General features: G+C 45.0%; 2 long non-coding RNA genes across 2 annotated transcripts; one reads left to right on the forward strand and one right to left on the reverse strand.

Moving 5' to 3' along the window:
* Positions 1–3,515: 3,515 nt before the first annotated feature.
* LOC122218961 lies at positions 3,516–32,847 on the reverse strand. Its single transcript, XR_006202197.1, has 3 exons — positions 31,890–32,847; positions 29,870–30,164; positions 3,516–3,790 (listed from the first exon to the last, which is right to left on the reverse strand). It is a non-coding gene; the product is annotated as an uncharacterized LOC122218961 (long non-coding RNA).
* Positions 32,848–33,980: 1,133 nt separating this feature from the next.
* Positions 33,981–42,783, forward strand: LOC122218962. The gene is made up of 3 exons (XR_006202198.1): positions 33,981–34,687; positions 38,749–38,951; positions 42,502–42,783. It is a non-coding gene; the product is annotated as an uncharacterized LOC122218962 (long non-coding RNA).
* The last annotated feature ends 29,306 nt before the right edge of the window (positions 42,784–72,089 follow it).

Genomic DNA, 72,089 nt, shown 5'->3' on the forward strand with positions numbered 1-72,089 from the left:
TGGATCAGATCCCCTGTTCCATCAAGGGGATGTCTCCAACTGTGCCCTAAATGGAAGCTGAGAAGGCACATGGGTGGACTTTGGGCAGAGAGATGAGAACGTTTATCATCTGGGATAGGGGTTCTCAAACTGGAGTGAGCATCAGAATCATCTGGGGGGCTTGTGAAACACAGTGTGCCCCGCCCTCAGAACTTTAGGAGGTCTGGGGTGGGGCCTGAGAGTATACATCCCTACCAAGTTCCCAGATGCTGCTCATGCGGCCAGTCCCAGGACTTCACTTGGAGAAACCGGAGTAGTACCTGGCCAGAGACCCCTCTGAAGGTCAATGAGGTCAGTTAGAGCCAGAGTGGGCTGTTGATCCTGGTGCCTTTAGGGATGAAGTCCAGGGAGTGAAAGTTTAAAAGAGGGGAAAGGTGACAGTTTGATGGGCTCAGTGTGGTATAAATTGGCAAAGTCTGACTCCTTGTCCTCTTGTTCACCTTTGAATCCGCTGGGAGTGGGAGAATTTGCTGCTTCTCTGAGTGACAGCGATGACCCCGGGGAAGTTAGACTTTTCTGGGAAAAGGCCAGCTTCTGCAAAAGCAAAGAAAAAAAGGGATGCAGTGAGAAATAAGGTTTGGGATTCTGCCCTCATGAAGTGGGACAGGGGTTATTTTCCCAAAAAAAGCAGCTGCAGAAGGGCTTACACCCACCAGGGTTGGGAAGGCTGGCCTCGTGGGGCCAAGGTACAGGACAGGAGCCCAAGAGAGGGCAGAGGGAAGGAAAAGGTAGGAAGGAGACGCATGGAGCACGATGCCAGCATGGGTGGACCTGTACTACCTACTGACAGGTGGAGACTAAGTGATCACAAATACAACACTTCCTTCGACTTGCCTGCAACTGATGGTCTTTCAAACAACCAACCCTCCTATTACCTGATTTGGCCCTCCCCCCTCTCCCCCCCCCCCCATCCCCCAGCATCCCTGTGAGTATGGGGAGAAGGTACTCTCACTTTAGGCTTATAGATGAGGAAATAACCACAGAGAAAATTACATAACTTGCCTGAAGAGGCTGGGGCAGCTGCAGAGTTCAGGTCTTCCTGTTCTGGGGCCCCTGCTGTTTCTGGAAGCTTGTGAGGGCCTCAGGCTCCCTCGCTTTGAGGACAGGCCTGGGTGTGACTCAGTGGACACAGTGGGATGGGGAGGCACAGCCGTGGCTTGGGGATGGACCTGGCTCCCCAGAAGGGCTCACTGCTGAGTTAGTTCAGGGCAGAGGAGGAGACCAAGGTGGGTTGCCCCAGGTGATGAGGGTTTGGGGGAGGGAGGACCCAGAGAAGGAAGAGAGGTGGGGAATGTTTCCACAGGGCTCGTGGAGAACAGGGAGTCTGTTCAAGGTCTAGTGTTACTCTAGCAACCGGACGTTCTCCCCTTGAAAATGGGGAGGGGGCTGGGACCCAGCTCCTTGCACCCATTTCCCACCAATATGGTCCTCCACCTCTTGCTGCCTGAGACTTGTCCTTCTTCCTGCTGTCCTGTGGCTCCTGCTTACTGCCATGAGTTGTACTGCTCTCTCCTTCCTACGTACTGTTTGACTCCTTGTGATTCTCCTGATGTGTATTATACTTAGAATTTCTTAAGAATAATGACCTGGGGGCGCTTGCGTAGCTCAGTTGGTTAAGCGCCTGACTTTGGCTAGGTTGTGATCTCACAGTTCCTGAGTTTGAGCCCCACATTGGGCTCTGTGCTGACAGCTCAGAGCCTGGACCTGCTTGGGATTCTGTGTCTCCCTTTCTCTCTGCCCCTCCCCTCACTCATGCTTTCTTTCTCTTAAAATAAAGTCTGGGTGGCTCCGTTGGTTGAGCATTTGACTTTGGCTCAGGTTCTCATCTCATGGTTTTTGACTTTGAGCCCATATCAGGCTTGCTGCTGTCAGCGTGGAGCCCACTTCAGATCCTCTGTCCCCTTATCTCTCTGCCCCTCCCCTGCTGTGCTCTCTCTCCTCAAAATTGAATAAACATTAAAAAAAAAAAAAAGGATAAAGACTAGTTTGAAGATGGGCACAAGGATGGGGCCACCAGCCACCTCTCAGGCTAGTCCAGCACACCAAGATCAAGGTGGCAATGCGATCTGGTGGGGAGCAGGTGTCACAGCTGCCTGTGAGTGTGACAGGCCCTCAGAGAAGCATGCTCCATACCTTACAAAAGCAAAGCAGACCCCCTGTCCTAGGGACACTTGAGAAGAACTGGCACACTAAGAAGATTTCCAGAAATTTCCAGGATTTCCAGACAAGAGGAGTGAGATGAGATTTCATTTTCCAGACCTGAAATGTAGGGGAAGGGTGTGGCATCTGAAGCAGCCCACAAGACCAGAGCTGGGGAAAATGTTAGGCAGAGCTGGGTAAAATAGAGGGACATGGCAGTACGTGTCAGATGATTGGGCTAACTGTTCCTAAACCCCTCCTGACTGCGGCCAGTGCTGCTCCTGGGTGCCAGAGCTTGGCTGGGCTTGCAGGGAAGGGTCTGTGGGTTTCATTTGTGAGAAGAGGCAGGGCAGGGCCAGTGATGGACGGATCAAGGTCATAAGGGGCAAGTACAGACTGATGCACGTACAGCAAACCACAAGAGCACCATGTCTGCATGGAGAAGGGGTCTTCACACATAATACATGCTGTCGGGACCTGTTTTTAAAGGAAGAGAATTCCATGCTCACTTGTAAACTCTAAGTGCTCGCAACAGCACCCTATCTGTCAATGTATTCCTAAAACCACTTCAAAGGAGACTCCTGCCCAAGGGGTTTAACTAGGTTTCATGGTCAGAAGCCACAGGATAGTGATGGAAGGAGGAGGTGCCTGTGGCCTGTGGATGGTGAGTCCCTTGAGAATATTCCAGCAGAGGCTGAAGGGTCACTGAGCAGCGATCTTGCTCAGGGGTGGACAAGCATTGGCTGGAGGCAGGGGTAAGGGTTGGACCCCAGGGTCTTTGAGGCCCCTCCTCAGTATGGCTTAGAGATTCTAGCTTCTGTTTTTACCAGGCCCTCCATTCACAGGGCTGCCGGGAGTAAGAGGGGCCTTCAAAAGGCAGTCCTGTTGAGTTCCCTTCTGTCCTGTAGGTAAATGGCAACTCATTCGGGATGCAGTATTATCTGAGTGCAACATAATTCGAAGGGAATACAAAGAGATTATGTGTGTATGTTACAGCTACTTCTCATATAGCCTCTCCTACCGAAATGAACTGAAGGCAAAGAAAATGCATTCTTTTAACATCCCTTTGTCCTGTAATGGTCCCGCTCTCACGGAGGATCATTTCCTACACTGGGTTATAGTGATTTGTGTAGTTGTCTGTCTTCCCTGCTGGACTGTGGTTCTTTAAGCAGGATCAGTGCCTTTTTTTTTTTTTTTTAAAGTTTATTTATTTATTTTGAGAGAGAGAGAGAGAGAGAAGGCAGGGGAGGGGCAGAGAGTGAGGAGAGAGAGAGAGAATCACAAGCAGGCTCTGCACTGCCAGATCATGACCTGAGCTGAAATCCTGAGTCAGATGTTTAACCGACTGAGCCATCCAGGAGCCCCAGGGTCCATGCCTTTTAATGATGACTTCACCTTGTACTTGGCCATCTTCTTAGACAGCACCATCAGGGGACCCTCACACTTTGCGAAGGAGGTGAAGTGGGTGTTGTCATTATATACTCATTTGGTAGGTGTGGATTAAATACTTTGCCCAGGCGCTATGCAATTGAGGCTTTGAATCCGGCACTGCTCACTGCTCCCTCTGTGGCCTTGCATGGGTGCTTCATCTCTCCATGCCTGAGTTTTTCATCTGTGAAAACACACAGTTACTGTGAGACTTGATGTAATACGTATGATTGGTGTATACCTATATCTATATCATCTATATCTATATGTATATCTATAGATGGGCAGATATAGATATAGATATAGATATAGATATAGATATAGATATAGATATATAACCTCTAGCACAGTACCTTTCACCTAGCAAATGCTAAATAAATGTGAGGCATTATTTTTTTAAGTTTATTTATTTATTTTGAAAGAGAGAGACAGAGGGCACGAGTTGGGGATGGGAAGAGAGAGGAAAGAGAGAATCCCAAGCATGCTCTGCACTGTCAGCACAAAGCCCAATGCGGGCCTCCAACTCCTGCACCACGAGATCATGACCTGAGTTGAAACCAAGTGTTAGAGGCTTGACCAACTGAGCCCCCCAGGTGCCCCCAAATGTGAGGCATTTTTACTGTGAGCAGAAAGCCTGAGTCTTACTCCTACAGGATATTGTTCATTATTATTTACTGAGCAATTACTATATGTTAAGCTTTGTGTTACATGCTTTACCCCAGTGAATCATCACAAAACTCTGCACGGTTTTTTTTTTTTTTTTTTCCTTCTGTTTTACAGACAAAGACATGGCGACCCAGGGAAGTTAAGTTCTTAATGGGAGTCGCCCCGCTGTTAAGTGACACAGCCAATATTTAAATCCATGTCTTGCTAGCATTTCTGCTTGGGCTTTGTCGCTGTTTATGCCCACATGCTCTCAGGTTCTTTGTGCTTCTACTCCCTATAGGGCCTAAGCTCGGTGCTAGATTTAGAGGCAGGCAGAGACGACTTCTCATACTCTGCCTGAGTTACTTGGGCTAACTTTCCAACAGTTTGGATTTCTTTCAAGCCACCCGAGAATGCAAAGGAAATATCAGTTATGGCTGCAAAGGGTCAGCGGACAAGCTCCCAGGGCTTTCTTGCCCCCAGATCTGAGGTCATTTCAGCTCTCAGCAAGGAAGCCGGCTTCTGCCTGCTCGGCTGGGGTGGGGGGGAGGCACATCTGCACACCTGGGTCCACCTACCCCCCTGGGAAGCAATCCCTTTGCTCCTGGTCTCATTTCCATGGCCTCAGAAACCAACAGTAGGCTGCTAGGCCCACCTCACTTGCCCATGGAAGATGCTTGGGACATCCCACCTGTGAGCAAATGCATACACAATAAGGGCAAAACTCTGTGTTTTATGTGCTTTATATGCAGGCACTTTGAAGGCAAAGATTTCAAGGAACCCAAAAAGAATGACAGACCCTGACCCAAAGTGACTTAATACAAAAGCACTTTGTTTAGAGGCCTGAAGGAAACTGATAGAATAATATTGACTGTCTCTTAGGTACTCTGCCAGATGAGTCCAACATGTTTCCTTGTTAAATCCTCCCAAAGCTACAATGATGAGGACCCTCTCTTGGATGCAGAGTGTCTCATAATTACTAGAGGCAATGAAAAAATACACTTGTGTCAGCTGTGTCTGTCCCTCCACCCCCAGCAGGATTCTGCAGAGGGGTGAGGAGGGTGGGAGCATTGGCTGCCTCCCCCAGGTCCCTCCGTTGAGAACCCTGCCCTGTGAAGTTACAATGACTTCCCCACTGAAAGTCTGAGAGTACAAGGTTCAGGCGCTTGCTCTGGCCCAAGATCACATCATTAACTCCACGGCAGAATTAGGATTAAAATGCACCTCTGTCTGGCTTTTCCTACTAGCCCACACTACCATATGCTGTTTCATGCACTGCAAGTTCAAGAGAACTGAATTTATTTATTTTTATTTTTTAGTCTTAGAAATTTTTAAAGTTTATTTATTTTTGAGTGAGACAGAGACAACGTGAGCAGGGGAGGGACAGGGAGAGACGGAGAAAGAGAATCCCAAGCAGGCTCTGCACCGTCAGCCCAGAGCCCAGTGTGGGGCGAAAACCCATGAAAACCACGAGATCATGACCTGAGCTGAAACCAAGAGTTGGATGCTTAACCGACTGAGCCACCCAGGTGCCTCGAACTGGGTTTATTTTTAACTTCACTGTTGACTAGTGCGTCCCCCCCACCCCCCCAGCAGTCATACCTCCTCAGTCTGTTGCTGTTTACCCCTCTCTCCTGAAGGAAACCTGTCTTCACCTGGCACATTCCCCTTAAACTGATGACCAGTAGGAGAGCTCAAAGGAGCTACAGTTTGGTGTCTTCTGAAGGTGCTTGGGGGTCAAGGTTACATTTAATACAGAATAAGCTTGCTATCCTGAAAACATCTGGATTATTTGTAAACCTATTTTTGGCCACAGGCAGATACAATGAGAGTTGGGATATTAAGTTAAGGCAGAAACAATTCAGATTTTTTGGAATATGTCTTCTGACTTCAGGACTCCAGACCTTGAAATGGAGATATTTAAACAACGGAGTGTACTTACATGCTTTTGTTTTCACTGAGGTGTTTGGAAGCATGGGAGGCAAACCTGAACTGGATCATTAGCCCCCTTTTCTCGATGTAGAGCTTCACCCACACACAAGCACTTCTTGTGGGATCAAGACTCAAGCAGGGCTTGTTGAATTCATGAAGAATTCATTCAAACTAGCCTTGGCTGGTTTTTAAAAATTGTGCTAAAATGTACATAAGACATACCATTTTAACCGGTTTTACATGTACAGGTCAGTGGCACTAAGTACATTCACGCTGTTGTGCAACCATCACTGACATCCGTCTCCAGAACCTTTTCATCCCACGCTCGCTGCCCATTAAACACTAATTCCTTGTTTCTCTTCCTTCCCCAGCCCCTGGTAACCACCAGGCCACTTTCTGCCTCTACAACTTTGACTATTGTAGGGACCTCATGTGAGTGGAATCACACAACGTCTGTCCTATTGTGGCCGGCTTATTTCACTGAACATAATGCCCTCAAGGTTCATCCATGTTGTAGCCTGTGTCAGAAGTTCGTTCCTTTTTTAGGCTGAATTGTATTCCTTCGTATGTAGGCATTGCATTTTGTTATTCTGTTCATCAGCTGACGGACCCTCAGGTTGTTCCCACATTTGGCTGCTGTGGATATGGGTGCACACACATCTGCTTAAGCCCCCGCTTTCAACCTCTGTCTGCTTATTTTCATATCCTGTGGCATCATCAGCACTGAGAATTAATACTCTTTCCAGTTCTCTCAGAATAGCATTTCGGGGTCCTCTTTCAATACCTAATTGTAAAGCCCAGCAAAAAATGATTGGAAAAATGTTTCTGACAATAAACTTGCAGGAAAAGCTACTTCGCTTCCTGGTTTGCATCTTGCTGTTAAATTGTCCACTTTTAATTCCGGGGCACATCAAGCCATCGATCATTCTGTTTACTCGCCAACATGTGGTTTGTAAGGCAGGCGGTGGAGGGTGGAGTGACTCCCTCCCATATGATGTGTGGGGCACCCGGCTCTTCTGCTACTTTATGACATTCTGCACATGTTCCCGGAGACTGGCAGCTGTCCTGCTTCATCACTCTGTCACTTCCTTCCCTGTATTGCAGACCGAGCTTCCGAAGCCCTGAGCTTGGTTGAGAAGTCATTAAAAGAAAAAAAAAAAAAAAAAAACTTAAAGAATAGCTCAGTTCTACCGAACTCACTCTAAAAAGCTTGGCCTCGATCAGGCCTTCACCATAATGCCTCACGAACCCTTCCAGCTGGGTATCTTGCTGTGTTTTGGTTCTCACTGCCCCGTGGGCTCAGTTTGTAGGCATGGAGGAGGAGGGGTAGCCCTGCCTTGTGCTTCATCATAGTAGAGTTATTCTGGGTCTCAAAAGGCCTCGTAAATCTGCTCCCCAGATGGAAGCCTCCATAAAAGGCTCCTCTCTTTGTGTGAGTCTCAGATTTCCCTTCAATTAACATTCAACAAATGGATAATCAAATGGATGAGGTAAATTGTAATACCAAGATATACATATCTTTAAATTAAAAAATGCATATATATATATATATATATATATATATATATATATTTTGTTTTTTTAATTGAGTGCTACTGTGAATTCCGACCTCCCTCCTCAGTTTCCGAGTAGCCATGTCTGTGGTAGGTTAACCGGGAGTCCTCCAACAAGTCAAAGATAAGCTGAAGGTCACTAACCAACACAGCTTTGACTAAACAAAATGTCACCAAGTCTCAACATATTAATGATTTCTTTTTCCAAAGGAATTACATAGCATGAATTTGAGTTTTTTAGGGTAGTTTGTAAGAGCCCAAGGTTTAATTTTTCCTTAAAATTTTTTTTATGTTTATTTATTTATTGTTTTTGAGAAAGAGAGAGAGACACACACAGAGAGAAATCCCAAGTGCTGAAAGCACAGAACCCTATGTGGGGCTTGAACTCACAAACTGTGAGATCATGACCTGAGCCGAAACCAAGAGTCAAAAGCTCAACTGACTGAGCCACCCTCGCTCCCCTAAGTTTTCTTTAAAGAAGTTAAGGGAAGTTAGAACAGGAGGTCAAAGGCATGGGCCTCACAGTGTGACCCTGGGAGTGAGGAAGTGACCTTATAGTGAAGAACAGGATCTCAAGTGCTGGTCCAAGGTCTCCCTCCCTGCCCTGCAGACGCAGGAGCTATTAGTGCGTTTGGGACTGGTGGCCTAGTGACCTGGTGGCTGGGTGCTGCGTAACACCACAGGGCACTGACTCATGACACCGTGCAGGACGGCAAGCTCCCGATCTGTAAGTCGGAAGCCTCACACCAGCCCAGTGGCTTTTAGTCTCTCTGTCTTTCCCCACACAAGACCTGGATCCACTACCCTCCGCTTGGTGCTGTCGTTCCACACCATCGGTATAAAAACCGTGCCGTCCTTCCTCTATCTGCCACATAATTCTCTTGGCCTTTTATCATTTGCTTTTATTATTATAAGAGGACCACAAATTTTAAGCAATACCGAGCAGCATGAAAAACTGAATCCTCTCCCTTCCTTTGGTTTCTCCCCCATCATCACTGAACTGGATGTGAATCCTTTTGATTTCTGATTCCATAGAAATGCAAATCATATGTCACATTGTTTTACATTAAAGCAGTGGAGTCATATTTTACCTATTATTTTTGCCATTTGTCTTTCACTTAGCAATATATCGTGGGTATCTTCCCAGGTCTACATTTTGAGACTTAAATAATATGAGTTGCATAATATGATATGCAGAAATTTGCTATGATTTATTTATTCCTATGGAGAGAGTTTCCAATTGTTTCTCATTTTTTTACTAATATAGACAATACTGCAGCCCAAATCCTATGTGTATAAATACTGAAGCTTTTATTTCTGCAGAATAAATGTCTTGTAGTGGGGTTGCTGTGTATGCCCAATTTTAACCTTAACACAGCTGTGTATGCTGTGTAAGCCCAAAATTAAATTTGTTTAATTTTCCAAAAATGGAGAAATTCATACCGCTACCAGCAGCGATGTATAAGAGTGCTCATTTCTTCACATTCTCACAAGACTATGCTGTTCCAACTTGTCAGAGATATCTCATTATTGTTTCCATGTCTAAGTCTCTGATTATTAGTGAGACTGAGCATTTCCCCCCCATGAACTATTGGTTATTTGCATTTCCTCTCGTGAATTGCATGCCTGTATATTATTTTTCATATTTTTGGGTTGCTTCTATATGGTTAATTTATATGATTAAAAAGTATTAGTGAAATTAAACCTAAGGCTGTCATAATGATACAATTCTTTTCTTTATTTCTTTTTAATTAATTAATTAATTTTGAGAAAGAGAGAGAGCGAGAGAGAGAGTGAGGGGGGAAGGGGCAGAGAGAGAGGGAGAGGGAATATCCCAAGCAGGATTCGAGCTGTCAGCACAGAACTTGATGTGGAGCTCAATCCCACAAACTGTGAGATCATGACCTGAGCCAAAATCAAGAGTCGGACGCTTAACCAACTGAACCACCCAGGTGTCCCACAAATATTTTCTTCTAGTCTCTGTTCATCTTTTGATTTTGTGATGTCTTCTGTCATTCAGACACCATGGCAAAATTTTGTTGTTGTTGGATCCCTCAATCTTTCTTTTTTTACTTTTGAGATTTTTGTTTTGCTTAAAACCTTCTCTATTTCAAGCACACTTTCTCTTAGTATTTGATTCTAAAATTTTATTACTTATTTTTGATGTTAAAATTCTTATTCTCTCTTGGAATCCATTTTTTGATATGGTATGGAGAAAGGGATGTCTAATGAAATTGTGTTCTAGATGCTTTCTGGTTATGCCAACATTATTTATGAAATAATCCATTTCCCCCCTTTGAACCAATATACTTTCTTTATCACGTATTAAGTTCCCATATACCCTTGCCTCTGCTTCTGGGCTCTCTGTTCTCTTTCACTGATCTATTTGTCTGTTCCTGTGCCAATCCTACAGTGTTAGTAATGGCTTTAATCATTAGGGTTACTCTATGGAAGGGTATGCTCACTTACCATTTGTTTGAGACCATTTTTGGCAATTTTTGTATGTGTATTCTTCCATGGAAATGTTAAGATTATCTTTGCTAGCATGTAAACATTTTCTTGGTGTTCTGTTTGGTATTCTTAAATCATTTTACTAATTTTGCGAGATATATACTATTTCATTGTTTTCCTTTCCAGGATCATTTTGTTTCATGTCTTTTGATAAAATTCCATAGTTGACTTAGTTTAAGCTGTATATGTTTCTTGTTACATTTATTCAAAAATACCGTGTGTTTTTGCCTCTATTATGAATAAGATGGTTTTTCCATTTCCTGAAGACTTTATTTATTTATTTATTTATATTTATTTATTTAAGAGCAGTTTTAGGTTTATGGCAAGATTGAGAGGAAGGCGCGGGGATGACCCATAGACCCCCACTGCCCCCCCACATGCACGGCTTCCTCCATTATCAACATCCCACACCAGAGTGGGACATTTGTTACAATGGATGAACCCGTAGACACATCATAATCACCCAAAGTCCATAGTTTTCATTAAGGTTCACTCCTGGTGTTGTACATTTTATAGGTTTGGGCAAATGTAAAGTGACATGTATTCATCATTGTAGTATCATATAGAGTATTTTCACTGCCCTAAAAATCTTCTGTGCTCTGCCTATTCATCCCTGTCCTACCTGGCAATATTGCTCTTTTTTATTATCTCCACTACTACTCTTTCCAGTAATATCTTTCCAGAATATTATATAGTTGGACTCACATAGGATGTAGCCTTTTCAGATTGGCTTCTTTCATTTAGTAATATGCACCCAAGGCTTTTCTATGTCTTTTCACAGCTTGATAGCTCATTTCTTTTTACTGCTGAATAATATTCCATTGTCTGGATGTACTAGAGTTTATTTACCCATTCACCTACTGAAGGACATCTTGTTCGCTTCCAAGTTTTGACCATTATGAATAAAGGTGCTATAAACACCCATGGGAAGGTTTTTGTGTAGACAGAAGTTCTCAACTCATTTGGGTAAATAGCAAGGAGTGCAATTGCTGGATCATATGGTAAGAGTGTGTTTACTTCTGTAGGAAACTGCCAAAGTGTCTTCCAAAGTAGCCATATTATTTTGCATCCCTACCAGCTACATCCTCACCAGTATTTGGTGTTCTTAGTGTCCTGAATTTGACCAGTTTAGTAGGTCATTGCTCTGATTTTCTTTTCCCTAATAACCTGTGATGTAGAGAATGTTTTCATATGCTTATTTTCCATCTGGAGATCTTTTTCTGAAGTGTCTGTTAAGGTCCTTGACCCATATTGAAACCAAGTTATTTGTTTTCTTATTGTTGAATTTTAAGAGGTCTTTGGATATATATATATTTTAAAATATTTTTTTATTTTAAGAGAGAGAGAGAGAGTGAGCATGAGTAGGGGAGGGGGAGAGAGAGAAGGAAAGAGAGAATCCCAAGCAGGCTCTGTGCTATCAGTGCAGAGCCCTACGCAGAGCTTGATCTCATGAACCATGAGATCATGGCTTGAGCCAAAATCAGGAGTCTGATGCTTAAGTGACTGAGCCACCCTGGTGCCCCTGTATATTTTGGATATGTCTTTTGCAAATATTTGCTCCCAACCTGTAGCTTGTTTTCTCATTCTTTTGACCCTGTCTTTAGCACAGCAGAAAAGTTTGAATTTTATAAAGTCTAGTATATCAATTCTTTCTTTCATGGATCATGCCTTTGGTGTTGTATCAAAAAAGTCATCTAACCGTGTTCAAGGTCATCTAGTTTTCTCTTATGTAATCTTTAGTTTTTCAGTTTTGCATTTTATATTTATGTCTGCGATCCATTTTGAGTTTGTTTTGTGACAGATATAAGGTCTATGTCTAGATTTTTTTTTTTTTTTTTTGCCTATAGATGTCCAGTTGGTCCAGAACCATTAATTGAAAAGACTATCATTGCTCCATTGTATTACCTTTGTTCCTTTATCAAAAGTCAGGTGACTATTGGGTCAACTATTGGGTATTTGGGTCCATTTCTGGGCTGTGTAGTTTGTTGCATTGATCTGTCTATTCTTTTGTCAATGTCACATGATCTTGGTTACTGTAGATTTGTAGTAAGTCTTTTTTTTAAATTTTTTTTTGTAATGTTTTATTTATTTTTGAGACAGAGAGAGACAGAACATGAACAGGGGAGGAGCAGAGAGAGAGGGAGACACAGAATCCGAAGCAGGCTCCAGGCTCTGAGCTGTCAGCACAGAGCCCGACGCGGGGCTCGAACTCACGAACCGTAAGATAATGACCTAAGCCGAAGTCAGACGCTTAACCGACTGAGACACCCAGGCGCCCCTGTAGTAAGTCTTAAAGTTGGATGGTGTCAGTCATCCAATTTTCCTCTTTTTAATATTGTGTTGCCTATTCTGGGTGTTTTGCTTCTTCCTATAAAGTTTAGAATCCATTTTGTTATGCACAAAGTAATTTACTGGAATTTTGATTGGGATTGTATTAAATCTATAGATCAAATTGGGAAGAACTACTATCCTGACAATATTGAGTCTTCCCATTCATGAGCATGGAATATCTTTCCATTTATTTAGTTCTTCTTTGATTTTGCTCATCAGAATTTTGTAGGTTTCCTCATATAGATCTTGTATAGATTTTGTTAGACTTATACTTAAACATTTCGTTTTTGGGGGGTGCTAATGTAAATGGTGTGTTTTTAATTTCAAATTGCACTTATTCATTGCTGGCTTATAGGAAAGGGATTGACTTTTGCATATTAATCTTATATCCTGCAACTCCACTTTCTTTTTAAACTTGTTATGGTTAGCATACTTAAGAGGTTTTGAATTTTGTACATTTATTATATGCAGCTACTTCATCAAATTCTAGTACTTACAATAGGTTTTAAAATTTAGCTCTTGGTTTTCTAGGTGTACAATCATTATATATATTCTTATTTCTTCTAATACTTATACTCTGTAGTTAATTTTCTTGTTTTATTGTGTTAGTGAGAACTTGGAAAAGTAAATTGAATAATTCTGGTGAGGGAAGCATGTATGTCTTAGTACAGATTTGAATGGAGTAGCCTTGGTATTTCATTGTTTAGTATAATGTTTGTTGTCGGCTTTTGGCAAATAGGTTTTTATTACACTCAAAAAATTAGGATTAGCTCCTGAATTTTATCAACTACCTGTTTTTCTTTGATATTAGTATATTTTTGCCGTTCTCCAAAGAAATCTCTTTAAGAGCCCCATTTTATTTTACTTATTAATTTTTTTAATTTTTAATTTTAATTCCAGTTAGTGAACATAGTGTTATATTAATTTCAGGTGTACAATATAATGATTCAACACTTACATTCATCACCCTGTCCCATTATGACAAGTATACTCCTTAATCCCTATCACCTATTTAACCCTCCCCCCCTCTGTTAACCATCAGATTGTTCTTTTAAGAGCTCCACTTTAAAAATTGTTGCTATCAGCTGGTAATGAAAACTCCAGAGTTCACAATGGGTGTCAAACTTGGATTTGGAGGCCTCTGGAGGCCCTGGAGGGTGTCAGCTTGGAGAAGTCATTTATACACCATGGGGCAGGGCACAGCAAGATGGAAACCAGGGCCTTACAATGAGGGGTGGAGGTGAGTGTGTCATTTCTGAAGAAGATGGGGGAGCATTCAGGTAGAGTCCAGGAAGCAAAAGCAGGGTAAGGAGAACTGATTACCAGCTGTCATCAATCAAAATACCAACTTGAGCCTGAGAGACAAGGGTGGGGTTGGGAGTGGAAGCCAGTAAGATCCCTCACCCAGCATTCGGTAGAAAACTCAAGAAACCTGTGGAGCAGATACCAGCATCTGGATATAAACTGCAGCTGAGGTCATGGGCCAGCCAGGTGAATGAGGTAGTAGGAAATCAAGCTTGAGAAGCAGAGGTGGGTGGCCCAGTGTAATCCCTTTGGCTTAGGGCACCTTGTTAAAAGCCCAAGAACTTGCTTCCTTGTCTTCTTTCAGTTTGTCTTGAAGACAGAGTTTGATAGGTATCTGTGATTAACACTCTGGGTGAAAATGATTGAACAAGACACACAACATTACTAGATGCTTTCATCCTTTATAAAGGAAGAATTATCTTAAGCCAAAAAAGTTAAAAACAGTCCTTTTCTTAAAAATAAAAACAAAATGTTGACAAAAAGTCTGATCTGGAAAATAAAGAAAAATGTAAAGAAAAAAAAAAAGAACAACTAATGATTCCATCCCTTAAAGGTAACTCCAATCAACTTTTTAGTGTACTTCCTTCTAGTTTTTTCCCTATGATGTGAGATCATATGGAGATCTTGTGTCATTAGGGGATGTGATCAGGAACTCTGTGTTCACACTATCCCCAGCACAATGCCTGGCAGACACACACGAGGCATATTTGTTGGAAGACTGTTAATTAGGGCATTAAAAAGTCTTTGTGAACATAGCTTTAAAAAAATGTTAATTAATTAATTAGTTATTCTGGGGGGGGGTAGGGGCAGAGAGAGGGGGGCAGAGAGGAAATCCCAAGCAGGCTTCACTTTGTCAGTGCAGAGCCCAACACCGGGCTCCAACTCACGAACAGTGAGATCATGACCTGAGCTAAAATCAAGAGTAGGATGCTCAACCGACTAAGCACCCCCAGGCTCCCTGAACATAGCTTTTAATAGCTACATGAAGTTCTTCTAACAGACATGACCTAACCTACAGAAGCATTTGAGACTACCTTTCTCTTCCACTGCATGTCTTCACACCCCTCAACCACCCTTATTCTCTAGGAGGATCTGGAGTGCACCTGTCCTCCTTATTCTGTTTCGTACTCCGTGTCTCCTCTGCCCCCTACCCCTCTGCCTTGATAACTTGTCCTTGCCTCTTAGGGCCCAGCTTAACAGATACTTCTGGCCAGTCTGCCATGCTCCCCGCCTCTCCCAACTCCCCCATTGGTTAGAACCCCTTTGTCAATGGTCCCACAGCACTCTGGCATATCCCTAGGCTCCTGTCAACAAATAGAAGGCACAGTCTAAACAGGTCATTGAGGGGAACTTACTGACAGACTGTTTACAAAGATGTAGGCAGGGTGACAAAAAACCAGCAGGAGACGGTGGGACACTCTGGGCTAGCACGAGGGAAACTACGACCAACTCTCAGTCTGAAGGAAATAGGAAAAGAAGGGGTTCCTGGGGTGCAGAGAAGACTCCTGACAGAAGCTCTGGTAGGGGAGCACATAAGTGGACATGCTGTGGCCTGGCTGGGAAGGCGTACTTCTTCTCATGCTCCCATCTCTCATTGGAGCCTCCTGTTCAGCAACACCATGGAAGCCAGGAGGCAAGCATAGGATTCAGAAAGGCCAGCAGCCTGGGGCTCAGAGCATGGTGGAGAGGGGGAAGGGGATATCTGGGGGGCAGAGTGTCCAGCACATGGCCCACCCCCGTCTGGCCCCTGTGCAACTGTATGACCCCGCACGTTTGCCTCCCACACTCTCAAGAAAGATCCTTGAAGTCACGAACCATGCCTGGTGTCTTTGGAAATATGGCCCCCCATCCCCCTGGGAAATAACACGAGAAGGGGAAAGTCAGTATATGCACAGTAATTCACAGCACCATTTACAATAGTGGGAGATTAGAAATGCCTCCAAATAGGGAAGCAGTAGCAAATAGCAAGCTGGCCAGGACATGTCATTATGCAGCCATGAAAGGATTCTCGGGTGGGCTCTGTTAACACATGTAAACGGGGTCACAGGATAACAAGTGACAAAAGCCAATCCTGCTGATTGTAAGTTTGTCACAATGTGTAGATGTGTCCTACATAGGGAGAGATCAAAGGCGTGTATGTTCACAATAGCTGAGAAGCACTGGTCAAATGTCATATCGCCCAATTTAAGAGAAAATAGCAAAGTTCTCATTGAATTTGTCACAAATGTTAGTGCCAAGTAGCTAGAATAGTTAGGACTGGCACAATATAAAACAGAGGGATGGCAGCTTATTTTAGGAGGCTCTGTTGGGAAAAGCCACTTGGCTTTGGTCAGCTGTTCAACCCCCCTCCCCCCCAACACATACACACACACACACACACACACACACACACACACGCGCGTCCAATGTTGTAGTTGGTGATTGAAACTCCTTTTCCAATACCCCATGGTGGGCTTTGGAGGGAGTTTGTCAGCTAATACACAACAAAGCATTTTCAAAGTTTCTCAGACTTTCATGTGTATATGAATCACCTAGGGGATCCTACCTGGGGGATCTTGAGAAAATGCAGATTCTGCTAATCTAGGTCTGGGAGGGACCTGAGATTTCCCACTCTCAACAATGTCCCAGAAGATGGGGACACTGCTGGCCTTGCCCACCCTCTGAATAGCCTGGCTTTAAATCAGTGGAATTTTGTTTGCTTTTTTTTTTTTTTTAACCTTTTGAAACATACCTTCTGCTGACAAATGTGCAAATTACACGTTCTTTGTCATCACCCGCCTCCAGATTCTGATGTGTTTCTGACCGAGTGCTTGCCCTCTATTTGAGAATCCTAGTGTCTTTGGGGCCTCCACCAGCCAAAAAGAACTTGCTGGAGTTTCCTTTTTGGAATAAGCATTCCAGAAATGATACTTTTAGTGTTCCTGATATAAATATTATCGTGTGGAAGAGAATTTCAAACCACACATGATGCCCGGCCCTTTTCTTCCCAGTCATGGTTATTTTTCTGATTATCATCTTGTAATTCTCACACTGTCTTCATGTGAGAAACTTAAAATTCTCCTTGAATCCATCCGACTTCATGAATTCTTCACAAGGACCTCTGGAGGTGATGCAGGGCCTGGATGATGTAGAATTCCAAAGGATGTCTGGTGACCTGGTGTGATTCCACTACACCAGAGAGGGGACAGGTCCTCACCAAAGGACCTGTTTGCTTTTTGTTTCCGTGATTCTCGAAGCTTGAGTCAGGCACCACGTCAGCTGAGTCTTGCTGTAGAAGGAATCTCCTGTAGCATCCATTCTTGTTCATGCCATCATACATCTTCCTTTTTCAGACATCATTTCGTTTCCACTGAAATGCCCATATTTTGCATATGTCAGCAAGAAAACATTTCTATATGGTTATAAGTCAAAGTGTTTTTGGTTTTCTTCTCTCTCCCTCACTTCCCATTAAAAAATTATCAGTAATGTAAATTAAATTCCTATTTGCACAAGTAGCCTTTGTTACTGATTATATTTTCTTTTTTTTTTTTTTCAACGTTTTTTATTTATTTTTGGGACAGAGAGAGACAGAGCATGAACGGGGGAGGGGCAGAGAGAGAGGGAGACACAGAATCGGAAACAGGCTCCAGGCTCCGAGCCATCAGCCCAGAGCCTGACGCGGGGCTCGAACTCACAGACCGCGAGATCGTGACCTGGCTGAAGTCGGACGCTTAACCGACTGCGCCACCCAGGTGCCCCTGTTACTGATTATATTTTCTAATTTAAAAATGAACTTCCAGGGGCACATGGCTCAGTTGGTTAAGTGTCTGACTTGGACTCAGGTAATGGTCTCGTGTTTCATGAGTTCAAGCCCTGCATCAGGCTCTGTGCTGTCAGTGCAGAGCCTGTGTTGGATCTTCTGTCCCCCTCTGTTTCTGCCTCTCTCCCACTCTCTCTCTCTCTCTCTCAAAAATAAATAAACACTAATAAATAAATAAATAAATAAATAAATAAATAACAATGAACTTCTAGGTCCAACAATCTGAGAGTCACCTGTTTGCCTCTGCCTTATTTTGTTCTTCTCCCGGCCTTCTCTCTCTTTGTCCTGATTTGTTTTCTGAGTCCGATGTTGCTGTGGAGCTGTTCTAATGGACAGTTGGAAAGTCGGGTCCCCACCATGATCCCATGCCCATGCCTGTGGGTGATCACCACCTCCTGTGAATGTGTGAACACATCCGAATACATGAGCTGGGGTGAGGGGTCAGAGGGAGGCGATTCTCTCCACGGTCCTTGACTCATTGTGTGACCTTGGGTACACCATTTAAATCTGTTTGCTCTGGGTGATACCCATCCCTTGTAAATCTAGAAAGCCATTCTCAAAGAATTATTGCATCTTTGTCCTGATAGATGTTTAGTGAGGATGTGGGAAGAACTCTGTTAACAGATCTGTTCTCTGGCCCCTGTCCCTTATGTATGTCGTTTATTCAAACACATACCCCTCGCCTGAGAGAGGATCTCCTCTCTCAGCTCCTAAATCTGTGTATGTGTGCATGCAAAATTATACACACAAACAGAGAGGAGCACAGAAAAGCAATACTTTTGCCTGGAACTGCTTCTTTGTCATCATTCCCATCGCTACAAAAATATTGCCTCTGGCCTCTGCCAGAAATTTAAGTCACTCATTAATAAATACCCCACATCTGTTCAATTTTCTTATTCCTCAGGCACTTACTTACTCTTTTGCATTCCCAAGCAATTAAATATGACTATATCAACATTTTGCCTTTCTTGCACTCCTTTTAAAATATAATACCCGCCCCCCCCCTCCCCCCCTTTTAAGCCCTCTCAACCTCAGTCTTGCAACACAGACCAGGAAATAGCCTGGTTTGTAGACTGTGGAGGGCTGGGAACAAAGCTGTCTGCTGAGCCATCTGCTGTTTCTTAGCTATAGAAAAAGAGGATTTACAGGTTTGGGGGCAGATTATTTTTAGGGGTTTCCAGGCTACTAATATTCTATCTTGTTTGTGTAATTCCTCTCCCAGGTTGAGACTCCCACGAGTCACTGTGACCTCCACAGAGAATAAATAAATGTCCCTGACATACACTCTCATTTGGAAATCTAAAAATATGGAGTCTGGAGCTGCAGAACCTGTCCCAACCATATCCAGTTCTGTCTCATCACTTCTCTTCCAATTGATAGGACTCCCCATTTCTAGCAGAGGGAAGCACCTTATCTGTCTGCACGGAAGGCGGTCTAGTCCAAGAGGGATGTGGAGGAAATGGAATAAAACAAAAGTGAAGTCAATTTGCATTCAGATGTTTGTATTAAATATTAATAGGGCTTGGGGGTGAGGGTAGTGTGTCTTTTATTCACATTCAGGTTGCCATGGCTGTCTGGGATTTGCAGGGCTGGCTCTGAGAGGAGGGGGAAAGGTAAAATGGAGGAAAAGGGCAGCCACCCCCCTGTGAGCAGCTCAGGGTTCAGGCCCTCATCCTGTGCCTTCACACTGTGGCCCAGACTGCCAAGAGCAAGACATGGAAGTTTCCAGCAATAACCAGAGAACATCTGGAGGCCTGTCTCTAGCCAGTGAAACACCCTTATACTTTCAAAGCAATGAGCCCGAGTGTGGGGTCAGCAGAGAGTATCAGGGGAGGGGCAGGAAAGTGAAGAGTGGTAGGGGTAGGGGAGCCCTGGGCACGGAGTGTGTCCCCTGGGAGGCAGGGGCCGGAGACTGTGTCCAGGCCTTTCCCTGGCGTGTGGGGCCTGCAGCCCCAGGGCTTTCTTGAACAAATCCACAAAGTCGGTACAGGAGGGTAGGGGGCAGGAAGGACAGGCAGCCCCTCTCTATCCTCCGGCTTTTGAAGGGAGGTCAGGGGTTTGTGTTATTGGCAAGCGTGGAGGAAAGTGTCGCTTTGAGGAAATGGTGGCTCTGTGCCCAAGGTAGGCTTCATGATGGGTCCAAGTCCTTCCGAAAGGAAGCCCCTGAAACCAAACGTCCAGTTAGGAGACGTTTTTGTGTCTTCTTACGCTTGTCTTTTTTCTTTTTTCTTTTTTCCTCCTGAGAATGAGGGCCTCTCAGTGCCTCCAAACTCACACCAGTTGAGTGACTGTTTACTTAGCCTTCCTGCAAGGCTGGCTCTCGTCACCCACGTCTGGGCCTGTCCCTGAGTTATCCTTCATGAGGGAAACTTGGAAATTTCCATCATTCCCCTCGAATCTGAATCTACCCTGCAGTGGCCTGACGGCTCGGGTGCTATAGTCTCACAGCAGAGAATTGTCGTCAGTCCCGGCCGCATGTTAGCATCACCTGCACGTCTTTGGAAAGTTTGGTTGCCCAGATGACACGTGGCCCAGTACCAGCAGAATCTTCAGGGGTGGACCCCGGGCCCAGGAGTTTTTAAAACTTCCCAGGGTGACTCCAATGACTGCCAAGTTTGAGAGGTACTGGCATGGGGTTATGAGCACATCCAATGGCCTGGACTTGACTGTTGGCTCTGTTGCTGCTGGAAGTGGCCTTGGGCAAGTTATTTACAGCTCTCTGCCTCAGTCTCCTCCTCTGTACAGTGGGAATAACAATAGTATGATCAGTAGCACAGCACATATAGCATTGGTGTGAGGATTACATGAGGTAATTCGCACCAAGGGCTGGAACATTGGCTGGTGCATAGTTAGTGCTTTATAAGAGTTTGGCTTTTATTTTATTTTTAACGTTTATTTATTACTGAGAGGCAGAGAGAGACAGAGCATGAGCATGGGAGGGGCAAAGAGAGGGAGACACAGAATCTGAAGCAGGCTCCAGGCTCTGAGCTGTCAGCACAGAGCCTGACGCAGGGCTTGAACCCACAAACTGCGAGATCATGACCTGAGCTGAAGTGGGACACTTAACCGACAGAGCCACCCAGGCCCCCCAGGGTTCACCTTTTATTATGCTGTGGAGCATAGCTCACGTGGATGGGCAGGATGGTGCCGGAACCTGAGAAGAGGCATAAAGAATTGGAGCTATTTCTCCCCGAAAAGGAGGAGGCTTTGCTGGAGTGTGATGATTGTCTTCAGATTCCTATCAGATGGAAAAGGAATGTTTTGCATGACTGTGAAGGAGAGAACACACAGGAGCGGAAAGTTTCCAACAGAGTCACTCAGCAGCAAGATGAACCGTGTCATGGGGAGTGACTTCCCAGACTCTAGGGTATTCAAGCGGCAGTGGGACAGGCTTTGGTGGAAATGTTGTAAAAAGGAATCATAAGGGCACGAAATGACTCGCAGGGTTGGTGTGGCTGTCATAGGTGGTGAGTCTTGAGTCTAAAGCCGTGTTGAAGAGACAGGACCGAGGTCAAACCAGGTGGAGTCAAACTTGTTTTCAAGTCAAAGAGGTGAAGCTGGGCCAGGCAGTGGAGGTTGGCCCAGGCAGGCCTGGAGCGAGAGTTGATGAAGAAGCCAGCCACGGGACGGGTGGGTCTGGGATGCCTGCTGTGACTAGGGCTGGGCTGCCTTCAGGCTTTTTGGTTGAGCTCCGGACACCTGGCCAATGGGTGGTAGGTTGGCTTTGTTTGAGGCAGAGTGTCAGAGACCATGTAGGCAGGGGAAGGGCAGAGAGAGAGAGAGAGAGAGAGAGAGAAAGAGAGAGAGAGAAAAGGAGGGACAGAATCCCAAGCAGGCTGTCAACTCTGACAGAGCCCGATGTGGGGCTTGAACTCATGAAACCATGAAATCATGACCTGAGCCCAAAACCAAGAGTGGGGCACTTAATCGACTGAGCCACCCAGGAGCCCCAGTAGATACCTTCTAAATCTGCAGCTCAGCTCTGCAGTTTCTCACCTTCAATGACCCCCATGGCGCCGTTCCTGGTGGATGCACCCCTTCCCTGCCTTCTCCTCCTTTTGCGCTGTGTGGTTTCCTCCGGGATCTCTCTGCTTTGTGAGAAGTCCACGAAGCCTATTTTACTTGCCCTACCTTTTTTGGGGGCAGTCTGGGGAACAGCACTAGCTGTGACATTACCTCACTAGACATCAAACTGAACTTCCCTTTTGATAAGGCAACTCTTCTCTCACCCTTTTGAATAATATGCCTAGCACGTATTCGGCCACCTCCCTTGCTGGGCATTAGGGAGATGGTGTCAGCCCATGGCTCCTGGTTCTCCTCTTGTTTTATCCCCACCTCCTTGTCACCCGTGTCTCTCTGGTCAGTGCCCAGCCACACCCTGGACCTCATCACCTCGCAGGAGGCTCCCCCTTTAGAATTTCCATCTCCGAAAATGCCCTCTGTAGCCATGCACCCATGTCCTTCCTGGGTCCCACTCACTCCTACTAACCCTCTTCTTGGCCTGCACTGGGGCCCGTGGAGCCCTCCCTCCTTGGGGACATCTCGGACCCATCCTGGAAGCATCTATTTCCTCCCTCCCTGTTGCTTTTAGATACCCTGGTGAGCCGTCTATGGGAAGCTCTTCAAAGGTGCCCCATTCCCTTCCCCTCTTGACTTTCCAGTGTGCCTTCTGGTCTGTTCCTTTTCCCGAACTCCTGCTTTCCGTTGAGGAGGTTCCCTGCACCCAAAGTAATCGGACCCCCGCGCCCCGTTGTTGCCTTCAGACTCTGTGCCCCCGGCCATCTTCCTTTCGCTCCATTTTTAGCTCCCTATCAGATTGCCACGACAGCTGCTCCAAATCTTTTCCACTCTGCTCAAGCCCGGACTGACCCTGCTCGCCTCCCCTCCCTGGGACAGACCTCTTCCTGGCTAAGAAATCCAGCCCTCTGTGCTGCTGGGACTTCTTTCTTCCCTTCGTCCTTTTCACAGAGATGATTTCTAACATTCTCCTTCCCTTTCCTCCCACTCTGGGGAAGAAGCAGTTTTTATTCCTCCCAAAGCTAAGCCTTCCACCTGCACCCCCAACTCTGTCATCTCTTTTTTCTCTGCCCTCTTTCTCCAGTATCACCTCTTCCAATCCCCCAACCTCCATTTCCTCTCAGTCCTGAGTCTTGCGACTCACTCTAATTTCTTTCACCCTAAGAAACAAGCAGTAACAAAGCCCTTACTTTGTCCTCCACCATGCCTCTTTCCTTTCCCTTATTATTTTGCTTTTCATGCTGTCAAGTGGGGTTCTATTTTGCTCCCCTTGTCCCCATAAACCAACCACACTGAGCTAATGTCCCTGGAATATGCCTTGCCGTCACCTTCCTCCCTGGGAGGCAGGCTTCTGAGTTGGAAAAAGCATTGACATGGGAGTCAGCCACTCAGGAGTTTAAATCCTGGCTTTGCCCCATATTGTTATATAATCTTGACCCTCACTTGGCACACTATTAATCTTCCCAAGGAAAAGAAAATGGAAGCACCTAATTCCCTGGCTTGCTGTTGATACTAAATGCTTATGCTTGTGAAATGCCCAACACATAGTTGGTGTAAAATAAAAAAATACCCCCTTCCATCCCTTGCTGATTCCTTCATGTGCAACACCTTTGCTGTCTTCCATCAGCCTTTTCAATTTCCATCCACCCTTCAAGCCTGGTCTTACTCTTTCCTCTCTACCTGTGGGGCCCAAGTTCTTCCACTTTGTTTGCTCTCTGACCTTGTTCCTCTGTTATAGTGGGTACCGGGGTCTACTCGGATATATCAGGCTCATTTGTACATATTTGTCTGACCTCTAATAAAATCAAGATCTTCTAGGTACAGGGATATTGAATTCACCTTTGGATCCCTTTAGACTACCTTTCAGAGCACCTTACATTAACAGCGACTCAGTAAATGTTAAGTTTAAAAAAAATTTTGGGAAGCCTGGGCAGCTCAGGTTAAGCATCCGACTTCGGCTCAGGTCATGATCTCAGGTTTCCTGAGTTTGAGCCCCACATCGGTCTCTGTGCAGACAGCTCAGAGCCTGGAGCCTGCTTCAGATTCTGTGTCTCCCCCTCTTTCTTCCTGTCCCCCGCTCACACTCTGTCTCTCTCTCTTTCCCTCAAAAACAAATAAACATTAATTTTTTTTTATTTTAAAATATTTGCTTAATGCTAGATATATCTAGATCTATCTGTATGCTAGATATCTTTATAACATAAAAATATAAAAAAACTAAGCCGATCTTTTTCTCATCTATGAATATACTCTCTAACCTTGTAGAATTTATAAGACAGGGATTTACAGTGTAAAGAGACCTAGAAAAACCAAAAAACCAAAACAACAACAAAAACCCAAACCTGTACCAGAGACCATCAACAGGTCTAGCCGGATTTTTTGTGGTCCTTATGCTAGCTCATGGACATCATTTGCCTTCAGGTTACTCATGTCCTACTTTGGCAAGTCATGAAGATGTTCCCTGCTTGGTGGAATCCATCAGATTTCTCGGGTGGAAGAGGAAATGGTCAGACTGGCCAATATCTAAGATTCTTCCCAGCTTGCCCAGCTACAGATCAGTGATCATGCATTGTGAGCACCCCATAATTAAGACACTCATTTATAAAGGTGACTGAGGATGCATCTCATGTTGGTCCTGTAATGAAACTTCTTTGAAGAGGGCTGTTTTCTGTAGGTGCATTAATTGATTAATTTATTTCTTCATGCAACACATGTTTATTGAGCGCCTACTATATGAGCCCAGTGTGATGCTGGGTGCTGGGTGCTGGGAACACTTTGATGACTCAAGCCTGGTCTCAGCAGAGCTCTGGTTGACATTTGGCATCCTCTTCTTGGAAAGGGAGGACACACGGAGGTGGGCTGTGGGCTGGGCTGGGCCAGGTGGTGGCCTAGGCTTAGTGGTTCTCAGAGAGGACAGTCCAAGGGGACATCCCTCATCAGTAACAGCAGCACCTGCCCTTCCTGGCAGGACCCTCCACGCAGTTACTCTGAGCATGAGTCTCTGGGCTTGTCACATTATCCACAGGCAGCCTGAAATGCCTCCTGCTATACACACCAGCTTTCCTCAATTCATCTTTCAATCTGGAGGATTTACAAAGATTTATACCATTAAGAGCAAGATCTCAACAACAGGCTGTATGGGAAAAACATGTTTTTCTCCTGCCCGTATATGTATTAGTGTGTAAGCTCTTCTGGGCAGGGACCCATTTTATGTGTCATGTTGTCTCTGTAAAGCTTCATTCCCTCCTAGGCTTGATGTTTCAGAAATTTGGGTCTATAACTTCATCCGGGATCAACATTTAGGAATTAACACCAATTCTTGGTGAATGGTGAGTCACCTACATTTTACAGTGGGCCACATGGGTCTGATTCCTATCTCATACGCCCTGAGAAAAAAAAGGAGGAGATAATGCCAATATTACTTAGAGTCGAGCCTTCTTTTTGGCTAAGGAATGGTAGGGTAGAACTGAAACATGCTTGTCTTCCCCATGGCCCAGAGACCACGGCTTGAGATTCTTCAGGGGTGCTGGGGGTTAACACAGGACAGATGAGAGAGCAGGTTGTCCATGCTGTGCACTCCCTATACCTGCCCATGTATCAGATGTGCATGCTGTGTTGGTAGACAGTTGCGAAGAATCCACACTGCCTGGAAAGATGGAACCATCACAGTAGGGCCTGGTGGGGACTGTGGATGGGAGGGGATATGGAGAATCTCTCCCAATTCTGCTTTGATGACTATGAACCTCTTTTTTCTCTCCTACTGGCTCAATGGCTGACCACCTGTCAGACGTGTCTGTGGGAGGATACCCAGATTCACTACTCAGGTCTCGATTTAGAAAGGGCTTACAAAGCAGAGAGGAGGGGAAGTGGAAAACAGGGAAGGTTTGTGGTCTGGATGGTTCCTCTGTGTTGCTGGGAGAGGGCAGGGCAGAGTGCAGGGGGCAGAGAAGAGGGGACAGGGTCCTCAGTTATCTGGCACTGTATGCTTTCAAGGGCAGTTTTCTGGCTCTTGGGTATAGGCAGATCCCAAAGGAAGGGATCTCTAGGCCCCATCCTGTAATTGTTACTTTGCCTCTTCTAAAAAGGATCACATCCCCCAAGTAGATCTTTTCTATGTTTATAGCAAATTTGGCTTGAAAAGTCATCTGAAGCTTTACTGCATGTTTCAAGCCTAAATAATCCTATCATTTGGATGGGGTTGACAGTTTCTCAAGCCTGTTCTCATTTGCTCTCATTCTCATTAGATTTGATCCTTACCACACTTGCATGTAGGACGCAGGGTAGGTATTACTCATCCTGGTTTATGGGTGATGAATTCAGGCTCAGGTCTATTTTCATGGTAGAATTCTACTAGAGTGCCACTAGTGTCAAAAATATCTTACTTTTGGGGCACCTGGGTGGCTCAGTCAGTTAAGCGTCCAACTCCTGATTTTGGCTCAGGTCATGCTCTCATGGTTAGTGAGTTCAAGCCCAGAGTTCGTTTCCATGCTCACAGCATGGAGCCTACTTGTGATTCTCTATCTCCCTCCCTCTCTTTGCCCCTTCTCGATTTGCACTTTCTCTCTCAAAGTAAATAAACTAAAAAAAAAAATATTTTACTTTTTTCGTTAAATGATGTGTATGTGGTAGGGGGATACTTAGTGGGCATTATATATGTCACCATGGAGATTCCAACATCCAGTTTGACAGAACAGTGATGAGTTCAGGATTACATGGACACAGCCTGGGGGTGGGGTAGAGAAGCTGAGGGGCTGTTGAAGAGGTGGTGAACCTCACCCTGGCCAGAGGGGCTCACCCCACACTGTGGTCAGCCTAAGGTACTTCTTTCCTTCTCTCAGAGAGCAGCTAACTCAAGAGCCCTTCTCTCATCTCTGACAAGCCCACAGATTATTTCTTCTGGTGTATGGACACAGGGGATGCTGCTCAGCTAAATGAGTGCATGTGCCCTTTATCTTTGGAATCTTTCTTAGCCCCACCCAGAAGACCAACAAGAATGCAAAGTGAACAGGACCCTGTATCATACCTGATATATTTCTTTTTTTTTTACAAAAAATGTTTATTTATTCTTAGAGAAAAAGAGCACAAGTGCAGGAAAGGCAGAGACAGAGAGGGAGAGAGAGAATCCCAAGCAGGTTCCACACTATCAGTGCAGAGCCCAATGTGGGGCTCAAATCATGAGATTGTGACCTGAGCCGAAACCAAGAGTGAGACGTTTAAACAACTGAGCCACACAGGCACCCCTCTTTTTTCTCTTTTTTAAGTAGGCTCTAAGCCTAGCATGGAGCCCAACTTAGGGCTTAAATTCATGACACTGAGAGATCAAGACTTGGATGCTTAACCAACTGAGCCATGCAGGCACCCCTCACCTGCTAAATTTCTGACCAGCCAAAGAAAACCAACTAACAACTTATAGCCAATATGGGCAGCCATTATAAAAAATTCAGGGTGAACAGAATGGCTTGATTTGACCAATTGGGAACAGTTAGGGATTGAAATAAAATTGCACATTAGGTAGGAAACGTAAATCATCTTAGGTTACCGTTCTCTCTTTGGCCATCTTATCAGTGTAATTTGGGTGTCGCCAATGTACACTCACTAAATATTTCCGTGTGCTCACTCGAAATTTGAAGTCATATATGTTACGGTCATAGACATTTTCAATTTGTTTCAATTATTATGTTACATTTCCTATTTAATGTAATAGGAATTTGGGGATAGAAATGAAAATAATCATAGTCATAAACGTATTACTTGAGGACAGAAAAGAGATGTTTCCTGTCATCTCTCTCATAAACTAGAAATGCAGCTAACACTTGTTCTGCCTGTCAGCAAAAACATCATGGACCACGGACTACATCATGGACCACTTAGCAAGAAAATCCGGGATGGCCCACAGCTGGCAAGTGGATTATATCGGTCTATTATCCATGGCCCCAGGTTGATAGCCATGGATCTTGACTGGAATAGATAGATGCTCATTCTAGATTTAGATCTGCATTTCCAGGAATTGAAGCAAACACCTCTAACACTGTAAGGGACTTAGAGCAGGAAGTTTTCAAATTTGGACCTACTTCTTATGTATCATTGTGAGAATCAAGGAATCTATGTTACTATAAGTGCCTTATAATGTTGTGCTGTCAAGAGTCATGTGCAGGAGCGCCTGGGTGGCTCGGTCGGTTAAGCGTCCGACTTCGGCTCAGGTCATGATCTCACGGTCCGTGGGTTCGAGCCCCGCGTCGGGCTCTGTGCTGACAGCTCAGAGCCTGGAGCCTGTTTCCGATTCTGTGTCTCCCTCTCTCTGTGACCCTCCCCCGTTCATGCTCTGTCTCTCTCTGTCTCAAAAATAAATAAACGTTAAAAAAAAAAAAAAGAGTCATGTGCAATGGACTTACACACTTACCACTCACAAAGCAGTGGACTGATTGATATTGAAATGGGCAATTGAAACACATTGCTTGCCAAATTGTAGGGGAGAGGGGGATGAGGGACTGGGGGGTGGCGTCACGAGAGAATGAATGAGTGTTAACACTTAAAAAAAGTACTAATTCAAGTTGAAGGAAAATATTAGTTGCTAGTACAACAGGATGCAGGATCTTTTAATGTCTTAGACAATTTAGAGATGAAAATTGGCACATTGCTGACTGATAAGATCTGCCTTAACATCCAGTTTCCCAAGTGAGATGCTTTCGTGTAGTATAGAAATAGCTCCTGAAGTTGAAATTTGTTCACGATTCCAAAGCCTAGTTGGTGAGAGTAGAAGTGCTACCCTCAACATCTCAACAGAATCAGTCACTCAGGGAAAATGTAGCCAGAGTTGTCCCAGCAGAAGTAAATCAAAGAAGGTAGTCTTGGATGCTAGCATACATAACACTTGAAACAAAATATTTACTACTCAGTGTCTACTTCATCAGAAATGTGGGTTACTTGGAATGTGTACATCTGCCACGTTTTATTTTTTATTTATTTTTAAAATTTATTTGAGAGAGACAGAGACAGCATGAGTGGGGGAAGGGCAGAGAGAGAGAGAGAGGAAAAGAGAGAGAGAATCTCAGCCAGGCTCCTCGCTGCCAGCACAGAGCCCAATGCGGGGCTCGAACCCACGAAACCATAAGATCATGACCTGAGCCAAAACAAAGAGTTGGACACCAAACCGACAGAGCTACCCAGGCATCCCAACATATGCTATGTTTTAGAAGATGAAGCAAATAATCACAAAACATATGTTTTTAAAACAAAGAAAATGAACTAAGCAGCAGCTACCATCTGCTGACTGCCTGTTATGCTTCTGTGTACTTTATTTTACAATAGCCACAAGGTAGATATTGTGTCCATTTTATGTATGAGGATGCTATGGCTGAGAGATTAACATTTTGGGGGGAGTCATAGAGCTAGTAACAGCCAAGACTAACTGACTTCAAAGCCCAAGTTTTGTTTTTTGTTTTTCTTGATTCTGCTCTATGAAGTGTTTATTCAGAAAACTCTCTTAAAGAGTCCATCCAGAGTCCATAAACATTTTAAGTGAATCCTCTATGGCTTTTACAGGTGTACCTATGTGTGTATATGCACACACACACATATCTATGTACATACATGGCACAGAGTGTCAAGGAATGGATATACTGTTTATTGTAGGCAGAACCTTGCTAGGGGCGTTCCCTTAATGGAGTCATCAAATTCTCAGGTTCTGAAAATGGACTGTGTCAGTTAAATGTTATCTAAGGGACTGACTCATGCTGACCCAACTGACTGATAAAACAGGTATTGCTTTGGCAATTAAATGTGAGCAAAAGTGATAAAATTCACTAAGTTTCCTTCCCAGCATGGTGGTGACCGTGGAGGCATGGGTTAAGAGGGAGCTTCTGTCAGTCAGCTGGGTTCCTGGGTGATTGCCGAGCTGACCTGAGCTGGGCAGCAGTGGGAGAGGGAAATTAAGCTTGCCACTGAATCAACAGAGGTGATGGGGTTGGGTGTTAGGTATATAACCTCGCCCATCCTGACTGATAGAATAAATTGGTCACTCCTTCTTATATATAACAAAGGATGAAATCTAGTCCAAGCATGTGAATAAGAGGGGTGCTTGAGGCCAAAGACGGTTTTTAATAAAACCTACATTAAAATCTCAATGACCTGTAACCCAACTAATCAAAATTCAGTTAATTTGTGCACTTACCGTTCTCTTCAGTGTGCTGGTCCAAGGCACCTTCATCTCTGGATTATCGGAACTGTTTCTGCGTGCATCTACCTTCGTCACCCAGACTCTTTCCTTAATCCAGTCCTGGGGTGGACCTTTTCCAAAATTGTGTTTTTACTATCTTCCAAACTGATGTTTTAGTTAACAGTGTATCAGGACTGTCTCTCTATGAAGTTAATGAAATTATTTCTCGCTGAAGGAATGTGGCTTGAAAATCAGGGCCAGTCATTTGCCCAAGGCCCTTCCTCCCATGGGGGGCTGATCCTGGTGTGCTCTACCAAAGAGAAGGGCCGGTGGTGAGTTGATGTACAGAGAATTAGAACAAAAGGAATGAAGTCTCTGCAAGGACTACTTCTATCAGCAGAGGTGCCCCAACTGTCAGGCATCCTGACCCCCAGCCCAGTCCTCTGTACATATAGTACATCTAAGGCTTGCTTAACCAGAAAGTGGAATCTGGCTAACTGAGAGCTCATGGTACACTCTATTTTGTAATAAGGTGATATCTGCATTCCTAAGAAGCCTCCGGTTATCAAAAACTGAATTAAAAAAGAATTGTTTTGACGGTTAAAAAAAGGTAGAAGCCTTCTTACCACATTTAAATTATTTTTCTTGCAGGATTTTCAATAATAAAGGTATTTTGAAGATATATTTTGTAATTGAAAACTTAAAACCCTGAACTATTTCATCAAAACTGACAAAAGCAATGCTATGTGGATTGAAGACACAGGAAAGCCTATATGATATATAAGGTTGAAAATAAAATCTATGGATTTATAAACCAGGAAAAGGAACCCCAGCATAGCTCATGGCTACCAGAGCCTGGGCAGTGGGCCACTCAAACCAAATGTGCTTGTGACCCCCACTCAGCTTCTTCTCCTCCTCACATTCTGCCCGGTGGTGATCATGTGAAAACCAAGCACAATAGGTATAATACAAACTATGTTCTCATAGTTATTGCTTTCTTTTTTTTTTTTTAAATTTTTTGATGTTTATTTTTTGAGAGAGAGACAGACAGCATGCAAGCTGGGGAGGGGCAAAGAGGGAGACACAGAATCTGAAGCAGGCTCCAGGCTCTGAGCTGTAAGCACAGAGCCCGACATGGGGCTCAAAACCATGGACTGTGAGATTATGGCTTAAGCTGAAGTCGGATGCTCAACTGACTGAGCCACTTAGGCGTCCCTTCGATTTCTTTCTTTCTTTTTTTTAAAGAAATTTTCTTTAATGTTTTTAATTATTTTTGAGAGAGAAAGAGAGAGAGAGAGAGAGAGAGAGAGAGAGAGGGAGAACGCGTGCAAGTGGGGGAGGGGCAGAGAGAATGGGAGACACAGAATCTGAAGCAGGCTCTAGGCTCTGAGCTGCCAGCACAGAGCTGGACACGGGGCTCAAGCCCATGGACTGTGAGATCATGACCTGAGCCAAAGTCGGATGCTCAACCGACTGAGCCACCCCTGGCACCCCAACTATTGCTTTATTTCTTATTCACATTAACAAAAACATGTATTAGAGTGGCTATACCTGTGCATATAGTCATTACCACTTATGTGAATCAACGGAGAAATAAAACAAGGAAACAGACAAAAAGGACATGTTTTTCCTCTTTCTAATGTGGGCTGCCAGTCTTTGTTTCAAATAGTGGTCCCTCAAAGCACAGGCCACAGGGAAGGAGATGCTGTGGGTGTGACCATGTAACAGGACCCGTGGTTCTCACAGCTGAGTATATTGTCCAAATGGGAAAACTACCTGCCATTTGTTAGAATTGAATGCTTGCCAGAGTATGTCTCTTTCATTAGGAAGGTACCTAAAAGGATGCACACACTGTGTGATATCTGATGTTTTATCTGAAAGTAGATGAGGTCTGGGGGAAGGGGAGGGGCAGGGAAGGCAGAGAGAGAGACAGAGTGAGCAGAAACAAATAAAATAGTTGGAAACAATCTTCTTCCATATCACCAATCTCCAACACTCGACAAACATTTCCAGAAAAGCTGTAGGAACTTCTTACCTTTAGGAACAACAGAATAGTGTAGAATCAAAAAACCACCAAGAGAAAAAAAAGTGTATCTTCCTCAGGAGAGAGTGTTCTACAAAAAGTCATGGAATGCACAAGAGGAAGTTTATTTTTGACCAAAGTTGAAGGGATAAATTTGGTCTGTGGCAAGTCTTGGTATTTTAGAGGGTCCACTTGTCCTGAGGAGTTTTGAGAAAACTCTAGTCTTCTGTAGGCTCTGGGGCTTATCAGTTGCCACGGCAACCATTAATCTCACTGCTGAAGTTCTAAGTGATTGGAGATGAAGAATGTTCCCTTGAACACATTTTACCCCAGACCCTCTGCCTACATACAACTGCCCTAGCAGCTGGGTGCCCCCCGCTGCTGTCACTGGGGCACGGTGCTGTGAACTTCTAGATAGTCCACAAATTAATTCAGGCAGTCTGGACTGTTGTTAGGGAATTCTAGCTGGCAAATAACCCAAGCAGGTCTGGGACAAGTTGGTGTAAATGCTGGCACAGACGGGCTCACCTGTTGTGTGATTAAGTCATGAGGTTGCCGCTTGCGCTCTTTGGGACCAGGCCAGGCAGCATTTGTTCAAGGGAAAAATAAGGCTCTGTATGTGCGGTGTGACTGTAGCAACAGAAACAAATGGGCAAACAGATTCCGGTGGAGGAAAAGAATGAAAAAGTGGGCGGCGGGGACAATCCGGCAGCTGTGTTGAAAGGTGTCTTAGTCAGGATGGCTTGGTGGCAAGAAACAAAACCTACTCAGCTTGAGCAAAGGAGGGATTTGTTTGATGGTACAGGAACCCAACTGAAGGAAGTAGGGTTAACATCATGGCAGCTGGGGAATTGTCCCTGGCTCCTCATATTGCCTGCCCTCCCATCACATGGGTCTGATGTAGAGTTGGATTGCCATGGTGCCTAGGAGGGCTCCAGCTCAACTTAGTCTTACAGCTCAGGTGCCCATAGCTCTGTAACAGATGTGACTCTATTGGGAATTCCTAAGGCAGGTATCTGATCGGTCCAGTTGCCTGTGGCCAGAGGGTGGGGTCAGAGGGCGGGCTTCCCTTGAGCAGGTGGGGGTAAGTCCTCTGAGAAAGAGGTAGACATGGGGTAGAAGTGGTAGGTGGAGGAAATTATACACATTTGCAGAAGGCAGCTTGACATGGGCACTGACAAATCAATGGCTCGGAATGGACTCTGGCCATGAACAACAGAATAGTTGGATCAGCCTTTCCGGCTGAATACTGTACTGGTCTGAGCAGTACAGGAAAAGGGCAGCATGGAGGACTGGCTATGTATTCCAGAGAGGACGAGGAGGCAGTGAACCTAAAGGGGTTAAAAAGATGTCAAAAGTATAAAGGAATTGAGTAACTGAAAGTCCAGGTGAGAATAAACACTGGGAGTTTGGAGACTCATGAGAACAAAGATGGCCTCCAGGGAGAGATGGCTTTAGAGGAGGAATGACTGGGGAAGGAGGGGGTGCTGAAGCAGCACTGGGTGAGGTCTGGGCTGTGGTCATGCTGGGAATGATGTACAAACCCTTTGATAAATGTCATAGCCATGAATGATGTTATGGGCTGACTTGTGTCCCCCCAAATTCATAGGTTGAAGCCCTACCCCCTCAGAACCTCAAAATGTGACTGCATTTGGATACAGGGTCTTTATAGAGTTAATGTTAGATGAGGTCATAGGATTGGGCCCTAATCCAGCAGGACTACTGTCCTTATAAGAAGAGGGGATCAGGACACAGACACACACAGAGGAATGACCACGTGAGGACCCAGGGAGAAGATGGCATCTGCAGGCCAAGGAGCGAAGCAAGCCCTGCTGACATCTCCATCTTGGACTTCCAGCCCCCAGAACTGTGAGACACAAATGATGGTTAGCCCCCCAGCCTGTGGTAGTTTGTGACGGGCACCCTAGCAGACTAACACAGAGGCAGCGGGGAGAGGGTTATTATCGGCCTAGAGGCAGCGCTGGGATTCAAAGAGAAGGCCAACACCCACTTGTGCCAATGAAACTTAGGGCATGAGATAAGGCAGGAGAAGGGGGATGTATATCCCAGGGAGAGCAAGGAGTTCAAGGAAAGAGGTAGGAGAGGAGAGGTCTGTGTTATGGGGAGACAGCCCACAGCGCAGGGGAGTAGGTGATGGGAGGCAGCTGGGAGGAGGCAACACAGAAACTGGGTGAAGTGGGCAAAGATGGGATGGTTGTTCAGGTTGGGCACAGGCAGCAGGGGTGGGAGAATAAGTGCCCCATCCCGTATCCAGGATGCAGGTATGTGATGCCACAGAAGCACTGGGTGGAGGTAGAACAGAGTCATATTAGAGGCAGAAGGAATTGACATGGGAGTTTGGCAAGATCTTGTAATTGATGGAGGAAGTGGAGTTCAGAGAATACACACACACACACACACACACACACACACACACACACAACACACACACCTTGTTTTGTCTGAGGAGAACTCAGGGATTCTGGAACAAGAGGAATCTCGGGTCTTGTGTCACAGTGACCCCCTACCAGGGAGTCCAGAGCATGTCTAGCCTGAATAAGAAGGGGTGGAATTCTTTGGGGTGCTTGGATGGGACTGGACACTTAAGGCCTATTATGGTCAGGTCTGTACCCCCAGCTGCCTTGTTTCTGACTTGTTTTTCTGTTTCTGCCAAATTATAAAGCATAGACTGTCTCCTGCTCTAATTCTGAAGCTTAGCTTTTTGAGGGCTGATCTTGCCCAGTGGTTTGCTTCGGCAGAGGAAGGATTGTGGGAGCTTTGTGTAAAATCTCCCAGAAGTGTAGTTGAAGGTCAGTAACTGATTTGTGCAGGGTTTGGAAATGGGGGTGGGCAGTCTTGACTCGTGGATGGTTAAAAAAGCATGAGAGTGAGTGTATATGTATCTTGGGGAATGTGTCCAGCATGAGCCAGGATGGTGCCCTGCAGTACAGCTAGGCCCTATGCTAGGGGTACAATGCATGGTGTCATCATGTAAGTAATGCCCTTACAAAACAGATGGCAATGTATTGATGGCTTAACATAAATAAACATGGCCAGTAACACTAGAATGCAAGCTGTATAGGAGGAAGGACCATTTCTATTGTATTTCCCAGTGCCTAGATAAGAGTGCCTAACACATACTGGTGTTGAATAAGTACCTGCAGAATGAATGAGTCAATCATGGGGTTCAAATGCATGGAGTTCAAAAACTTAGGTACTTCACTCCCATCCTCTAGTTTCTTTTGTCCAAAAAACAAACAAAACTGAACAAAGGACACCTAGAGAAAAATCACATAAGGGGGGCAGAATGGCGAGAGTATGCTCAGCATCACTCAGAATCGAAGGAATATGATTAACATGATAATCATATGCTGTTTTAAAATGAGCTTACATGTTATTTTGAAATTAGCAAAGATTTTTAAATGTTACTATTGAATGCTGGCATGAATGCAGTGAGATATTCACTTATATTTCAGGTGGGAATGAAGGTGGGTATAACTTTTATAAAAAAGTCCATGTCTATTTAAAGTTGTAAAGGGTAAAAATATTGTAAAAATTATAAAAACATTCATATGAGTTGATGCAGTTCTGATTATAATTATATGGCTAAATCTTGGACCAAGTTTAATTCATTATACTGAGTTCCCCATTCCAGGAGGACATTTGCAAGGAAATGGCATTGTATTTTTTTTTTTTTTTTTTAATTTTTTTTTTTAACATTTATTTATTTTTGAGACAGAGAGAGACAGAGCATGAACGGGGGAGGGTCAGAGAGAGAGACACACAGAATCTGAAACAGGCTCCAGGCTTTGAGCTGTCAGCACAGAGCCTGACGCGGGGCTTGAACTCACGGACCGCAAGATCATGACCTGAGCCGAAGTCGGCCACCCAACCGACTGAGCCACCCAGGCGCCCCGGCATTGTATTTTTTAAGGAAAAAATATTGGTAGTAGAAATAGTGAGATAGGAAGACAGAAATAGAAATGAGCAATTGAGAAAATGTTCCTGACCACATAACAAGATTGTGTGTGTGTGTGTGTGTGTGTGTGTGTGTGTATGTTTTGATGTAGAATAAAACAGCCAAAGGTCCCCATGAGACCAATTATCAATTAAGCACTAATGTGCCCAGAGCTGAGACCAAATTATTCCCTACTATATTTTATAGTATTTTACCAACTTGCTTTTGTATGACTGAAGTTTATGACATTAGATTGTTTAACTTTAAAAACACTCTAGTAAGCATTTAGCTAACACTTAAGAAATTAACACATTAATAATTTATATTCAGTATAATATATTACAGGGCTTCAGTTACATTGTAATCTTTTGACTAAGGTACTTTAATAATCCTTTGGCTTTGGATGAATGCCTAGTGACATGGTATTTGCATTATTGCGTTTGTTATTTTAACACTCACAACCTATGTTTTACTGTATAGCAGTTTTAAAAAATAGTATATAGTGCATATAACAGTGATATGGGAATCTTTCTCAATTCAGAAACAGGGCTAAATGTAAAATGCAAATCCGGGTGATCTTAATAACTATGATTATTATGTGTGTATATCTAAGACTTGTGGAATTCATTTGTTTTCAGATTTTATTTGATGGGCAAGTAGGAATGCTTTGGAGCTAAGCCGTCGTTAATAAACCCCTGAGTTGCAAATGTCACACACCTGTCAGCCATGAATGGCCCTTTCTTTTTTGAGCTGCTGTGATGTTAACTCTGCCTTATTTCCCTCCTAGCGAGGCTTCTCTTTCCAGGGTAGTCTCTGGCGATTAGTCATTTCAGCAGGACTTCCCCATCAACATCTGTTCCAAAAGCCAGTTATGTGTGAGAGAATGTGGCACTTTGAAATTTGCACAGGGTTATTATGCAGATGGCGGCAGGGAGGTCTTGGCTCTCCCACATAGGTGACAAACGCCACCTCCACTCACCACACATGTTCCTCCTCAAGCCTATGTTTGTTCGGTTTTTGGAAGCTTCCAGTATGAGCCTTCCAAGGGAGCTCACCTTCCTCATCTGCAATACCTTGTGACACATGGGTCAATATGAGACATATTCCCTGTCCTCAAGGAGGTCACCATCTGGGACACATGTCCCAGCACCACCTTGCCTCTGCTCTGTTCTTTTACCCAATGCAAACTGGCTTCTCTTCCCTTGGGAGGTTCCCCCTGACCCAGCAGTTGAAGCTTGGTGGCCTCCTTTTGGGCTGGTCCTGTTGGGTTCGTGTGAACAGGGGTCAAAACATTCCTCTCATCTTTATTCTCCTTTCAGTGACCAGGAGTCCTTCTTAAACCCAAGTGTGGCTTTCATATTCCTTGGCTCCAGAGCCTTCCCATGATTCTCTGTTGCTTATGGTATATTATTAATTTTATTTTTTGCATGGCACCCCCTTCCCTTCTTTCTGCTGGCTTCACTAACTCCGTGTGTGCTTGCTGTCCTTGAAATGATAGAATTTTAGGCCCAGGGCCTTACCCAATTGGTACATTTGGTCCATAAGATCCTATCTCCCAATCACCCTCCCTTTTCATCCCTCTCCCCAAATGCTACCATGAACATCTATTCATTCTTCAAAGTCCAATTGAAAACTCATACTCTGGCAGCTTCCCTGACCCCCATACAAAGTGAAGTTTTTGTGCCTAATATCCAATTATTCTAACTGTGCTGTACTGCTGATAATGCATTATGGTTATTTGCATATTGCCTTATCTTTTTCACTGAATTATGGGACTAATTAATTCATTCAACCTACTCCTTTTTTTGCCCAGCATTTAATAGACGCTTAATAAAAGTTTGTTAAATATAAATGAATCACTTAACTCCTCCACTTCCTCCAATTGAGTACAAGCTTTGGGGGCAGCCATTCTGTTTTTCCTCTTTGTTTATTCCATTGAACTCAGTTTGGTATCTGCCACGTAGCAAATGCTCAATGAATGTTGAAAGTGGTATCTATGTATCTGTATATGAAAGCCTGAATAAAGCCACATACAAAATTTTCCTGGTAGCATTCCAAGTTAGGGGGGAAGATGGGAGAAAGATGGTAACATTGCCCATTTTTTGGATGAGAAGCCTGAACAACAGGGAAGGTATATGGTGGGTACAACTCTGACTTCCTAGTGTGCTACTTGCTTTGCTTTTCTGGATGCTTCTGAAAGTCTCATCTAAGGTAATGCCAAAGAATCGGGTAGACATCACAACCTTGAAGAAGTCTTAGGGTCTTGGGAAAGAGCTGAGGTCTTGTCTGCTGAGCACATCCACTATGTGAATGAACACCCACACGTACCATGTCCCCTCCCACAGGAGCTCTTTCTAGTTGCACAATTCTGTTTTTCTTCCACTGGAGATCCAAGGGGACTCAGGGTTCAGCCCAGCTTTCCCATCAGGACTGTGGGCACTTATATGACAAACATTAAATCTCTACTAAAAAGCATTGGTTCAGAGTGTCTGTGTGGTTCAGTCGGTTAAGCGTCCAACTCTTGATTTGGGCTCAGGTCATGATCTCACGGCTTGTGGGTTCGAGGCTCACGTTGGGCTCTGAGCTGGCAGTGCGGACAGAGCCTGCTTTGGATTCTCTCTTCTTCTCTGTCTGCCCCTCCTCTGCGTGTACTCTCTCTCTCTCAAAATAAATAAACATGAAAAAAAAAAGCATCGGTTCATAATTTTGAATTTGTTTTTCTTTTTCTTTTTTTGGAACCAGATTCATTCACCCAGCCACATTTAACAGCTTCTGCTGCTGTGTGTCAGGCATTCTGCTAGTTGCTGGCATAGAGTGATGGAGAAAGTAAACACAGTGCCTGGTCTCAGGGGCTCCCAGACCAGCAGGGCAGGCTGACAGATACACATTTGCTCACACCTGACTACTACGCAGGGGCAACATGCAGAGGCCCATGAAGGAGGCGTTGGGCTGGAGCTGGGGCTCCGGGTGTGACTTGGCCCCTGCCTTTTGTCCGGACTGGATGACTCAGGGCAGCCAGGCCGGAGAAGCAGAAGGAAGCAAGGAGACTGATGGAGGAAATGCTTCAGAGAAGAGGAAATATGCAGAATGTCCCTTTCTCATCCCACGTGGCTCAGGTAGCTTTCTTTCCTATTATTCTAAGCTCTGCCTTGCTCATTCTGTTCCCCTTCCCTGCAGAGTTTAACCCTGTCTTTATTTTCTGTACTCTCATGCAGGTACAGAAACGTGCATGTGAACACACACACACACACACACACACACACACCCCACTATGGCCTCTGCTCCAGCTTTCGGAACGTCTGTTTCAGGGAGGGAGTGGGCTCACTTGCCTTTCTGATCTCAACTGTTGCTTTCACGGCAGCTGGCCTGCCTAGTGACGTTTTGTTCCTATTGAGACAGTAGAAACCAAATAGAGGCAAGCAAAACATGGAGTTCAAGGAAACAGAAGGAAGGGAGAGAGCTAAGCTGTTTTGCCCTTGTAGATAGGAAACCAAGTGCTTTGCTAACGATTACCTGGGGTAGGGCGGGGCGGGGGTGGGGGTGGGGATCTGCCCTGCCTGATGGTTACATTCTATTTTCAAACCGAACAAGTTGGTATAAAAAATGAAACTCTCATAAAAGTTAAAATGGCAAATGTCGATTTCCTTGTTTTCCGGATTTCACAACTCAGGCAGAAGAGGAGTTAAATTGTAGTAGTGCAAGGAAATAGCAGAGCAAAAGTCACTGTGCTGTTTCTTGGAACAACTTCTGCCCAACCAGTTATCATTTCTCAAGCCCTCTGAAAGCGTGCCAAAAGCTGTCTGCATAAGTAGCGACAGGCTGAGCAGCCAGCACTGGGTGTTCTAGTCTTTGGGCGTAATGCTCAGCAGCTTTTACAGTTATCTCTTTAATTGGCCTCTGATTTGCTTTTATTTTAAGCAGTCCCTTTTGGTGGAAAGTGCACTGAACTAGGAGTCAGAATATCTGGGGTCTAGTCTTACCAGGCCATAGCAAACGATTGCCTTTGGGAAGCATCGTATTTTTTACCCATGAGAGGAGAACCAATTAAAGCAGAGGTCTTTAAGGCTTCTTCCTACCTCCAAGAGCCTTTGTTCTAGGTCAGGGGTTGGCAAACGATAGCCCCACTGCCTGTTTGTGTTCTGTCCATAGGCTAAGAGTGGTTCTTCCATTTTTAATGGTTGAATGAAATCAAAGGAAGAATAATATTTTGTGATCTATCAAGATGATCTGACTTCTAATTCAATGTCCATAAATAAAGTCTTATTGGCAATGGGCCTCTTCACTTGTCTATTGTCTACGGTGGCTTTTTTATTGCGGTGGTAGAGCTGAGTGGTTGCAGAGACCGCATGGCCTAAGATGTTTGCTATCTGGTCCTTTACAGAAAAAGTTTGCTGATACCTGTTGACCACAGTGAAACATATATTCTTACTTTCTGCATTCGTGAAAACGATATACCTTAGTGAGTTACTGTAAGAAGTAAATGAGCTAGGGGCACCTGGGTGGCTCAGTTGGTTAAGCATCCGATTTCGACTCAGGTCATTATCTCACAGCTCGTGAGTTCAAGCCCCACATCGGGCTCTGTGCTGACAGCTCAGAGTCTGAAGCCTGCTTCAGATTCTCTGTCTCTGTATCTCTCGCTGCCCCTCCCCGGCTCGTGCTCTGTCTCTCTCTCTCTCAAAAATAAATAAACATTAAAAAAATTAAAAAAAGGAAGTAAATGAGCTAATGATGTGTATTGAAAAAGGATGTCATGTACATAAATACCTCAGCACCTGCGGGTTTCTGGATGGAGAAGGAAGAAACCCTCATTAGTAGTTTGTACAAAAACAAGCTATATTTCTCATTCAGCAGGGTTGAAAATGTATAGGATTGCAGTTGTGTGAAATTATGTGTACATCTGTAAGGGAAAATAACAAGAACTTACTTGCTAGGTTGGTATGATTCTAGACGAAGGGGTGTGTGTGTGTGTGTGTGTGTGTGTGCCTCAATTATTTAAACTACTGCTAAAACTGTTTTCAAATAAATAAGAAAAAGGGGAAAGTATCCAGTCACCTTTACTTTGATATTAATGTTGAAAAAAAAGGTTTTTTTTTTTTTTTTAATTTCCGGGTGAATGTTGAGCTTTAATGGAAGAGATTTAGTTATCTGTGTGTTCCATACTAAGTTGTCTGTAGGCGGCTCTCTCCTAAACAATTGAAAGATATGAAGAGTTAAATATTGGAAACAATATATTTTTTATTTTTATATGATTTTTTAAAGTTGATTTGTTTTGAGAGAGAGAGAGAGAGAGAGAGCAGCATGAGCAAGGGAGGGGCAGAGAGAGGAGACAGAGAATCCAAAGCATGCTCTGCACTGTCAGCACACAGAACCTGACATGGGGGCTTGATCTAATGAGCCGTGAGACCATGACCTGAGCCAAAATCAGGAATCTGACACTTAACCAACTGACCCACCGAGGCTACCCAACACTATATGATTTTAGAAAAAATTACAACAGCCATGATTTATGGGTTTTGTTATAATACTATTAGAATAACCCCTCACCTGTTAAATAGGTCATCTTTTACTTAAGTGTTTAGCAAGAAAAACAAAGTTCTACTTGTTTAAAATTTAACTAACTCAGAAAGCTGAGAGGAAAACCGAACATTTTCAATGGAGATTGGGTCAGTTTCAGGTTTGGCAAAATACACAAAGATCAAAGTCTTTCATGAGAGGTTCAGAGCTTGAGTGTGCCAAAGAATAACCTAGAGATAGTAGAACTTGGATTTCACATCCTATTTTCTAATAGTCACTGTCTAGGGAGCTTCCAGATCCACTCAGTTAATTTCATTTGTCATTGGTATATAAATAGCGATGTCCTTTCTCCACGAAAGTGACCAGCAGTTTGGTTGAACTGGTGGAGTTCTCTGTGGACACAGCCTTACAGTGAGCTGTGTGCAAGCTTCACACAGAAAGTGGGATTGCCCCTCTCTCTTTCCTGAGGTGCAGAATGAAATTTCAGAAGGCTGGGGCACCCAATTCCCTGGGCTGGCAATGCAGCTTCTCTTGGTAGTAGCAGTGGGACCTTGGGCAAGCCACCTAATCCCGCTGAACCATGACTTCTTTATCTTATTTCTTAAATTTCATTTTAAGTGTATTTGTTTATTTTGAGAGAGAGAGTGAGCAAGCAAGCAGGGGAGGGCAGAGAGTGAGAATCCCAAGCATGAGCCCGCCATGGGGCTTGAACTCATGAACCATGAGATCATGACCCCAGCTGAAACCAGGAATCCAAGGCTTAACCAACTGAACAACCCAGGTGCCCCCACTTCTTCATCTTAAAAGAGGATGATAATAGAAGTCACTTCATAGATTGGTGAATACTAAGAAAATTTGTGGAAAAGGGCTTTCAATGAATGTTAGCCATCGTTATTATCATGAGTGGTCAGGGTAGCTAAAAAGCAAAAATGAATCAAATAGTTGCAGGGGGGAGGTTCAAGCAAATGCCTTTTCATTTTCTGCTAGCCCTGAGTCACGTGATAAATGTAGACTGTCCAGCTCACTGGTTTCTAAAGGATGGAAATGTCTGGCAGAATTTGTTATCAACTTTAAGTCTGTAGAATGCCTTAGGCAGAAGTTCTTTAGCTCTTGATGAGTGATTTTTTTTTTACATTAATATCCATCCAACAGAATGATGAAGTACATGCCGGCCATTGGATGTGTCAGGAATGGTCAATAAACAATGACAAAGGATCTTTCACATTCTCTCAATAAACACTGCTGCTCCTTCTCACCATCTTCCTTGATAAACACCAGCTGGAGTGAAGCTTTCACCCGAGAGGCAGCTCATTGCCATGATGGAGGATAAAGTCAGTGGCTGCCTGAATTTATCATTGCCCCTCTTTTTTTTTTTTTAAAGGCATGGTAACTGGTGGGGGCTGCCTGGTTTTGGACCCTGGATTCTAGTGGCTTCCTTCCTCACGTGGCAGACATCAAGTGTGATGACCTATTTATCTTTTTCTTTAACTCTGTCATCCCAGCCTCTTGCTGGGGTGGAGTGAGGAGGAAAGAGACTTCAGGGCAGTTGAGTGTGAGAGTGGCCAATAGGGGAGGGGAGAAAGAGGATTTGAAGAGTGTGTTGTACATAAGGAATGGGCGTTCCCCTCTTTGCTGTTTTCACGAGAAACAACAGAAAGGAACTAAATGTATTTTTGGATGTTGAACTAGTGTTTAATTGAATGCTATACTGGACCAAGATGGGGCCACCACTCTCAGCTCCTAGCTTACTCTCTGTGTCTAGGACAGTGCCTGATGATGGTAAGCACTTAATACATATTCGTTGAATGAAATACCAGCATTCTGGTTCCAGGTATATATCTCATGAATCCAATGCCATAGATCTCCAAATGTATACATTAAAGATAAACATCCTCTAAATCTCCTTTTTATGGAAGGAGCCAGTTATTATAACTCTTCTTTTGACATTTCTCTGTCCTCCTCTAGAGGAAGATAGATGTGTGCTAATACCCCATGAACAAGCTATGATATAGAAGGGAAAGTGATCTAATATAGGGGAGAAATGGCCCCAGGTCACAATCATGAGTGGGTGAGGAAAAGAAGAGGCAGAGACACACAGAGGTTGGTCATGTGATTCCTGATATAAGCTTGGGCATAGGGTTGAGGGACATCCTCTTATATTTTGTGCATGTAGGGCAGATGGAAGGGGGCTACTCTCTTACCCTGGACTTTTACTCCTGATTCTGACTCATTCAGTAGAGGAGAGGAGCAGGTGTATGTTTGTGTGTATATGTGTGTGTGTATGTGTGTGTGTGTGTCTGTGTGTGTGTGTGTGTGTGTGTGTGTGTGTAGCCTTGAGCCCTGTTTATAAGTTGAGCTTGAGGTCTGTACATGGGTCACAACTGTGCCCTAGTGGGCCCCTTCTCATGAGAGTGGGGGTTGGGAGGGCTTTAAAGGAACAAGTGGCTTTGGGAATAGTCATTCATGTAAGAACATAAATCCCACCAGATGATCATCATAAATTCAAAAGTATTTAATTGAGTAAACATGTATTGTGCTCCTATCATGTCTCAAGTGCTAGGGCTAAAAAGATGAACAAGAAACAAAATCTATTCCCAGGTGTCCCACAGCTCAGTGAGAGAATATAAAAGTGTAATCAGTATCATAATGAAGTACGCAGAAGGTGCTGTGGGAGGGGGGAGCAATCAATCTTCGGCTGTAAGCTAGAGACAGCAGGCCATTTGAGTTGAGCCATAAAGGATGGTTAGAAGGTTGTCACATGGGTGATGTGGGGGAGGGGAAGGAAAGGACATTTTATGTGGAGAGAATAGCAAAGAACCAAAGAGGGGCCATGCAGAAATGCACGATCTTTTGTTGGCAACAAAACGTCAGAGATTCTGAAGTGTGTAGTTCTAAGGAGAAAGAAGGTAGAGGAGAAAATGGAAGGATACATCCTATCCCAAGGCCAGTCTGTTGCAGGTTGGGTTTTCCAGATGCTGAGATAGAGTTTGGAAGCATGATGTTTCTTAACCACCAAGGCTAATGAAAGAAGAGGAAACAGGATTGGGCAGAGAGAGAAATTGAATCCCAACATATACTCCACAAAACTTCAGCCACCCCAGTGGGAAGTCCTGTTCACCTCCTAGCTTTGGGCATCACTAGAAGAGTGGACCATTTAATGGCATACTTAGGAAGTCAGTCCCTGCCAGCCCATGTGTCTGCTCAAAGTTCTTAAAGGACCCTAGTTGGGGTAGTGGCATCCAATGAAGGGTTGGCTTTTATTAACTCCTCAGTGATAGTGAACACAGGTCCTACACCTAGACCAAGACCCAATTGTGGCCAAGAGAACCACCTTGAGAAATCTAAAAGCCAATTCATGGCTAAATGTGCTGTAATTATTGACCAGTCGTTGTGGGTTGCTATTAATACCTTGAGGGCAAGCTTTTCTATGAAGATAGAAGTCAACAGCCACAGACCTCTCGGTTTGGTGGTGAACATATCCTTGAACTCCATGCTTCTTTCCCTCTGTTGAATGATGAGACAGGCTGTCATACTTGACATTGCCAATAACCCTTCAGGAGGTCTGTGAACATCAAATAAAGGGAACACCAGGTTGTGTTCCAGCTCCAGTATGAGCTGGAATAATGAAAAAATATGGCTGAGGGCTCTTTGTTTTGTAGGCTGGGTAAGGCTAGAGAATGGCAGGGAGAGTGGAACAGAGTTGTGGCCCATCTGTCTTATTACTTGGTCCTCCAAAGACTCATCCTTGTCTTTTTTTTTTAAAAAAAAAAATATATTTGAGAGAGAGAGAGAGAGAGAGAGAGAACATGAGCAGGGGAGGGGCAGAGAGAGAGAAACATAGAATCTGAAGCAGGCTTCAGGCTCTGAGCTGTCAGCACAGAGCCCAACGCAAGCCTGAACCCTTGCACCGCGAGATCGTGACCTGAGACGATGTCCGACGCTTAACCAACTGAGCCACCCAGGCACCCTGACTCATCCTTGTTTTTAACACCACACTGCCTTCGTTTAAATCCTGGTGCAGGCACTTCTAGCTGTGTGACTCTGATCAAGTTACTTAACTTCTCTGTGCTGCACTTTCTTCATACATAAAATGGCAACAATACAGACAATAACTACATAGGGTCATGGAAATTGTTATGAAGATTAAATGCCTTGATGAGGCTGAAGAGCTTAGAACAATGTCTAATGTATAGTAAGTGTTCTGTAAGAGTTAGCTCTTACTATGATTATTGAAAGCCACTTAAAATCTATAACCCCAAACATCTGAGACCCTGGAGACCTTTGAAAAAGAAGAAGAAAAGAGGAAAACAATGTGGAGATGGGCATGACACTTCCTTCCTTCACTTACTTAACTAATATTTTGGCAATAAATATCCAGTGCCAGGTAACTATGTGAAGACATGGGGTAGCCTGAAGAAAGAAGATACAGTTTCTGCTCCTGAGGACTCACAGTTTAGCTGGGGTGGAGTGGGGGAGGCTTATACACTTAAGTAAAATATCAGAATATGACGTCCTATGTGCTTGATTAGAGGTATAGAGAGATGGCTATGGGAAGCGGCCAAGGCTTTGGAGAAGGAATGTCATGGGGTGAGGAGGAACTCAGTGGGTGCAGGTGCCACGGGAGGAGGATTTTGCTGGTGGAGTTTGGAGCAGAATAAAAGCGAGAAGGTGTGGAGGGGCTCAATGCTCCATGCAGGGAGAGCTGAGCGCAGCCATTGCAGGGAGAGGTGCAGGCTGATGACGGGGCAGGTGAGCCGATGCCAGGCTGCCGACGGTCTTGAACCACCCAGCTGGGGGTTTGAACTTCACTCTGACAGCAGAGTGCAGGGGCGAGATGTGATCAGAATCTGTGTCTCAGAAGTCTTGTCTGGCTTCACAGCCATCCAGAGTCCCTTATACTTCCTCCTGAGATCCTTGATGCTTAGAGTGAGCTTTGGGGACAAGCAGGGCCCGTCAGCCATGCAGAATCTCAAGTCTTCCTCAGACCGACCCCCCCTCTAAACTCACCAGACCATTACAGTCTGGGCTATACTGTGTATTTGGGTTCAGAGAGTTTGCCTTACAAATGTTGCCTTCTCCCTCATTCTGTTGCTGGAAGGCTGAGCTCCATGAGCAGCAAGAAGCTGGGGTTTTGGGGCTGAGGATTGCTCAGGTGAGGTGTCCTCTGGAAGGCTGTGGTTCCTATATCACTGCCAGGGCTCCTCATCCGTGTCTGTCTCTCATGGCTTTTCTCAGTCAGAGTGTTTGCACTCAGCAGCAGGGACACAGACATGTTTCAAGACGTTTCTGCTCATCAAGGGCTTAAAAATTGTCATTATCAGATTTTCATGTCCAGCCCTTGAAAGTAATAATCTGTTCCCATAGTCGTCTGCCCTGTCAGGCTTTCTCCTCCATTACATTAACAGCCCCATTTGTGATATTTATTTTCCAAGTTTCTCTACCCTTCTAGAAGTTTCCAAAGTTGCCTCTGGGTCTCTCTCTCTCTCTCTCTCTCTCTCTCTTTTTTGCAGAATAGGGTGTCTTTTCAAACATTATTTAATCTACCAACATCCCTTCAGTGGTAAGCACCATGAGAAGGAAGCCTTCCTCCTTTTCCAGGATGTATTAACCTCAAAGAAATAAGAATGTGGATCTGGGGAGAAGGAACAGCCACATCCCAATATCTAGGTGCTGCCTGTCACCGGCTCATACCCAAAGGCAAATGCATATGAGTTGGATGCTGTATTGCCCCAAGTAGATGAGCCTCTATTCATCAAAGACTTTCTTTGAAAGCTTAAAGTATATCTTTTCAGTGCTGCTCCCTATTTTTCTCAAGCTACTGTAGGGTTGGTATGCTAGTTCAAAGTACAGGGAAAGCCAGGGAAATTGTGAGAGAATTCTTTTTTGCCTTTCAACCTCATGTGGTTACTGAAAAAAAAAAAAATCCGCAGACCTGCCTGGATGTATCTTACCGAATCAACTCTGGGAGCAGATAGCCCATAGCAGAACAGCCGAATTGGACATTCTGTTCTCACAGAATGAATGGTCTGCTGAGCAGTTAATCAGCTCTTCATTCCAACTCAGGCAAGAGAAAGAGACGAAGGAAGCTGGTTGGGAAGAACAGAACTTCACCTTGTGTATCAAGAGTAACTCTGAAAGGGATACTATTAGAATCTATTCCAACAAAGACATCCTACCAGATCCGAAGACATGAAAACAAACAGAAAAGGATTCGAGTCCTGTCATATAGCACAGTGGTCAGACCAAGTTCGCTCAGCCTTGGCCCTATTAACATGCTGGGTTGGATAGTCTTCTGTGCAGGGCTGTCCTGTGCTTCATAGGGTGTTCAGCAGCATCCCTGGACACATTCCCTTGGTCGTAACAAGCAAAAAGTATCTCCAGACATTGCCACATGTCACCTGGGGGTAACACCACTCCTGGCCAAGAAAAACTAGGCTAAAGAAAGGGCTAACTGGATTCATGACCCAACTCTGCCACCTACTAGCTCCATGATCTTGGATAAGTCTCTTAGTCTCTTGAGCTCAATTTCCTCATCTGTAAAAATGGGGCTACCTCACAGGATTACTATAGGATTAGGCACTTAAATATGCATAATCTAGCACATAGTACATGTTCAATAAACATCAACTATTTTTGTGATGATAATCACGTCCTCTCACCTGAGGTAAAATACTGTAACCTGTAAACTGGAACGACTCATGGATAAGAAGATTAAGGACAAAGACCACATCTTAGATTATCACATGGGGACAAGGTCTGCTGTAGTGGACAAAAGCACTGGTTCGCCCTACATTTGTGTTCAGCTAAAAGAAAAGCACTACACACATCGGATTAGCAGGGAAGCTCTGGAAATTCTGAAGGACTCAAACAGTGTTAATAGGGGTGCCGGATTTAACCTTGGAAATCTGGAAAACAACAGGGCACAGTGTAAACAGAGTAAAAAAAGAACAGAGGGCCTTTTAGAAGAGCTGTAAGGCTTAACCAAAATCCTTCCCCCTCCCTGTGCAACACCCACTGTCTCACTTAAGCGCCTCCCTTAGAAAAGTCCTTTGAGGTCTGGAGTAACCAGCAGTCCTTGCTGAGGAACATGGCAACTTCGCCTTCCACTGTAAGTTGCTCATGGTTCCTGAAGCCCGAAGCTGAAGCATCTGGTGTTCTCTGAGATGCTGAACCAACTCTAGGCAGAGCCTGGGGTTGGGGGTGCAGGACGGGGAGTCCCAAAGAATGGAGTTAAAATTGACTGAAAGGCCATTTCTTTTGATGGATTTTATGATGGATGCATAAAATCAAGCAAGATGTGAACTTTAAATTGATTGCAACATGTTACCTTATCACTGTGTTCCCTGATTAATTTCTGGTCTGATCTTATCTTGTATTTCCCAAGATGCTTCTGAAGGCTTTCATGTCCAGCTTAAATCACACTTTTCTTTTCTCCTGCCAGTATTCCATGTTCCCAGGGTGCGAGTAGATGGGGAAGCATTTTCTATAGGACAAGTTAGTGCTTTTGGGGGCCTCTCCCTTGCCTATAGCAAATTTCTCAGGGTGTGAAAGAAAAATCAGACTCCATGGAGTTCTTTTTGCTTTTTTTGGTATATCTTTAATCTGCAATCATTTCAAGGCCTTGGTTTATTTTTATATGTTACTCATCCACTTTTTTGCTTTATATTTCATTTTATCCTGTATTTAAATCTTCAAATTTCAATATCACCTTGAGTGTTATCAGGGTTATTCCTCATGCCAAAAGCTCAGAAATACTGGTGTATTTATGTAGGTTTATCTGGCTCTTTTTTTTTTTTTCCTTGAGGTACTGTTATTAGTCAGAATCCTGGTAGAAAGAAGGTGGCTGAGTTGAAAAGAACATTAATGAAGCTCTTTGGGCAGAGTTAAAGGAAACAACTCCAGATGGCAAGGCACCTGGGAACCAGGAACAGCAAGGACATGTGACCTCCCTGAAGCCTGAGGGGCCATGAGGGGTGGGGATAGGGTTGTCCGAGCCTGATAAGAAATGTACTGGAAGGGGCCCTCACAGGACGATAGCCACGTGGGAATACAACCACCAATAGCCCTTTGGAGAGACACGAAGGAAGCAGAGAGAATAAACACTCCAACAGAGAGAATAAACACTCCAACTGTCTTTTCTCCCACTTTTTGGTTTCCTAGTGGTGCCTCTGATTGGCCAATCTGGATGACCCAGTCCACAGAGATTAGCGTCCCTGACACAGAGAAGGGTAGTGAATAGATCTGGATTGAGGTGGGAATAAAGCACAAACAATAACCAACATCAACTTCTTCACTTTTGGCTGTTGAAATTCTCATTAGGGTATCAATAGATGAGCAACTCTCAGTAGATTATCAATGGTGATGAGTACACATGAATGCATGCCAATTCTATTCTTGTTATGATGAAATCAATTTTTGCTCTTCCTAGAGATACGTATATAGTTTTGTTTGTTTTAGGAAGCTTCTCTTTCTCCTGCTTGATCAGTCTGGTGTCCCTGTACAGAGTGGACAACTGTCTTTAAAAACCTAAATGCCCACACAAAGAATATATTGGAAATGTTAATTCTCAGCCCCCACATGACATCTACTGAACCAGAAACCTGGTGGGGAGGGTGCCCACTGATTTGTGTTAACAAGCCCTGCAGGGAGTCTGACGCATGCTCACGTTTGAGAAGCATGGGGCAAGATGTTGTGCAGAACATCTCTGATACTTCTCTCACACCACACCTTTTTGTTCTGGGTGTTGCTGTGGCAACCAGCAGTGCATAGGTATAGCCTGACCACACCTCGCTTCAGCTGCACCACATATATCTTCTCTGCCTCTGGGCTTCTCTTCCACTGTGGTGTGGTATAACTGGGGGGAGCATGCTCAACTCTTCCTAGGCATGTGCAAACCTGGAAATGCTAAAGTGTTCATTAATAGTCCTGGGGCAGCCTTGTGGACCAATGGAGGTTGGGAGCCAGTAGATATATATCTCTCCCATGGTCCTGGGGTGAAGGCGCATTCGACATGGCTCCTCAGTAGTTTCCAGTGGAACTGAGCTCCATTTGCCCAAAGTACTAACAAGCTCAGTAATACTCCTTTGGATTGGCTTTCTGTCTTCCCAATCACTTTCTAAAATTAACCACTACATGCAAACCCTTGTCTCACGCTCTGCTTCTTGGAGGAGTCCAAGCTAAGACAAATGTTCTTTCCTCATCCTTTAGCAATATTTTACTCAATAGTGCTTATTTTTACCATCCTAGCAGTGGCTATAATCTCTCTGGCAATATGGTTCCATAGTTCTCTGTCTCCCCAGTAGGTTAGTATTCTTGAGGTCAGGGACCTTATTCAAGGAATGAATACTCTTCATTCAAGGAATACTCCCCACCCACCCTTGTCCTGGCGGGTTTTTGTATAGTGCTGAGCACAATAAGTGTTGAATTTAACAGACTGTCAGCCATGTCTGATGACTTGTAAAGTCACATTGTAATATTCTCAGTGTGTCTGACTTTGGATAGTGTTCTCCTTTATTGTTACAATCTTGAAGTTATGGTCTTTCTCTTTGAGCTATTTTCAATCAAGTTGTTGCTCAAAAATGAGGTTGGATTGCTTGTGACCATTCAGTACAGCCAGGCCCCACTTCATGGACATTGAGCTGTGAAGTTGTAGAAGGTCCTATGTTCAGGAGCGCCTGGGTGGCTCAGTTGGTTAAGCGTCCGACTTCAGCTCAGGTCATGATCTTGCAGTCCATGAGTTCGAGCCCCGCGTTGGGCTCTGGGCTGATGGCTCAGAGCCGTGGAGCCTGCTTCTGATTCTGCGTCTCCCTCTCTCTCTGCCCCTCCCCCGTTCATGCTCTCTCTCTGTCTCAAAAATAAATAAACGTTAAAAAAAAAATTAAAAAAAAAAAAAGAAGGTCCTATGTTCAGAAGGGTCCCACCCTTGGATAATGCTTGGCTCTTGCTAGTTGGAACAAACTTTTTCTCCTCCTCCTCCTCCTCCTCCTTCTCCTTCTTCAATGTTTACTTATTTTTGAAAGAGAGAGAACACATAAGGAGGGGAGGGGAAGAGAGAGAGGGAGACACAGAATCTGAAGCAGGCTTCAGGCTCTGAGCTGTAAACACAGAGCTTGATGTGGGACTGGAACTTACAAACCATGAGATCATGATCTGAGCTGAAGGTGGTCACTGAACCGACTGAGCCACCCAGGTGCCCTGCCATCTTGAACTTCTTAATAATTTTATCTTTGTGGTTGTGTTTTGTGAGTGAAGTTCAAAGGACATTGGAATATACATGTGAGCAGAGGAGATAGACATAACATATGCATCTATCCTTCCCTACTCCCCAGTATAGTTGTTCATGATGTTCCATGAGCACAGAGTCCCAAGCCGAACCACACACAGGAAGCCAGCAACACTTAAAATGAATACCAGGCAAGTGTGTAATGTTCATGACTGAGTAATCTGAGAAGGGGAAGGTAAGTAAGGAGAGGAAGTGGGGAGAGAGGGTAAGAGGCCATGCTTTCCAGGTGGAACCAGAACATGCTTCCAAAGAAAGAAGGCAACGGTGTTCCAAGAAACACTGGAGACCAGGGAACCCTATCATATCCTTTCTCGCTCATTTTACTTCCCTGTATTAGCTCACCACTTCTTCTGAAAATGATGATATAGAAGAATAGGAAAAGGTAAGGTAACTCCATTCTTTTCTTTTGGTCTTCCTTACCTATCAATAAGCTGAAGAAAGAAAGTGTTGGTAGAATGGGCACATAACAAGAGGTGCAATAAACACAGTTTGGTTAATTTTGTTCAGTGTCTCCATTGTTCTGATAAGAATAAAATGGATATATGAGCTATAAAATTCCAGTTGTTTAATTTCAGTGATTCTGCATATCAGCTGAATGTTGTTATGTTCGCACGTAAAATGATCGTTGTATGAGATAAAGATGAATGGGAAGATTTAAATATATTCACATGTGAAAAGAAATATTCATAAAAAAGAAAAATAAAAAATACATTAAAATTTGTGTATAATGAGCCACACTGTATGTGTGTGTCTCAAGCATGTAAAATAAAATGCTTTAATAAATAAGAAATAATAAGACTAAGGTGAGCTGCTTCTATTCCCAGTTAGAACGTGCCAGGCTTTGGGAATAAAAAGATAAAAGCCATCGTCCTTGCCCAAGGACTTCACAGATTAGCAGGGGATTCAGACAATCAACTCAACAATCAGAGAAGAGGGTGGTGAGAGCTCTGAACATCTAGCTGCTTGGGGATCAGGAGCAAAGACGGCAGGCATGTCAGTGGGGGTCTGGATGCTGGCTCACGTAGCCCTGGTCACCGGTCACACACACACTCTAGCACGGCGCTTGGCACACAGTAGGCACACAATCATCAGAGGAATGAATCTGATTCAGGGTAGCTTTCTGGAGGAGGTGATTTTTTTTATGCTTTTATTTTATTTTTGAGAGGGGGAGAGAGAGAGAGAGAGAGAAGGAGAGACATTGCACGAGTGGGGGAGGGGCAGAGAGAGAGGGAGACACAGGATCTGAAGCAGGTTCCAGGCTCTGAGCTATTAGCACAGACCCCAACGTGGGGCTTGAACTCATGGACTGCAAGATCAGGACCTGAGCTGAAGTTGGCGCTCAACCAACTGAGCCACCCAGGCGCCTCTGGAGGAGGTGACTACTTAACTGGAAGTTCAGTAACCTGAGCTTGCAGACACCCCAGTTGCTCCATTAACCTCCAAACATCATGTGAGTGATGAATATTTCTTTTCACGTGCGAATATATTATAAGTTGTGGTTGAAGTTACTGAAGAGAAGCCTAGGTGAAAAGGTATTTCCAAGAGTCCCTTCTAGGATGATGACCTTTGTGTCCAACGTCAGGAGGGAAAGGAAACATTGGGGCTCTCATTCCTGCTTAGGTGTTATTCTTAATTACAAGGACAGGGTTTAATTTTGCATTATACATTTTATGGTTAAGAATTAGAGAAGTCTTTGTGTATTCCTTATCCAGATGCAATGCTTTCATTTCATAAATCCATCCATATAACCTATTCTTTTTGCCTATGTACTTCATATTTCTTTGCAAGACACTCAACAGCCTTCATCCCTGAAAGAAAGAGTTATTCCACAAGGCCCTCCTCAGGCAGCCCCAGAACCTCCGGAAGGTGACATGTGGCAATAACCATCATCCACAGGGCTTCCGAAGCATCTCAGCTGCCCAACCTTATGGCTCTTCTGCTTGGTGTCACCGTTGTTCATGTATTAATTAGGCCGGGAGTTTCTTGAGAGTGGCTTTGTGTCTAAGTCACTCCTGGAATCCAGTACAATGTCTGGTACATAGAAGGAGCACAAAAAAATGGGGTTGGTTGAATGAATGACCTAATATCATCTGACTGCTCCCAAGCTTCTTTAACTATGGTCTCAGGTGTCTCACCTCTTTATCTTATTTATCACTCTTTTCCTGACACTTTTTAAATATAGAACACACACACATTTGCACAGGCTCACCTCCCTCCCTCCATATACACACACTAGCTTTGGAAATGCACAGTGAACTTGACTGAAAGATTTTGTCAGGGCACTTACACTTGTTAGGACAGTTCACAGAAACATAAAAAATGATGGATTGCTTCGTCCTGGCCCTTACACATCTTAGCTTGATGGAATGTCTTGGTGGTATCTGATTTCAGAGCACACCTGTAGACCTAGTGACAGCCTGTGCTCCTGAGTGGGTTTAGGAAAGCACTTATTTATTATAAAGTTAAAATTAAACTACACGTTTTTACATGTTGTTTAGTGGCAGGAGCTGATGCAAAACTTTGTCAACACAGAACTTTTCACACCTCGGGTTCCAACTTCAGTAAGTGGATTGCCGTGTAAGACTGGTGTTGGTTTTTGGCACTGAAAATGAATGAACTAACTTGGGAAAACCCAAAGGCATGGCCCTTTGCCTTTCTTTGAGTTAAAATCCTTTGATTTTAAAAGAATCTGGGTCACTTCTCTCTTTTGATACACTTCAGAGCTTCTTGGTTCTACTTCCGGATCAAAGTAGGAACTCCCAAGTGCCGTGGCAGCGAGGTGACCCGTCTTTCCAGGAAGTGCCCTCATCTGGGATGTGAGGGCAAGCTCCCATCTGTGGTGCTAGATGTAACCGTCTTCACTTCCTAGCTGAGAGCTCTGCTGCCCACGGGGTTGTGCGGCCTGTGTGTCCCTTTGTCTGCTAACCATGTCTCATTTCTTTCTTCAGGACAAAACGTCCTACTCACAGTGAAGGGCCCCAGATGTGCCCGTGTGAAACTGCTCACCGCACCGGGTTCTTCCCACCGCCACACTCCCATTGATGACAGTTCTCTGCATGCAATTTCTCCTAAAACTATCCACTTTTGCAGGGCCAAAGAAATCTCTCAGCATTTAGCATTACAGAGGCAGCTATGGTCTCAAAAATAAGATGGAAACTAGGATGTAGAGCAAGAGAAAGAAACAAAATGCTAATTGAAATCGAAAGCTAAAAGCTAATGAGACACTCACATCGTGGATGGGATGAGTTCCCTGCAGGAAAGCCACCAATGGTAACATGGCCTGTATGATGTTATGATTTATGGTTATTATGATTATTACTTTATAATCCTTTAGGCCTTTAGATATTATAAGGTATTTTTTATACATGATTGTTGATGTTTTTATTATTATTACTTTAAATGTTTATTTATTTTTTGAGAGGCAGAGCGTGAGTAGGGGAGGGGCAGACAGAGGGGAGACACGGAATCCAAAGCAAGCTCCAAGCTGTCAGCATGGAGCCCATTGCAGGGCTCAAACCCATAAACTGTGAGATCATGACCTGAGCTGAAGTTGGAAGCTTAACTGGACTGAGCCACCCAGGTGCCCCTGATTGTTGATCTTTAACCATAAGTAGGTATTGTAATTTTTTTACAAATGAGGAAATTGAGGCTTATAGAAGGTAAGTAAGTGATCCTGTACCAGGACACCTGCCTAGCACCCAGAAATCAACACTTTCAAGGTGGCTGGGGGTCATGGAAACTGATACCACCTTTTGGGAGGCCACGTCTCAGTTTATTCTCAGGACAATGCTACCTTACTATAGAATGGCTAAATATGATATATCTATATTATGGAATATGGGCTTGCAGTTTTAAAATGAAGTGGAGTCTACTTATTGTTTTGAAAGGATCCCTAAGAAGTACTTTCAATTAATAAAGTTGCAGAATAACACTTAAGGTATGATCATGTTAATATATACGGATAAATATCTGCATGTCTATCTATCTATCTATCTATCTATCCCTCTACCTATCATCTATTTTTATGTATATATGAACATATAAAAACACAGAAAAATACACACATAACTACCAATATTCCTCTGCTCTGGGAGGAGAATGAAATAGGGCATGGAAAGGTGGGGACATAAATGTCGACTTTTGCTTTTAATTCATTATTCCTCAGGGTTGATTGTTTTAATTAAATGTGTCACTGTATTGCTTGTGTGATTAAAATCTAGTAATACAAATGGTACTGTAGTAAATAAACTTGGTTATCCTGTGCTAGTCATGTCATAATCAGCTCCTTAACTAGCAGTACAACTGTAGTTGAAAAAACAAGTGGAGGAAAAAACTGGCTCAGTCGGTTAAGTGTCCGACTGTTGGTTTTGGCTCAGGTCAAGATCTCTTGGTTTTTGAGTTCGAGCCTCACGTTGGGCTCTGCACTGAGTGTGGAGCCTGCTAGGGATTTTCTTCCTTTCTCTCTCTCTGCCCTTCACTCCCTCATGCTCCGTCTCTCTCAAAAAAAAAAAAAAAAAAAAAAAAAGGAATTTTAGAACCGCCATGGAGGAGGAAGAAGGAAGATTTTCATGAACTCCTCCCATTTTGGCACAGCACACACTCTCTGGCTTTCCGTGTCTAGTGCTGAGCTTCCTAGTAAAAGGGAGAGAGAGAAACAGGGACTGAATTCAAGAGTTCAAAGATGATTAAAGAAAGAGCTAGAAATTAAGACACGGTAAGAGCAGAATACAGTCATTCCAGTAGACAAAGAAGAGATCTTAGGATATTACAGACCCTCAGGGGCTCCTGGGTGGCTCAGTCGGTTAAGTGTCTGACTTCAGCTCAGGTCATGATCTCACAATTCGTGGGTTAAAGCCCCACGTTGGGCTCTGTGCTGACAGCTCAGAGCCTGGAGCCTGCTTCGGAGTCTGTGTCTCCCTCTCTCTCTGCTCCTTCCTGACTCGCACTCTGTCTCTCAAAAATGAATAAACGTTAAAAAAAATAATATTACAGACCCTCAGTGACGACATCTAAGGAATACCTACCATGGGTTCTCAAAGTGTGGTTCTCAGTCGAGCAGCATTATCATCGCGAGGGAACCTGGTAGGCATGCAAATTATCCAAGCTCGTTCCAGACCTACCAAATGTGAAACTGCAGGTGGGGCTAGCCGTGTTTTGACAAGCTTTCCAGGGAATTCGAATGTGTGCTAAAGTTTGACAACCACTGCTTTCCACCAGTGCTTCTCAAAATTGAAAATACATCTGCATGGCCTGGGGATCTGGTTATGCAGCACATTCTGACTTAGCAGGGATGGAATGGAGCCCCGAGACCCTGCACTTCTCACAAGATCCCTGGTGAGCCCCTGGTGCTGTGGCTCAGACCACATGGAGTCACTTCAGAAGGCAGATTGAGTGTGTATTCAATGACGAGAGTGTTTCCTAAGGAAATAATGCAAATCTTGTCAGCGTTTTATTTCATTTTTATTTCAAGGCCATGGGCGAGACTAATGCCGCTCTCTTTGAAGAACTTGCTCTCTGGGGTTCTGGGGACGCATTCAGGAACAGTGCCGTATTTGTGTATCTGTAGCTTTGCCTCCTGAAAGCTCCAAAACATTCGCTGCCACTCCTGACTTTTTGTGAACAGTTCCTCTTTCCAGATGGAGAAGCTGAGGCTGGCCCCCAGAGCTATTTGTGTTCCAAGGTCAGAGAGACCTGGGACAGCCTGGGCTGGCGAAGCCCTCCTGACCTGGCTGGAAGCTCTTCCCACCCGCCCCTTGCGCCTCTCTCAGCAGCCTGCGGGAAGTGGTGATGGAGCTCAGAAGATTAGCACGGCCGCAGCTCAGTAGTAAAACCCAGAGCAGCTCACTCTCCAGGCTCGCTGGTGAATAAACAGGGATCTTTATCATCCTTTCCGTCAGAAAGCATTTATTTAAAACCCCTTGGCTAACTCACAGGGTGAGCTGGCCTGTCACACACCATCACATGGGATGGAAACTGGTAATTAAATTTAGCAACCCACCTCGGCAAATCCAGACGGAGATGTTTACAGGCCAGCACGAAAGGAGCCAGGAGTTTTCACTCCTAAATCAAGAGGTTTCCAGAGAAAGTGAAGTAAGGCTCGGTGGGTTATGCTGAATTATGGGCACCTGTTCCCATCAATAACTTGATGGCAAGACTCAGAGGCCAAGAATGTCCGCTCTGCACACAGCCTGATGGAGGGCTGTCGGCCTCATTGTTGAGCTGTGTGGCTCAGCAGCGGGGAGATGCCGAGAGGGAGGCATTTGCTCCAAGGACAGCTTGTTTGTTTACCGACTCTGGGGGCTGAGGCAGACAGCAGTAACCAAAGAATAAATGTCATTTTCCCTACACACCCGGCATTAAGCACTGCAGTTGCAACATGGAGCAGCTTAAGTAGATTTTCGTGATGGCAAAGAGCAAGGTGGGCATATCGAGTTGGGAGTTTTGCTAGTTTGCAGGGTGCTGTCGGAATTCTAGCCTGGATGCCTGATGCAGCCCCTGCCTGCAGTCCAGGAAGCTTTTCTGTTATAAGGCTCTACTTTCTGGAAAAGCCCTTGGGTTGAAAAGTGAGCAAAAGTGGAATTTTGTGTATTTCTGGATTTGGTGGCCTGTGCCGGGCTGTCTAAAGTAGAAAGGACTTCTCTCATTTTAGCCAAAGACTCGGCCAGAATCCCCTGCTTTTGTGTGCCTGGGAGCATGACTGTCAGAGGGAGGGGAGTATCAGGCCTGTGCACAAGCTAGGCTCCAGTTACACCTTCTCCAGTGCTTGACGTGCCTGGTCAATTACACCTGCCCAGCTTCTGTAAGAGCTTGTCTTTGACAGGAGCCCAGATATGTGGGTGGGACGAAGAGGACCCTGGCAATCCTCAAGGAAGGTGGCGGGTGCCACTCCATCTGTGTGAAAGCATTCCACTGTCCAGGTGCAGATAAACATGTTTGAGCTTCAGCAACACCCACATGAGTATCTGTTCTCCCACCTTACACAATAGCACCTTACAGAAAAGGGAACAGGACTTCGAGTGTTGTCAACTGGGCCCTGCAGGGAGGAAAAGGCCAGCTGATAATGGAAGCCACCCCAGATTAGTGCGAGGGGGACTGGTTTCTTATTCAAGCAACCCCGGTGAATTTCCAGTCCCAGCTAGTGATGCTGGGAGGCATCGAAGCCTTCAGGGCTGGTAAGACCCTCACAAGCTGTAGTAAAGAGTCAGGGCAGAGTGATTTCCTAAGCTGCATGTTCTTATCTACCTTTTCTATCATAGCATAGCTTCTTTCCTTATCTCTGCTTTCTCTCTGTTCCTTTTTCCTTGCCTCCCTTGTTTTCCTTTCACTTGTTTCTCCTCTCCTTTCTAGGCCTAATGACAAAAGCACGTCACCTACAGATGTTCCTGAATGGCACCGGGGCCCTTGGGCTTAGGAGGTAAGTGGTCCTCTGTGGCTCAGTTGAAGCAGGTCAAGGCTGACACTCCTGAGGCCTTGAATCCGATGCCAGCTTGACCCACTGTGCTGGTCGCTGTATACTTTCAGTGCCTGGGTTTCTCTCTCTGTAAAGTGCAGATAAAAGTCCCTCCCCTTCCTTCACAAGAGGATGGTCTGTATGACTAGGTTGGATATAAGATCATGACTCAGGAAGGGCATGGTGTGAATGCTGGGCATTGCCCTCATTGTACATTTATGTGCACAATGGTTACCTTTCAGTGTGCTTCTCCTGGCATTCCTCATCATGTCTTCCTGGTCTTGTAGGGCAGGTTGTAGCGGAAGAATTGTGCTTGGCACAAGGTCACACAAGGTTGGGTGCCTCAGCTGAATCTAAACAAAGAGCAATTGAGTTCCTAACCTATGCTCAGCTCATTGGACCACAGTGACCTCTGCTCTCTGTACCTGGAAACCCAGCCCTGGTGGAGGAAATAATGCTCCTGCTTCCCCAGGTGGAATGGAAACCTGTTACACTGCCTCCTCCGCCCCATGGCTGGGTCAAATCCAGCTCTGTTTGCAACTGGTCCACATCTTACACCTACCCAGCACAGCCTGCTCCTTGCCGAGAGAAAGCATGGGGCAGGGCTGTTTGTCAGGGGATGCTCAGTCTGGCAAGGGGATAACCAGCGGACACAGATCCACTTTTGGGGTTCATAAGTGATGGGGTGGCCTGGAAAGTGTGAGCTTTACAGCTTAAATTAAAGTGTTTCCATTGTGTCCAACTTTAACTCAATTCCTTTACATATAAGGCACCTAAAGCAGAAATGGCAGGACAGGACAAAAAAAAAGTGAAAAAATCCACTCTAAGTCTGGGATGGTTGCAACATCCATGGCTGGATTGCCGGTCTTTTGCCTGGATTCCCTTGCCCTACTTTGGATTGCAACAGTCTGTCTTACAAACTACATCTCCCAGGCTCCCTTGCTGCCTGGTTTCCAGCTGGGTTCAGCCCAAGGGGGTTCAGTGAACAAGGATAAATCAGAGGGCCGGAGGAAGGGAAAGGCTGAGGTGTTTCCCTCTGTCTCTCTCTGAGCTGCCCAGGGTTCCAGCTCCACCAAATGGTCCAGAGTTCAGGTGCTAACAACAGTCTCTCTCCAAACCTAGGGTGCTGGGATCCTGTTATTTCTGCCTGGGATTGGCTTTTTGGCTCTTCCAGCATCTGTAACCAGTCCCCCGACATTACATTTCCTCTATTTCCTGGCTAGGCACTGTTTCCCTAACTGATAAATGGATGGAATTTCTAGAGGTGTCTGGTCCCCTTTACAGATGAGGACCCTAGGGCCCAGGGGAGCCGTGGGCCTGCCTGTGGAACCTGGGGCAGAGGTGAAGCTGGAGCCCAGCCCTGCCCCTCACCCTCCAGTGTTGTGTACAGACAGGGTGGGTGAGCCTCCTCACGCAGGGGGCCCTTGAGGTCTGAGCCCAAAGTCGGCCACGCTTTACTGATCAGGAGAAACCTAGAAATAAAGCTGTAATTGCTAGCTGATGCACAGAAATGGACCAGATATTCTAATCAGCCAGAAAGTCCCTTACTTTATAAGAAACTTGGTGTCAAGGTATTAAAGAGGGATCTTCTTATTTCTCCTTTCTATTTGCCTCTTTAGATTTTGAGGAGGAGCCATGGTCTGGGGAATCTTTCTTTCTTTTTTAAAAAGTTTTATTTATTTACTTTGAGAGGTGGGTAGGGGCAGAGAGAGGAGAGACAGAATCCCAAGCAGGCTCCGAACTGACAGCGTGGAGCCTGACGTGGGGCTCAATCTCACGAACTGTGAGATCATGACCTGAGCCGAAATCAAGAGACAGATGCTTAACCGACTGAACCACCCAGGCACCCCGGGGATTTCTCTTTTGAAGAGAAACAGAGGCCCTTCATCTCTTCTCTGGGAGGTCTGGGTGCTGCTGGGGGGCACCATGGCTCTGTCTAGAGCACCTTTTTCTTTGAGTATAGCTGACACACACCTTCCATTAGTTTCAGGTACAACATAGTGATTTGATAAGTTTATATGCTATGCTGTGCTCTCCACAAGGGTAGCTCCCATCTGTCACCATACAACGCGATAACCATACCATTGACTATATTCCCTATGCTGTGCTCTTTATCCCCATGACTTATTCATTCCATAACGGGATGCCTGTATCTCTCAGTCCACTGCACCCACTTTGCCCACCCCCAATCCCCTCCATGTCCAGAGCATCTTGTAATGACTCCTCGGGGCATGTCTAGAAGCCTGACCCTTGTCACCAACCAGGCCTCAGCTCCAGGCAGCCGGCGTTGACATTAGATTGGAGCCCAGCACCTGTTCCAGCCATCCCCCCTCCCCCAACCAGCCCTCCCTGCAGGGCACTCCGCGGTCAGCAGGGCCAGCAGAGCCCTAGAGGGGGCCCTCCCTGACAACCGCTCTTTGACTCATGCATTATTCAGAGGTCCCTGCCTGCCGCCTGCATAGCTCCTGGAAAGGTTCAGCTCCAGCAGCCCAGGCAGATCCAAAGGGATTTGTGACTGGAGAAGTTTCTCTTTTAACTTTCTTTTTAATTGGAATAAAATATACATCACATAAAAGTTACCATCTTCGCGGGTTTTGAGTGTAAAGTTCACTGGCGTTGAGCACAGTCACATTGTTGTAGAGCTGCCTCTGCCATCCATCGCCAGAACTTCTTCATCTTTCCAAGCTGAAGCCTGCACCCATTAAACACTAACCCCTCCTCCTCCTCCCCTCCCCACCCCCCAGTCCCGGGCAATCCCCACTCTACTCTCTGTCTCCGTGAATTTCACCACCCCAGGAACCTCATTTAAGTGGACTCATCCAGTATGTGTCCTTTGTGTCTGGCTTAGTTTCACTGAGCATAATGTCCTCAAGGTTCACCCATGTTGTGACCTGTGTCATAAGTTCTTTCCTTTTTGAAGCTAAAGAATATTCCACTGCACATAGAGGCCACTTTTGTTTATCCATTCATCCATCGATGGCCACTTCTACCTTCTACCTTCCAGCTACTGTGAATAATGCTGCTATGAACATGGGGTACAAATATCTGTTTGAGACCCTGCTTTCAATTCTTCTGTGTGTATACCCAGAAGTGAAATCGCTGGATCATATGGTACCTCTGGTTTTAATTTCTTGAGGAACTGGTATTTGGTTTCCCATAGCTGTGTGATTTTACATTCCACCAACAGAGCACAAGGGTTCCCTTTTCTCCACATCCTTGTCAACACTTGTTGTTTTCTGTTTTTTTTTTTTGACAATAGCCATCCTAATGGGTATGAAGCATCTTTTACCTTTATAATTTAATATTTAAAAAATGTGTTCTGTGTGTGAAATAAAAATTTCAACATCAATTTTTTTTCCTTTTCCCAACCTCTGTGTCTCTGTTTCTAGAGACAACCACTGTTTCCACCCAAAAGAATGCTTCTGGAGATGGTCTATGCATAGCTTATGTGTATATACTTCTTTTTTTAAATTTTTTAAATGTTTATTCATTTTTGAGGGACAGAGCGTGAGCAGGGGAGGGGCAGAGAGAAAGGGAGACACAGAATCTGAAGCAGGCTCCAAACTCTGAGCTGTCAGCACAGAGCCTGACATGGGGCTCGAACTCACAAACCATGAGATCGTGACCTGAGCCAAAGTCAGATGCTCAACTGACTGAGCCACCCAGGTGACCCTATACTTCTTTTTAAAGCAAATAAGACTATAGAATACACATTATTTTATGTTACCTTTTTTTTTTTTTGCCTTTTAAAAAGTTTATTTATTTTGAGAGAGAGAGAGAGAGAAAGAGAGAGAGAGAGAGGAGGGGCAGAGAGAGAGCAAGAGAGAGAGAATCCCAAGCAGGCTCTGCACTGTCAGTGTGGAGCCCAGTGCGGGGCTCGAACTCATGAGTGGTGAGATCATGACCTGAGCCAAAACCAAGAGTTGGACGCTTAACCAACTGAGCCACCCAGGTGCCCCAGGTTACTTTTTTGTTTAGCTAAACATGGCATTTTTCATGTAATAGATTATTCATATATATATATATATATATATATATATATATATATATATATTCCTATATCTCTAGGTGACAAGAGATTTAAATCTGTATAGGACATTGAAACTATAATTAGAATCCTAGAGTCCTCATCCTTCCAACTTAATACAGGAAGTTTGGACTTTGGGAAAATAACACACTCCCAGCCTGTCATCAAACACATTAATATTTCTGTAGCAAAACATAAAGATAAATTACACGAAGTGGGATAAAGATTCTAAATAGCTATGCACTGGTCATAGTCAGGTTTTGCCACCAAATGAGTTTAAAAAGCTTTCAGTTTTCAGAGCTCATTGGATTTCACACTTGCAGATAAGAGATTACAGGCTTGTAGTATTTAGAGAGTGCCAGATCCTGGATTGGGAGCTTTTTTTTCATCTTATGTTTGCTTCTTGAAATAATCTCATGAGATAGAAACTTTACTGGTGGGGAAACTGAGGCCCAGAGACAGAAAGTAATTTGCCCAAGCAAGTGCGTAAGCTGGTACTGGAACCTAGGTCTGCCTGATTCCCAAGCCCAGGCTCTTCCCGTTATGTCCCAGGAGATGACATAACCTTGTCTGCCACTGATCAATAGTGCTGCTTCACTCTCAAAAGAACTGAGTCTTGGGATATAAATTACAGGGTCATAGGGCGCCAGGGTGGCTCAGGAGGTTAAGCATCCGACCTTGGCTCAGATCATGATCTTGTGGTTCATGAGTTCAAGCCTTGCGTCGGGTTCTCTGCTGTCAGCTCCGAGCCCACTTCGGATCGTCTGTCCTCCCCACCCCTTTCTGCCCCTCCCCTACTGGTTCTCTGTCTCTCTCTCCCAAAATAAATAAAAGCTTTAAAAAAAATTACAGGGTCACACCCACCATACCTTTGGTGACTGAGCTTTTCGGCAGGTGAGACCTGGCTCTTGATTCCTGTAGACATTGTTGGAGTTTAAGACAGCCTTTCTACTTCCTTGGCCTGGACTGTCCATTTTTCCAGCACTTTATAGTTTATAAGAAAGGGGTGGACAACCAGACAAGCTCTTCCTCTTCCATGAAGACTTCCCTGAATTCTGAAACCTCAGAGGAGCTCATGGTCCATACCACACTGTTTACTTCTTATTTTGTGGGATTATTTGTTCTAATTTATTTTTAAAAATTGCGGTAAAATACACATTAGTAAAATTTATCATTTTAACCAGTTTTAAGTGTGCAGGTCAGTGGCATTAAGTACATTCACACTGTTATGCAACCATCACCGCCATCTGTCTCCAGAACTTTTTCATCCTGCAAAACTGAAACTACACCCATTAAAACACTGACTTTCCCTCCCCTGCCCCCGTTCCCCCCCTGCCCCCCCCCCACAGTCCCTGGCAACCACCCTTCTACTTCCTGTCTCTATGAATTTGATGACTCTAGGGACCTAGTACAAATGGAATCATCCAGTATCTGTCTTGTCGTGACTGGTTAAATTCACTTAGCAGCATGTGCTCAAGGTTCCTCCACGTTGTAGGAGGAATGTCCTTCCTTGTTAAGCTGTTCCCTCTGCTTAAGTTTTATGTAAATGCTCTGAGGACAAGGGCATCCTCGAAGGCTACTGGGTCTCACACAATATGGCCATGATTTGACGGCTCAGTCAGTATCAATGGGTGCACGATGGGCAGATTGGAAACTTTTAGGGTTGTGACTGCCCTGGGAGTGAGGCCAGAGGGGGCCCCAGGCGGGCTGTGGCTTGCTCTCTGGTGGCATTTGAGCTTTCGACCACACCTGTGCTTTAGTTTTGCCATAGATTAATGATTGACTTATTATGTGGAATCAAGGGGTAGATGTTACTATTGTGTCTCATCAGTTCAGCAGCATCGCCCTTCAATCAGGGTGTGTGAGTGTGAGGGTGTGAGTACATGCCAGTGAATGCTTGTGTGAGCGTGAACATGTGCGAGCACGAATGTGTGTGAACTTAGGTGAGTGTGAATATGCGTAAGCATGTGAGGAACGTGTGCAATTGTGAATAACTAGGAGAAAGTGTGTGCGTGTGGGTGTGGGCATGTGTGTGGGAGTGTGAATGTGCATGTGTGTGTGAGAACATGTGTGAGTGTGTGAGTGCGTGAGAAAGTGTAGGGGGTGGGCTGCCTGGGTGGCTCAGTCGGTTAAGCGTTGGACTTTGGCTCAGGTCATGATCTCATGGTTCGTTGGCTCTGTGCTGACAGCTCAGAGCCTGGAACCTGCTTCGGATTCTGTGTCTCCCTCTCTCTGCCCCTCCCCTGCTCACGCTTTGTCTTTATCTCTCTCTCAAAAATAAATAAACATTAAAAAAATTAAAAGAAAAAAAGAAAGTGTGGGGGGGGTCACTCTGCAGTTATAGGGTGGAATGGGGACAGTGGATGATCTGTCTTCCCATTCACCCGGCCTTAACAGGAGCACTGGGCTTAGAGAAATTATGGATAAGCTAAATTCTAGATTTGAGATTCTAATGGGGCTTCAGTGGTTCTAAATGGAAAGAGGAAACAGTTTTGAGTTTCTTTCTCTCACTCTTTATGTGAAGGTGTGTTCTCTTCAAAGGACAGGAAGGAAGGTGCTAGATCTGGGTCTGTGAGGTCTTTTGTCTTTTATGGCCAAGAGAGTCCTCATACCCTGGATGATGGAGGGGTGGATGGGGGGACGAGCTAGGTGGGTGATGGGGATGAAGGAGGGCACTTGTTGGGATGAGCACTGGGTGTTGTATGTAAGAGATGAATCACTGAATTCTACTCCTGAAACCAATACTACACAATATGTTAATTAACTTGAGTCTGAATAAAAAAAAACAGAGAGTCTTCATACCCTGATCCTTCCTTCCTGTGGGACAGCCACTGTCCCATGTGCTTACGTCAAAACATTCAGGTGAGGGCTTTCATCATCCTGCTTTACTGTTCTGGAAAAGGAGGCACAGACAGGTTAAATGATGTGCACGTGGTCACAAAGCTAATTCAAAGAAAAGCAGTCTTGCGTTGTGGGTGAGGTTTGATTAGGACCCAGTGTGGGGTTGAGTTTGGGCTTTTCAGCCTGGGAGGTATCCTGGTACGTCTGGTTCAAACTGCATCTGACTATAAGGAAGTGGCTGTAAAATGTCTGCTCTGGCAGAAGCCCAGGTCTGGCACAAGCCCACGTCTGGCACCTTGACCCTGCCACTTTCAGACAGAGGCCTGGTTCTGGCCATTCAGCTTGCTTTTCTCTCACTTAGTGAGAGGGCACCTACAGTAGGAGCTCTGCAAGATGGTCTTGCCAGCCTGCATATGCAGGGTCTCAGCGTCACCTGGCCGCGTGTCAGGGGAGCTGGTTTGCTCTGAGTTTGACCTGGAGTTCTAGCTGGGCCTGGTGACCCTGACACTGTCCCAGCCCTTGTGTGGCATCAGTTCAAGTCCTGATATCCACCTGGTGTTGCTACAGCTTCTCAGAGGCCCACAGCTATGCTCAGCACTAGGAACACTGCCCATTCCAGAAGCTTCCCCTCATGCATGGTAAACACATTTTCCCGGGTGGAGGAGGGGAAGGTGGTGGCCATGGTCTGGGGTCATCATTTGGTGGTATTCTCTTCTTGTTACTGAGCTCTTGTGAGTTACTGAAAACCAACAGGAAGCGGGCAGAGTTTGAGCAAGGAGAACAGAGCCCCGTGCTAGGGCACTCCTGCCTCTAAGATGCCATGTTCTAAAAGGTGCACGATGCCCCTGGAGCTTTGTGACACAGGGGTCTGCAGAGGCTTCTCTGTGGAAATGCATGCAGGGCCTTGATCGATCACCCCAAACCAGTCAGAGGTGGGCACAAGATCAGAGCTAGAAGAGTTCATGTGTGTATGTATTTATGTATGTGTGCGTGTGCATGTGTGTGTGTATGAATGCGTGTCTGTTTGTGTGTCTACGTGTATATATGTATATGTGTATGTGTATATGTGTGTATGCATGCATGTATTGTGTAAGTCTGTGCATGCATGTGTGTATGTATGTGTATATGTATGTGTGTATGTGTATATGCATGTATATGTGTATGTATTGTGTGTCTGTGCATGCATGTATGTGTGTATGTGTGTGTATTGTGTGTGTCTGTATGTGTATGTATATATGTGTATGTATACATGTATGTGTGCTTGTATTGTGTGTGTGTCTGTATGTTTGCGTGTGTGTGTGTGTGTGTGTGTGTGTGTGTGTAGCAGTAAGGTGTAGGTTCCAACCTTTCCTCAGATGTCGGGAAGAAGCCCTGCCTGCCTGTATCTGCTCCCAGCCTTTCAGGAGCCCCACAGATCCGGCCTGTAGCACAGGCTGGATGATACAGGAGGCCTTTGGCTGTCAGGCCTGGAGCTTGTGTGCAGGTAGAGGAGCCCTGGGCCTGCTGCTGTGCAGCCTGAGTGTGCAGGAGGAGGAGGAGGATGGGCGGTGGAGGGGGAGGAGAAGGGGAGGAGGAGGAGGAGGAAGAGGAGGAGGGCGGGGGAGTGAGCAGAGGCTAGGGTGGGGTGGGCCTGGCAGTAGCTTTCAACCTGCTGCCCTGAGGGCGGGGCTTGGGCAGATGGCCCCTTGGGTCCCAATCCAAGTTCCTTTTTGAATAGCACAAAATGGTTCCGAGACAGGCAGAGAGTCTGGTTTTACTCCTTCTGTCGCTATGTTGTGGAATCTGTAGTGCACATTTACATTCTAACCTCAGGCAGACATACTGTTTGTTGCAGAGGCTCTAAGTGCTTTCCCCGCACTCTGCCAGCCATGAAAGGTCATCTGAGGCTGGGCTCACTCACACAGTCCCCAAGGCTGATTGTGGGACATGGGTCATGGGCCCGCTGCGTAGCTGTCATGGTACCTGCTCAGAGACGTCTCCCAGCTGGTGGTGGTTGGTGCTGGGCCCAGGTCCCCACCTCTGCTGCCTGTTCAGTGCCCCTTGAAATGCACCCAGAGGTGTCTGTCTTCTGGCAGGGCTCTGACCTCAGGGCAGTGGGGCTGGGGAGGTCTTGGGGAAGTGGGGGTGGCGGCCGTGCATGGCATGGCGGGGAGAAGGCCCCCATGAAATGCTGTCCTCTGTCTATGGAGCCTGTGGGTCTCCAGAGCTCACTTGCACAATGCTTCCTGCGAGCGTTTTCATCATAGGCTTTAGCAACTGTCATGTCAGCATATGACCTTTAAAACTGTTGAAAAGGAGCCACTTCTGGAGAATGTGCTCACAAGGAGCAACCCTTCTCCCTGCCCCCTGTCTGCCGCTCAAGGACGTGCCTGCCTGCCTCATGGACTAAGGCAGCCTGCCGCTGGTGGCCTAAGTCAGACCTGGAGTGCATTGCTTGGTCACCTGGCATCTGGTTTTATTGTATTATTATTATTAATTGTTATTGTTATTTTACCTCAGCTGTCTTCTGTGTGTTTGGTAGTGAACTTAGCATCTCTTTATCTTCTTGAAGACCCAAGATCCACACCCTGTTTCTCCCTCTGACCCTGCTGTTGCCTCCAGGGACCCCCTGTCTCCAGCAGCTGTCCTCTGCCACACACATGCATGCAGACATTTTCTGAGCCTCAGTGAGGCTCCCTGAGTGGCCTTCTCCCAGGCACATAAGGCCGGGATTCAGGTGGAAGGGAGAACACAGGGCATCACTGATGGGATCTAGCACTGGAGGGTACGGGGTGGGGGGGGAAGGGGAGGAGAGGGGAAGGGAACCCTTTCTGAGGAAGGAGAGGTCAGAGTCATTGCCATTGCTGTAAGACACCAGTGGGAGGGATCCCTAAATTCAAGGCAGACCCCAGAGCCAATTAGGGAGATGGGTGGTGGGGAGACCTTTTCTCTTCGTCATTCTGATTTTGGTGGTTCTTCCCTGGGCCATTGTGCAGCTCTTTGCTGAGTTCTTGGGGTCCTCCAGATTGGAAATAGGGGATTCAGAGCTTCTCCTAGGTGGACCCAGGGTCAGCCTGCACCTATGCGTGTGCTGGAGTGGGACAGCTCCGGGTAGGGCAATCCCCTTCCCTCCCCCACGCCCCTTCCCCCCCAGCCTCTGGAGCTTCCCCTCCACCCATCCCCCACCCACAGCCAATTAACTCCCACTTCTACTGGCTCTACCTCTCCATCATTCTTGCTGCACATCCACTTCTTTCCATTACCCCCAGTTCAAGAGTCAGCAACCTGCAGCCTGCAGCCTAGGTCTGCCCATCCACTGTTTTGTAAATAAAGTCTTATGGGAAAATAGCCACCCTCCTTCATTTGCATACCTCCCCTGCTTGCTTTTTTGTTGCAATTGCAGAGGTGAACATGTGCCCCATATTTACTATCTGGCCCTTTTACAGAAAACGTTTGCCAACCCCTGCCCTAATTCATCCTTATCCTCTTTTAATGGGATTATTGAACCATCTTTCCAACTGCTGTGCCTCTCCCCTGTCTGGCTCCCTTCCAATCCATTTTGCACTCTGGTGTTCCTAAAATAACAATCTGCTGATGGTGCTTTGCCATTTGCTTCACTGGCTCCTCAAGCTTTCTGGAAGGATTCTTAATACCTTCTCCTGGTTTGCTGGGTTCTTCCACCTGGCTCCATGTTCAACCACATGTGGCTTCCAAGTGCACTACGTTCCCAAGGCACCTGGGCCTCTTTCCCAAGGTTGAGTTGTTTCCTCTTCCTGGACTGACCTTTCTCTCTGCTCTAGCCTGACCTGCTCTCATTCCACCTTTCTCAGGAAAGCCTCTTGACTCCTACAGACTGGGTTAGGAACCTCTTCTATGCGCTTTCATGGTGCTCCAGAACTCTTCCTTTATAAGATATATCTTGTTAGAGTGACATTGTTTATTCATTCACGCACACATGCATGCATGCATTCTCCATATAGATCAGTCATTCAACTAAGGGTCTGGATTAAAAAAAAAATCCCAAACTCCCTGATGTTCTCAGAGCTTATAGGCTGGTGGAGGAAATAGAAATGAACTAATATTAAGAAGTAAGATGGAGAATATTAAAGAGGAGAATACCCTAAGGTAGAAAAAAATAAATCAGGCAGGAGGAAATGAAATACCCTGAAAGTGTTGACATTCTAGATGGGGTGACCAGAGATGACCTCATTGTGAAGGTGGTTTGGGGTAAAGGCTTGAAGGAAGGGAGGGAGGGAGCCATATAGGTATTTAGGGAAGAGCATTAGAGACAAAGGAAACTTAAATACAAAGATGGAAGGCAAGAGAACATCCATCTTCCGGTGTGTTTCAAGACCAGACTGGTGTGGCTGGAGGGGAGACAATGGGAAGGAGGGTTGGAAGGCCTTGTAGGGCTGTGCAGACCTTGACCTTTATTCTGAGAGGCATGAGACCCCATGTAGCTCTCACTGTGTGGAGGAGTGGCACAGGTTGAGTTGAGTTATAATAGAGTCATCCTAGCTGTGTTCTTACTTTCCATTAGGCAGATAAGGTCCTTGAGGGCAGGTATCATGCTTGCAGACCTTTATTCTCAGACAGCACTCTGGCTCATAGAAGACCACAACAGGTGTTTTACAGGTGAGCAATGAACGAATGAATACATGAATAAATGCTATCTCTCCACAGCTGGGTCCTGACTCCTAAGGGCTTGTGAAGTCTTCTCACTTTTAAAGGGAAGCTCTGGTTGCAGATGCTGCCAACAGCCAATGTTAGCTGTCTGCTTGGACGTCACTATGGCAGCAACACACATCCAAACCAGTTTTCCTTGTTGCCACAGAAAGGACTGTTTAATGGATCCATGTCACCCTGAGGGAAGATTTCAGGGGTGTATCATATAGCATTGACCTTGGCCCTGCCCTGTGCAATGTTCTGCTCAGTGACAGAGATGAAGCTACAGAGAGTTATTACCAAAGTTAGAGATGGAGGTGGGAGGGATAGATGATTTGTTGATGGGACAGACTCAGGATTTAAAACGATCTTTGTAGGGGGCACCTGGGTGGCTCAGTCGATTAGGCGCCCAACTTCGGCTCGGGTCATGATCTTGCAGTTTGTGAGTTCGAGTCCCACATCAGACTTTGTACTGACAGCTCGGAGCCTGGAGCCTGCTTCAGATTCTGTGTCTCCCTCTCTGCCCCTCCCCTGCTCGTGCTTTTTCTTTCTCTTTCAAATAAATAAACACTAAAAAGACATTAAAAAAAAACCCCAGACTATCTTTGTAAATTCAAGATTCCAGCCAAGAGGCCCTATCTGTAGGCGAAGGTAAGTAGAGAGCCATATTAGGTTCTATGTCAAAGCCAAAAAAATCAACTGCAAAAATTGAATTGGGGATATGTAGCTTTGGTAAGTGATAAACACTACCTGAGTTAAAAGTGTAAAGCCATCTTCAAAAATCCTAAAGCAACGTTAGAAGCCATTCTAGAAGTGTATTCACAGATGCCAATTATCTAGAGTCGTAATCCTTCTCTGACTGGGTAAGGCCACGCCCAGGACTTCACGTCCAGGCCTGGATTAGACACCTAAAGAGTGCTGTGAACACGCTGGAGGGTGACAGAAGTATACTGAGAGAACAGTCGGTGTCTGGTGAAGAGGAGTCTGGGGGTGAGGTCCTGATAGCTCTCTTCAAAATGTCTGAAATATCGGGGCAAGAGGGCTTAGTTTTGAGAGTTTTTCTGAATGGCCTTAAGGGGTTGAAATAGGGCCAGTTATGTGAGTTCAACTGATGGAAACACTGTCTAAACATCAGATGGGTTGCCTCAAGGCCTCTTTCTGTGGGGGTGAGGCGGGGGCTGGGGAGGAACAACCGTGGGCAGAAATACTTAAGCATCAGAGAAGCACTTTTACTAGATAATTTAAAAACCCCTTTTCACACTGGGATTCCATGCTTTTTTTGCTTCTCTATTACTGTGTGTGGCAGAATCTGCTAGTTATTCTTTATATCTACTTTGTACTTTTTCTTTAGTACTAAAACCCAGTATTTTTAACATGCCTTCTGCATGGAACAAGGTCTACTTTCCACAACCTTCCTTGGAACTAGGTGGGGCCAGGGGCTAAAACTGTGGCCAGTGAACTAAAAATGGAAATTTCAAGTTCAACTTCTGGGAAGT

The sequence above is a fragment of the Panthera leo genome, chromosome B2, assembly GCF_018350215.1.
Source record: "Panthera leo isolate Ple1 chromosome B2, P.leo_Ple1_pat1.1, whole genome shotgun sequence".
NCBI lineage: Eukaryota > Metazoa > Chordata > Mammalia > Carnivora > Felidae > Panthera > Panthera leo.